This window comes from Atractosteus spatula, chromosome 20 (genome assembly GCF_055471065.1).
Source record: "Atractosteus spatula isolate fAtrSpa1 chromosome 20, fAtrSpa1.hap1, whole genome shotgun sequence".
Taxonomy (NCBI): domain Eukaryota; kingdom Metazoa; phylum Chordata; class Actinopteri; order Semionotiformes; family Lepisosteidae; genus Atractosteus; species Atractosteus spatula.
Window position 1 is genome coordinate 6,284,764 of NC_142725.1, and position 72,089 is coordinate 6,356,852.

The window sequence follows — 72,089 nt, forward strand, 5'->3', positions numbered from 1 at the left end:
ACTCTCCCTCTTAAGGGCGCTCAAGCCCTTCCTTGTTTTCCCCCATTGTTTACACCTGTTCCTTTGCCCAGCCCCTCTTTAGTTCCACCTTGAAAGCCAGACGCAGGCGTTTGCCCGAGGCTTCTCATTGAATCCCGTTTCGTGACAGCTCGGGGTCCTGCCGCATCTGGCTCCGTCATGGTTTTAGTTTCCTGTTCCTGATTCTCTGCCCCGCCGGTTCCGACCCAGTTTGTGTTTTTAGTTCCTTTGGATGGATTCCCTGGTTTTGGACTCTGCCTCCCGTCTTGGATCCCCCCTTTGGATATGCCCTTGGATTGTTCGCCTTGGATTCACTCCCCCTGGACACCTGCACTCTTCAGACATGCCCCCCGTCTCCAGACCCTTCTCCTGCATGACTACTTTCCTTATTGTATCCTCACTATTCCGGATCGTGTCATCCGCATAGGGCCCGGAAAGAACTGATCGTTACAAGCACGCACACAGACAGGAACACATTCAAAACACCACTCCAGGCAGAATGTTTTGGTTAGCTAGGAGGAAAACTGAGCACCCAGAGAAAACACACATGGACACGGGGTGATCATGCAAACTCAAAGGAGACCCATTCCAGAATCAAACCCTGGACAATGATCACATCAGGGTTTTTGTCATTGATTGGTTATCCTAGACTCAGTCTATCTGTTTCTGGACAAGGTCTGTGCTGTTGAGAGGAATACTGGAAGGGGACTATTTTACATGTTTTGTTTGTTCATTCATATGCCAGCTGAAAATCCATTTCTCTCTAAACCTCAGAGAGTGTGCCCTATGGATCAAGATTTCCTTAAGCTGTGGCAAAGCCACCTCTTGTGTTGTGCTGAGAAATAAAAAATAAATACAAAGATGCAATAACTAACCAGCCAAATATTTTATTGATGCTGCTGAAATACAATATATATCAGAGTCAGATTAAGCATCCAAAAGAAAGAATTCAATACATGTCATACTTCAAAATTGTGAAAATTCAGCATTTCATTAAAAGTAAGAGGAAAAGGATTTCTACCACAAGATACTCAAAAAAATACTTTTGAATATATATTTCAGATAAATGGTATGCTGCAAAAGACCAGAGTAAGAAAAGCCCAAAGCATTAATTGCATCATTTTTAGCAATTACCCATAATGTATTCTGAAAAATACTCTTCATACAGGTCTCGGCCTGAGCTACTTTGAGAGGTCAAGGATTTCTTCCTTTATTCCCACTCTGGACACTGAAGCTCCAATCCATCTTCCAGTAATAGTGGTTTCATATCCAAAGTCTGTGATCACCTTTGCTGTAAAAGGAACATCCAGGGTTCCCTTCTGGACAACAGCCTTGAATCTCACTGCCTTCCCAGGGGGCACTGTGGCGTTCAAGGTAGATGTTTCTACAACCTTCAGAGACAAAACAGCAAAGCATACTGCCATTCTGGAAATGGAATTACCAAGACATTGGGGAAAAACAATTTTAACATGTTATCAGTGGCAGTGATCTATGTAGAGTCCATTGTGGAGAAGGAAGAACGTTCAAGATTTGTTGGTGGATTAGTATGGTGAAGATAAGTGATGGATACTATCAGGTGAATCAACTGAATATTTAACTTAGCTGTTTACATGGGCTGTCGGAGGACTAAGCTTTATATTTAATATAGACATGGAAAAGGCAGGGGATACAGGTATAAGGCACACTTAAGAGAGGTTAACACCATGTGATGGTATTCTACCAGCTATAGATGAGATGCTATTCATGGTCATTTACACAAATACATCATGTATAGAATATAATGTATAGAAGATACTATCATGGGAAAAGAGTGCAGAGAGTAAACAGAGGAAAAAGGAGTAGAAGTAGCCGACACACAAATGACTGGGAGTTGCAGAGAGGGGAACATGATGGGTAAATGCACTGAGAGCTGAGAACTGGAGGTACTTTTTACAAAACAAAAATGACATTTGTTAGGACCAAAGCTAATATCAAAGGTTCAGGCACAGGGCTGAAACATTTTTGTCTATCCCCAATCTGTCTCTGCTTCATATCTGAATTCATTAAATACAGACCTTAATGTTTCTTGGACACAGAGACAGACCTATGAAATGTCACAACATTTTAAATTCTGTAAAAAAGTCATAAGAAATAGGAGTATCTGAAGCATATATTTTAATGCAGAACCGAACTGCAGAAAATACTGCTGGAATACCTAAAAAAACATGAAGTTTGGATAAATAAGGAGCTGTAACATAGTAAGTGTAGTAACCACAGCTTTTAAACAATCCTAATGATTATTAACAATATTTGTCCATATCTACATATAAGAAGGATCTATTCAAACATGGGAACTTAAGCAAGGCTACAAATGACAGGAGGTCTTTCAGCCTTTTTTTTGTTAGTACTGTAGCTACTTGATCCCAAATCTCATCCAGCCATTTCCTGAAACCACATAACTGGGCAACTTCTGAACTCCTTATTCATGCCATTCAGTTGTTGACACCAAACTGTCTATGTTCACCTCATCACTGTATCAAGAGCCAAACTATATAGAGGAACAGGATCTACAATCTCTATGTGCTGTATATAAATGACACTTTTGCACTTTAGAAGTGCAAAAACCCCTAAAATCACAGCTCCATTTTAAAAATTTAATTCCAAACAGTCTTTTTTCAATTATGTAAGAATTTCAGGAAACTTTGGTATAGTGAAAAATAAATAAGTTCATTAAAAGTCTTTAAACAAAACTCATAAGTGATTCTCTCAGTAATCCAGGTTTTCTATCTTAATTGTGAGTGTTTACCTAATGAGAGAATTTACAATACATTACATAGTTGTATCCAGTACTGATAACTTACCTGTTTCCTTTCCGTCTCTGTAAAGCTCCAGGTATGACTTGTACTGACATCCAGGGTGACTGTAGTTTCATTCTCCGCGATCATTGGGATTCCAGCCTTGAAGGTTGTCGATGCCCCAACTGCCACAGTAAATCCATGCTCATGGGAAAAGGAGCTTTCCAGAGTAAGAGTCTCAGAAAACCTAGCCAGTTGAAAATACAATAGTTTCCTTTGGTAAATAAAATATCCACCCATCTCAGGGGAGCCAGAGCCTATCCCAACACACAATATGCCCTGGATGGGATTCCAGTCCATCACTGGGCACACTCAGACACAATCAGACTCCACTCACAAGCTACACACAGGTCTGGAATTAAACCCAGGGCACTGACACTCATTCTAACCACTGCACCACCATGCCATCCTGTTTCCTTTGCCATTCTTTCAGATCAAGATGTACAATATTACTAGTAAAAGACATTAAACATTATATCAAAGAAAGAATCCAGGAACTATGCTTGAATTCTTAAGAACAGAGCTGGAGCCTTACCAACTCTGGATATATAGGAATTTGGGAGGAAGAGAATGAAAATTTAACAGCTAGGCTTGTGAGGGAATTTCATTCCAATTTAGAAATTCAAAGAAGATAGTGGTCTGAAGAGACCTTGAAATACAGATTTTCTCTCTTAATGCTGGCTTACCAGGAAGATGGGTTCAGGCAAGATGGTAGATGTGACCTCAGAGAGCTATAGGGGAATGCCCTACTTCCTCAGTCACCTGACCAGCTGCTAGAAATCAATTGGTCAAAGAGGATACAAAACTAGGAAATTAAAGCTTCCAAGAGGTGAGTGCACCCTGTGTAGGAAAGTCAGTTTGCACCACAAAAAGCACCAAATGTGATCAACTTACTGGAAAGTGGCAGTGTAGGGAACAGTGCCTTCAGTGTTGTCACAGTCATGTTGCCCAACGGTCAGAGGGACATTGGAAACAATCTGTGCAATGTTGACTTCAAAATCCAAGCTTAAGATTTTTTTAATGGTTTTATCTTGCGTGAAGGCCAGTATCCGGTAGCGATTGTAGCCAATGCCAAGTTTCTGGGCTCTTCCAATCCAGCTATCGGCGGCAAACTCTGACGGTGGGGCAGAGTAGATCTTCCCTTCATCCTTGGAGACACACCACAGATTGCCATCAGGAGAGAAGGCCATGAAATGTGTAAGTTCTGCCCAGCCTCCAGATCCAACAGTCTCACTTTTGTCATACCACTTATAGTCCGACCGTCTTGGAGGTCTTCCTTTAACCAGCTTCCCTTCTGATGTCACAGCATACAGGATACCCTCAGGGTCAAAGAACAGAGAAGGGAAAAGCCATCCTCCAGTTCCTATCTTCGTAGCAGCCCTGTACCTCCAGGACACATACTCATCCTCAGGAGGGGGACCCTTGTAAAATTCCCCACTTTTTGTCACAGCATACAGGCTGCCATCTGGATGGAAGAAGAGGGAGTGAAACTGATCCCATTCTCCTTTGCCAACACACTTTGCTTTAGTGGTCAGCCAGTCTTCATCCGGATTCACTTGAGGAGAACCTGTATAGATGTCTGCATTACGGACCGCATACATTATACCAGACGGACTGAACAGGATGTGGGAGAAACCTATTAGATTTCCAATATGTTTTGCATGGGCATTATAACTATCATTGTAGTCAACTGGGGGTAATCCCATCCGGGCAGATCCTGAGCTCTCCACACCAAACAGCAACACACCTATGAATATATAAATATATAAAATATTGAAAAATATGATTTCATCTGATTGCTGCCTTTGCAAAAAGGTTTCAGACTACTATTCATCAAACCTAATAAAATGCTCACACACAACAGATCAGTACGTCAACAGACAAAACTGGTGATCTTGGACTGTAATCTGGGTACACATGCAGTAAAGAACTCTCAGGAGAGCAAACTCGGTCAGATAGCATGTTTTTTAACAAAAAGCGATGGTCTATCTCTGGATCACAAATGCTTCATAATAAATTCTCAAGATTCTGTATGCCCTCTCCATACCCCAATTCCAGTGTGCCAAAGAAACCCCAAAGGCACTGCTTTTCTCTTAAATGCAGTAGATCCTCCTGCTCTATTCCCTCTAGCTATAGAGATGCTGCTGCGATGAGAGTGACCTTGCAGCTCAAACCGTTTAAATTCTAGACCTTCAAAAAATATGAAGTTCAATTATAAATCTTCATTAAACATCATCCCTTCGTACTGTAGATCAGGAATACAGTTACAGGTTTTCAGTACTAACCAGGGTTTGACCAACAAATTAAACTCGATACAATTTGATACAATTCTAAAAGTAGGTCTGTAACTGAAGCTTTGGATTTTGGATTTTGTCTGGTTTTTGCTTGATTGTGCCAAGCTCTAGAGAGAACAAGGAGAACAAGGTGACCAACCCACACAACTGGCACACAACTGGCAGTTACGTAGGCAGTGAAACCAGAATGAGCAGAATCAGCAGTCAGGGTCAGAAGTGTGGTGATACTGATAGTAGAAGACCTAAAGAGGCAATCGGCTCAAAGCAAAAATTCAGTATGATTAAGCACTACAAGAACAATGAGTGACACTGTCTGTGCTACCAGTGTGAGCTTAGTGAAAATTTTAACGTTGCACAAAGTGCTTAATAAGTATGGTCATCCCCGTTACTGCAACCATTCACTCAAGATTCAGCTTATGAGTATTAGAATTTTGTTTTCCTTCTAAACTAAAAGGTTCAAAAGGTTTGCGATACAGTATTTATGTACAAAAGTGTTGAAACTAGTTCAGACAAACATCTGTACTTATGTCACGCCCTCATCCCACCACATTCCCAAATGAAAGCGCACTCGTACTAATTACACTCCAGCACCAAGCACTTCTGCCAAACGACACCGCTCCTGCCAATCAGCCAACCATGACACTCCATCAATCAGCGCACCTTCCTCCTCTCACAACACTTAAACCCTCCAGAACCCTCTGCTCTTGGCCTGGTATTGGTTGCCCTTTGGAGTGCCTACCTTGCCTTCATCTTCTAAACCACTATATGGGTACAGAGCAACATACAGATTCTGCTAGCAGACTCCATCACAGGAAACTTGTGTCTAATTGAAGGGATTATAATTGAATCTTCAAAGCAGCAATGAACAAGCCTCATCCTGGAGGGCTGGTGTGTCTGTGAGGTTGCACTACAACTTGGCTCTTAAAGAGCTAAAGCAGCTGGTTACTTGTTTAACTAGATCAATTTAACTGCTTTTCTCAGCTCTCCAGGTACTGCTGCTTTAAATAGACCTTAACCTGCAGACCTACCGACCCTCCAGGACCAGGATCGGACACCCCTGCTTTAGAGTGTTACTGCAATACTGAGTCCAGTTTCAAGACTCTGCTGAGCAGCTTACATCTGATTCCTGACACTGAATCAGTCTAGGAGCTGATGATACCTCAGGTAGCCAAACAGCAGATCTGCAAAACAGCATTGTTTTTCAGCACACTCACTCATTGTCTAGTGCTGAAGCTTTAGCCTGATCACACATGGTTGAGAATACATAGACCTTGAATACCTGCAGACACACCAACCTTCCAGGAACAGGATTAAAGTGTGACTGCGACACCAAGTCGAGTTTCATGATCAATTGAGTTGTTGACAGCTGAGTCTCCACCCGTGAGCTCACTATCAGTTCTCAATATACTCACTCATATTGCCTGATGCTGAAGTCCTGTGAGGGTGATGGGACACGGTTTGTGTTTTAAGATGTTTCTTGCTGAAGATGAGGTAAAGTGCGTTTCTGCAAAAACAGAATTCAAGAACCAAAATACGTAGTTATTTTAAGACTTCTTATTTCCTTGCATGAACTTATAAATCTCCCCATCTTATGAGAACATGTTACTTTAACAATACTATATGAAAAAGTCCATGAACAATGTTTGTGTTATACAAAAAATATTCAACAACCAAAATAATTGTATTTCTTATCTGCAGGAACATATTTCCTATAAAACCCCACAACTTCTAATAATGAATGTTACATCTATGATTAACACATGTATATATACAGTATGTATACAAGTGCATTCTAGGTTTTAATTTAAGACATCACACACCAGATGGGTTTTGTCAATATCAACTGTTATGGTAAACAGACCAATCGCTGGAGTAACTAGATGATATTAGGCTTTATTTGCAGGGGAAAATGACTAAAAGCTAAATTTAAGGGAATATAGACAAAATGAGATTTTAAAAGACAGAATTTAGGTAAAGGCAGGTGCAGTGCAGGGAAGGCAAAACAAGTGTACAGAAACATACCTCCACCTCCCTACTGGACCCACAAACACCTCTTCCAGCAGCAGCCTTAGCTTTCCCAGGAGTCTCCCACCCAGGTACTGGCCAGGCTCACACTGCTGAGCTATGAGCTGCACAGTGACATAGCTGCTGGGTATAGTTGAGATTGTTGCAAGAAGAAAAGTAAATTCAAGATATGTGGCACATGTGCTGTGTTGCGCAAACTTTGTTGAGACTCAATTCAGTGAATACTTGTTTTTAAAATTTAACATCTGTCACCTCTAAGTGTTCAGTTTGAATAATCAATCTTTGATTAATAATATTCATAAATGATAATAAATGATTTGTATACACAAACAGGATATTGGAAGGTGGTAAATACTTTTCAAAGGCACTGTATCTATTGTATTAGACAGTCTGTACTGGGAGTGCTGGTATTTTCTAACATTACATGTTTTTATATCATGTCATATTTCTTTTTATAGAAAGAAAACCTCTTCCACATTGCATGACCTGGAATAGAACACTGAGGAAATCATGCTTATTGAAGAACTAATAAATTCAACTGTATGCTCCAGATATTGGTGGACAGTAGCTTTACAACCTTCAAGCCTGATCCTAGTACCTTACAGGACACAATCTAGCGAGCACAAAAAGCTGTTCACCAAAAAACCAAACTACCACTAAACCCTGTTTTTGAGCAAACTAAAACCTTTCTGCATCCATCCGTTTTCCAAATACTTCATTCAGAACAGGGTCACGAGGAAGCCAGAGACTTTCCTTGTAAGCAACAGGCACAAGGTGGGATACACCCTGGATGGGACACCACTCCATTGCAGGGAACACAGATATGTTTCTACACCCTTTACCAATTAACGAATTATTAACAATGTAAGCAACACTATGACTATCTACAGGCTGCGATTATAGACCTCTCTAAAGCTGATGCATCACACACATACAGTATAACAATATTTCAATGCATTTATGTATCAACACGTATATTCTGAAATGACCAGCAAAAACTTGTCACACCTGAAGAAAGCTCAACAGCCAAAACAATGTCTTTCTCTTTACTATTTTTCAGCATGTGGTTAGTGGGCAACGCTGTGGTTCAGTAGGTTAGCATTGCTGCCTTGTGGCACTGGGGGCCTTGGTTCAATTCTGGATCTTGAGTGCTGTCTGTGTGGAGTTTGAATGTTCTTTTTGCATTTATGTGAGTTTTCTCCTGGTGCAGTTAGAAAAAATGTCCCTCCCTGGTGTGAGTGGGTGTGTGTCCTGCGATGCCCTGGTGTCCTGTCCAGGGTGTATCCTGCCTTTTCTTTTCATTACGATATCTTCCAGATCAAAACTAAAAGATTTCATCACCAATGTTTCATAAAACAAATGTTTTCCATCATATTTTCCCTTAACAAACAGACTGCCCACACTGACAGGAAAACCAGAGAGACAAAGCACTGTTTGCAACAAAGAGATTCACAACATCTTATTACCAACCTGATCGGGTCCCCCGCACCTGAAGAAGGCTCAAGAGCAGAAAGGTGTGTTTCTCCGTTTGCTTTGTCAGGGTAGGATTAAATTGTGTTATTGAACAGAACTTTGGGTGGAGGTCAAATTTTAATCTGCTTCCCTGCTGTGAAAGCCCACTGGCTGAAAAAGCACGGCACTCACCTTTTATACAGTAGGTCCCCTCCCTCCTCCCCAACATCAGCAATTTCTCAGAATGGGCTCCGCTCATTCATCTGAAGTGAGGGAGATTGCAACAGTGCTAATTTTCAAGCAACAGTTATCTCCTCAGCCTGGCGAGTTAAAGCTCAACTACTAAGCTATCTGGTTATATTTTATCCAGCTTGTTCATAATTGTTAGAACTGGACTGAACAGTTGAACCTTTATTTGTCACTATTCCAGTTATCCTCTAAGGCAACACAGCTGGATAATTAAAGCTGTCTGTCATTGTGCCTCTGCTAAGCATTGCATGAGTTTGAATAACCTTTTCTTTTAAATCACCACTAATATAAAGTTGTTTTATGTCTGTTCATGGTTTGATGTAAATATACCTACTACTGTATATACATCTGAATGGGAACAAGTAATAGGTTTATTCCATGCTGAAAAAAAGAAGAAAGAGAACACAACGTTTCGGCCGTGGAGCCTTCTTCAGGCGTGACCTGAAGAAGGCTCCACGGCCGAAACGTTGTGTTCTCTTTCTTCTTTTTTTCAGCATGGAATAAACCTATTACTTGTTCCTTTGCAGCCTACGCATGCTGACGCAGCTACCCACCTGAACTACTATACATCTGAATTACCTGTATATATGCAAATATATTTTTGTTGAATTTTCAGAGCCACCAATGTGAAATTTCACCTGCTGCTGAAGTTCTGTGTTCAGCCTTGCCTTGTTTCCCTTAATTATAATGCTTTTTACATTGAGCAATAATACATTATCTATCAAAAATGCTCATTTTGAAATATAAAAGGGACAACCTCAGAATTCTCAAGAAGAATATCCTGTGAAATTATTAACCATTTTATACAAAGGGTAGTGCAAGGCATACGTTAACTTTTTTTTACCAAATCATTTAAAAAATATTTTTCTATTCTCTTTGAGAACCTCATACTATTGTACTATTATACAATAATAACAGCTGAATTTAAGTAGAAATGAAGTTTAAGAATACCTGTTTAAGTTTAAGTTGCCAAGATCCCAAGATGATAATCTTAAATGATGATGAAATCAGTGTTTATATTGTACATGGTTAGTTGCAGAGGATTTTTAAAACAACAATTATTATTAAGTAGTAGTATTTAATACAGAATGTTTAAGGGTACATAATCTCAAGGGACTGCATAATAAAACACACAAAAGATACACATATGCACAATTTTGAAACAGTATATTAAATCAAAAGCTAAAGTACAGTTCAGCTGAGCTAGTTGGAAAAAGGCAGAGATCAGTGGATTATGACTTCCGAAAGCTGGCAGTAGTTTGCCGGAATGAGGGCTTGTCTCTGCTGGATCAGTGCTCACAAAATGACTGGGAAAAGGATGGTTTATGTGCCTAGATCAAGTAGGCACATTCACTCAGGTAGCTCAAAGTCGGAACATTGATCTTGCAGACAAAGCTGCCTTAAATAACCGGCCTAGTGAGCAGATTGAGAAAAAGATTGGCTGCTGGTCTGATAGAGATCCGTCCCGATCTCGTTCGCACGGGGTCGGTGTCAAAGCAAGGAGGTTCGGCTTGCTCCTAACCTAGGTCCAAATTATCATAAAACTAGCTAATTCTTAGATTAAACAGTGTTTTCTGTTCGATGAATGCATTCAAATATATTTTTGCATTCTCTGTCTGAAACTACACAGGTAGAAAAAGGTGCTTAATATGTTTTCAAAAATAAAGTGGAATGAAGATCATAAAGAATTTCGTCTTTCATATAAGGTGTTTAAGTAGAACAAAGCCAGCATTATGAGATCTTTAAGGAATAACTTGAATAACTTTGCCAGAGGCACTGGAATGCACTTAAAAATGTAAGAGAGATGAGATCAGTTGGTAGTAAAATTCAGAGAATCTCACATCCCCCTTCTAGGAAGTAGCAGAAACAAATGAGCTCAGTGGGCTGAAAAGGCATCATCTCACTTGTTTAAAAAAAAAACATTTAACTCCAGTATGTCCAGAATTCAGCTGCAAGGATCCTGACCAGACCATGCGCAAGTGATCACATTACTCCTGTCCTGGAGTCCTTGCACTGGCTTCCTGTAAGGTATCATATTGACTTGAAAATCCTTATGATCACCTATAAAGCTCTACATGGCTTGGCACCTCAGTGTGTATCTGACGTATTACCCTCCTTGTCCCCACTTCGCTTTGTTCATCTGATTCTGATCTCCTGTTTGTCCCCCAAGCTAGACTAGACTCTGGGTGATAAGGCCTTCTCTTGCTGCGCCCCAAAGCTCTAGAATACTATCTCCAAATCAGAGAGTCACCTACCTGAACACATTCAAATCCAGTCAAAACCTTCTTCTTCAGAAAGCTTTTATACGCAATCGATGTCAGTATCTGCTCCTTTCTTTATACTGATTTTGTTATCTTCTATATTTGTTTTTGCTTTCTTTTGCTTTTCCTGTAATGCACTTTGAGAAGATACCTTTGAAGGCACTAAAATCTTCTTTTGTTGTTTCTGAGCTGTTTCAGAGGTCATCAGTGAAGTTACACAGCATTCGGGTGAAAGGACCTCTGAGCTGCCCTAACCTCACCTGCTGGGTCTCCATGCCTTTTTTCATCCTATCAGTTGCAGTCAAATGGTGTTTTATCTACTTATTCCTGACCTGCTGCTAACCGTGTCTCAGGCTCCAGGTTGACCGTTTTCCTCCATGTTACTAAACTCTAAAATTTCCACTCTTTGATCTACCTCGGGCTTGGCATCATATGCGGCACAAAGTCATTCCCTTTGGTGTTTTTGGCACCGGTAAATAGATCTGTGTTAACTAAAGTGTTCTCTGAAGCTTAGTGTCCCATAAGTTCCGTCTGTCCCCTAATGTGTGTGTAAATCCTGGTGTGGGTTTTTGGTTTTGAAAAAGAAAATAAAGGCAGGTGCTTGTGTGCCTACACTGTCTCCTCTTGTCCTTTATCCTGAACAAACCCCTAGTCATTACAATATACAGTATATATAAAGTGCATTCTACAGTAAGTGTTAATTTAAGACATCACACCAGATGGGTTTCGTCAGTATCAATTGTTTTGGTAAACAGGCCAAGCGCTGGGGTAACAAAATAATATGAGGCTTTATTTGCAGGGAATGTCACCGGCCAAGCAACTAGGTTTGGCTTTAAAAAAACACTCCCAAAACAGCAGTCTTCAAACGCAAACAAAACTGGATTTATTGCCTTCAAACAGTGACCATCAAAAAAAACCTCACTAAAGCACCTCAGCCCACCTTGCCAGCAAGGCACCATCCCTCTACTGCCCTCTCCCAGTCCCTCTTATACTGTAGCTCCTTCTTTCCAAGGGCCCTCCTCCCTTAAAGAGACTTGCTCATATCTTTTAAAAGAAGTGGACAATTTTGAAACCAATGAAGTAGCTTAATTATAAACTTTACCAAAGCCATGTGAGGGTTTTATACATTTAAACAAAAAAATCTAACAGTAACCTTTCCATTTAAGATCAGCACTTCCTTTTGTTGAGTGCTGCTGATGTGGCAGTGTGGGAAACTACAAACACATTACCATGCTCTAACGGGGAACAATGCAGTGATTTTGAGGGAAAAAAGGGTATTGTTTACACCTCACGCATACTGTATCACACATTCACAAACATACAGGAAGGGTACAGGAAAAGTATTGGAGTATTTAACATTAATTTGGGAAAGACAAATATGCAGGCACCCTGTCACAGAGAATAATGACCAAAATCGAAATCAAGGGAATACAGACAAAAGAAGATTTTAAAATACAGCATTGAGGTGAAGGCGAAACAAGTGTGCAGAAACAATACACAGTTAACTCCTTCAGCAAATCCAAAGATATCTCAATTCTCCTTAAACAATCCCCTCTTTTAATCCTGAGCTCCACGTACTGTGTGGAACACAGTGTCACGGGCGTCCAAAGGGACTAACCGTGGGGAGCAGGAGAGCGGAAAAAGACCCATATGCGTAGCGGCGAGACGGGAAAAAGGCCCGGGCTCATAGTGCAAAGAGTTCAGGAATGCCGTATAGAAACCTGTACCCTCAGGGAGCGGACGTGGGGCACCCTGGTGCTAGGCGGGTCTCAGGACATCCGAATGTCAATGCTGAGCGAGGACAGAGTGCAAGACCCGGAAATATATAGCCCCAGGGAAAGAGAGGGACAGGAAGAAAAGCAGAACAGAAACTAGGGACAGGACAGAGAAGGAGCGCCCTCTGGCTGCAGAGGGCGTGACACACAGACCAGTGCTGTCAGACAAGACAATCCAAATGGAAGAGACTGAGTGTTGAATTAGAGATGACAGAGAGCCAGCAACAAGCACTGGACACTGAGATACTGTACATCATTGTACTGGCCAGTATGACACAATGAGCCATTACACACTGTTTGAAATGCTTTATTTATGAATGTGAGCTGTACACAGTCTGTGCATGTCCAATCAATGGACTGGGTACGAATGGTCTCATTCCACACAATATGTCCACTATGCCAAAAACGTTGACACAGGACTGTGGAATCAGGGGAAGATTTCTTTTAAGCTTATGCTTGCAATTACGTAGTACAGTTTGTGTCCTGTACTGTATGTGTATGTAATGTGACTTTGTCAAACAGTTCTTTGCCTGTATGTTTTTTTTCCAAATTTCAATTTTAAAAACACAAAAAGGCAGTGCTCATAATTCTTCCTTAATATGGAAATTGTACAAACTGTTCAACAGAAGTGTACATTGCTAATTAAAGGCACACTATGTAATAATAGTAGTGGGGTAACATAATGAACATTAACCTTTACAGAACCTACTGATATAACAGCCAGAACTGCAAGCTCTTTTAAATTTACTGGATCATTGCTTTTGTGTTGAAATACCATGGCAAAGCAATGAGTTAGAAAAGCATTGAAATAGATATCATTTTGGGAAGTCAAAACATACTGAACTGACTTCAAGTCATCCTCATTTTACACACTGTACTGGTAAGTAGATTGTTTTTAAAAAGTGCAAAAAAATAATTTTTAAAATCTAAAGCTGTATATTGAAAAACAAATGGCTTAATATAAATTACATGTAATTAGTATTTTTTTGTCCCGAACCATTTTGTTCTCAGGTATATGAAATAACACGAAAGCTGGATGTGTTGTGAGACGTGACAAATAAAAAATGACCTGGTGTCCTGTCCAGGGTGTATCCTGCCTTTTCTTTTCATTACGATATCTTCCAGATCAAAACTAAAAGATTTCATCACCAATGTTCCATAAAACATATGTTTTCCATCATATTTTCCCTTAACAAACAGATTGCCCACACTGACAGGAAAACCAGAGAGACAAAGCACGGTTTGCAACAAAGAGATTCACAACATCTTCTTATTACCAACCTGATCGGGTCCCCCGCACCTGAAGAAGGCTCAAGAGCAGAAAGGTGTGTTTCTCCGTTTGCTTTGTCAGGGTAGGATTAAATTGTGTTATTGAACAGAACTTTGGGTGGAGGTCAAATTTTAATCTGCTTCCCTGCTGTGAAAGCCCACTGGCTGAAAAAGCACGGCACTCACCTTTTATACAGTAGGTCCCCTCCCTCCTCCCCAACATCAGCAGTTTCTCAGAATGGGCTCCGCTCATTCATCTGAAGTGAGGGAGATTGCAACAGTGCTAATTTTCAAGCAACAGTTATCTCCTCAGCCTGGCGAGTTAAAGCTCAACTACTAAGCTATCTGGTTATATTTTATCCAGCTTGTTCATAATTGTTAGAACTGGACTGAACAGTTGAACCTTTATTTGTCACTATTCCAGTTATCCTCTAAGGCAACACAGCTGGATAATTAAAGCTGTCTGTCATTGTGCCTCTGCTAAGCATTGCATGAGTTTGAATAACCTTTTCTTTTAAATCACCACTAATATAAAGTTGTTTTATGTCTGTTCATGGTTTGATGTAAATATACCTACTACTGTATATACATCTGAATTACCTGTATATATGCAAATATATTTTTGTTGAATTTTCAGAGCCACCAATGTGAAATTTCACCTGCTGCTGAAGTTCTGTGTTCAGCCTTGGCTTGTTTCCCTTAATTATAATGCTTTTTACATTGAGCAATAATAAATTATCTATCAAAAATGCTCATTTTGAAATATAAAAGGGACAACCTCAGAATTCTCAAGAAGAATATCCTGTGAAATTATTAACCATTTTATACAAAGGGTAGTGCAAGGCATACGTTAACTTTTTTTTACCAAATCATTTTAAAAATATTTTTCTATTCTCTTTGAGAAGCTCATACTATTGTACTAGTATACAATAATAACAGCTGAATTTAAGTAGAAATGAAGTTTAAGAATACCTGTTTAAGTTTAAGTTGCCAAGATCCCAAGATGATAATCTTAAATGATGACGAAATCAGTGTTTATATTGTACATGGTTAGTTGCAGAGGATTTTTAAAACAACAATTATTATTAAGTAGCAGTATTTAATACAGAATGTTTAAGGGTACATAATCTCAAGGGACTGCATAATAAAACACACAAAAGATACACATATGCACAATTTTGAAACAGTATATTAAATCAAAAGCTAAAGTACAGTTCAGCTGAGCTAGTTGGAAACAGGCAGAGATCAGTGGATTATGACTTCCGAAAGCTGGCAGTAGTTTGCCGGAATGAGGGCTTGTCTCTGCTGGATCAGTGCTCACAAAATGACTGGGAAAAGGATGGTTTATGTGCCTAGATCAAGTAGGCACATTCACCCAGCAAGGCACCATCCCTCTACTGCCCTCTCCCAGTCCCTCTTATACTGTAGCTCCTTCTTTCCAAGGGCCCTCCTCCCTTAAAGAGACTTGCTCATATCTTTTAAAAGAAGTGGACAATTTTGAAACAAATGAAGTAGCTTAATTATAAACTTTACCAAAGCCATGTGAGGGTATTATACATTTAAACAAAAAAATCTAACAGTAACCTTTCCATTTAAGATCAGCACTTCCTTTTGTTGAGTGCTGCTGATGTGGCAGTGTGGGAAACTACAAACACATTACCATGCTCTAACGGGGAACAATGCAGTGATTTTGAGGGATAAAAGGGTATTGTTTACACCTCACGCATACTGTATCACACATTCACAAACATACAGGAAGGGTACAGGAAAAGTATTGGAGTATTTAACATTAATTTGGGAAAGACAAATATGCAGGCACCCTGTCACAGAGAATAATGACCAAAATCAAAATCAAGGGAATACAGACAAAAGAAGATTTTAAAATACAGCATTGAGGTGAAGGCGAAACAAGTGTGCAGAAACAATACACAGTTAACTCCTTCAGCAAATCCAAAGATATCTCAATTCTCCTTAAACAATCCCCTCTTTTAATCCTGAGCTCCATGTACTGTGTGGAACACAGTGTCACGGGCGTCCAAAGGGACTAACCGTGGGGAGCAGGAGAGCGGAAAAAGACCCATATGCGTAGCGGCGAGACGGGAAAAAGGCCCGGGCTCATAGTGCAAAGAGTTCAGGAATGCCGTATAGAAACCTGTGCCCTCAGGGAGCGGACGTGGGGCACCCTGGTGCTAGGCGGGTCTCAGGACATCCGAACGTCAATGCTGAGCCAGGACAGAGTGCAAGACCCGGAAATATATAGCCCCAGGGAAAGAGAGGGACAGGAAGAAAAGCAGAACAGAAACTAGGGACAGGACAGTGAAGGAGCGCCCTCTGGCTGCAGAGGGCGTGACAGTACCCCCCCCTTCATGGGCGGCTCCCGACGCCCATAGAAATACATGAGCTGCCCAGCACTGGGGGGAGGAAAAACCTCATTTAACTGAAAGGAAACCTCCGGGAGTCCAGGGCTGAGAGCTACCCCCTCCTCCGGGGTATAAACCTTTATTGGGTGGAGGAAGGGAGGGTCGAGTAGAGCTCCGGAGACTTAAAACAAAAAAGTACACAAGCACAAACACAGACAAAAACCTGGGAAAGGCCAGGGAGACAAACCACAAAAAACATATAGGAACCAAAAACAGGTAGGAACCAAAGGTCCGAGACACAGGGAGCAGGGGGGAACAAAAAGGAGGGGAAACCAGGAAGAAAAAAAATCAAAACAAAAGGCAAAAAACAAGAAAAAACAGCAAAAAAACCCCGGGGAAAAATACCGCAGACTGGGCAATGGGCACGTTCACATTCTAATGCTGATATCGGAGTGGACAACCTGAGGAAAGCCAGACCGAAGTCCGCTCACAGACACAGATGCCCGGAGTGATATCCAGCGAAAAGAATGGAGGAATGGCAGAAAGCTTACCATTCTATCACTGATATCGGAGAGAGCAAGACCAGGAAGAGCCAGGCACGAAAACCCGCTCCAGGCACAGAAGCTCGGAGTGATATCCAGTAATAAGAATAGGAAAGCCAGCTCAACATTCAATCACTGATATCGGAGTGATCTACCCGAGGAAAGCCAGGTGCAGGACCCGCTCACAGGCACGGAAGATCGGAGTGATATCCAGCGATTAGAATAGAGGATCTGGAAAAAAAAAATCCCAGAGAACAAGAAAAAACTGCGGCAAGACAAAAAGCGCCGCTCGCGGGGTCAGTAAGTGGCTCAGCATTCTGTCACGGGCGTCCAAAGGGACTAACCGTGGGGAGCAGGAGAGCGGAAAAAGACCCATATGCGTAGCGGCGAGACGGGAAAAAGGCCCGGGCTCATAGTGCAAAGAGTTCAGGAATGTCGTATAGAAACCTGTGCCCTCAGGGAGCGGACGTGGGGCACCCTGGTGCTAGGCGGGTCTCAGGACATCCGAATGTCAATGCTGAGCGAGGACAGAGTGCAAGACCCGGAAATATATAGCCCCAGGGAAAGAGAGGGACAGGAAGAAAAGCAGAACAGAAACTAGGGACAGGACAGAGAAGGAGCGCCCTCTGGCTGCAGAGGGCGTGACACACAGACCAGTGCTGTCAGACAAGACAATCCAAATGGAGGAGACTGAGTGTTGAATTAGAGATGACAGAGAGCCAGCAACAAGCACTGGACACTGAGATACTGTACATCATCGTACTGGCCAGTATGACACAATGAGCCATTACACACTGTTTGAAATGCTTTATTTATGAATGTGAGCTGTACACAGTCTGTGCATGTCCAATCAATGGACTGGGTACGAATGGTCTCATTCCACACAACATGTCCACTATGCCAAAAACGTTGACACAGGACTGTGGAATCAGGGGAAGATTTCTTTTAAGCTTATGCTTGCAATTACGTAGTACAGTATGTGTCCTGTACTGTATGTGTATGTAATGTGACTTTGTCAAACAGTTCTTTGCCTGTATGTTTTTTTTCCAAATTTCAATTTTAAAAACACAAAAAGGCAGTGCTCATAATTCTTCCTTAATATGGAAATTGTACAAACTGTTCAACAGAAGTGTACATTGCTAATTAAAGGCACACTATGTAATAATAATAGTGGGGTAACATAATGAACATTAACCTTTACAGAACCTACTGATATAACAGCCAGAACTGCAAGCTCTTTTAAATTTACTGGATCATTGCTTTTGTGTTGAAATACCATGGCAAAGCAATGAGTTAGAAAAGCATTGAAATGGATATCATTTTGGGAAGTCAAAACATACTGAACTGACTTCAAGTCATCCTCATTTTACACACTGTACTGGTAAGTAGATTGTTTTTAAAAACTGCAAAAAAATAATTTTTAAAATCTAAAGCTGTTATTGAAAAACAAATGGCTTAATATAAATAACATTTAATTAGTATTTTTTTGTCCCGAACCATTTTGTTCTCAGGTATATGAAATAACACGAAAGCTGGATGTGTTGTGAGACGTGACAAATAAAAAATGACCTGGTGTCCTGTCCAGGGTGTATCCTGCCTTTTCTTTTCATTACGATATCTTCCAGATCAAAACTAAAAGATTTCATTACCAATGTTCCATAAAACAAATGTTTTCCATCATATTTTCCCTTAACAAACAGATTGCCCACACTGACAGGAAAACCAGAGAGACAAAGCACGGTTTGCAACAAAGAGATTCACAACATCTTCTTATTACCAACCTGATCGGGTCCCCCGCACCTGAAGAAGGCTCAAGAGCAGAAAGGTGTGTTTCTCCGTTTGCTTTGTCAGGGTAGGATTAAATTGTGTTATTGAACAGAACTTTGGGTGGAGGTCAAATTTTAATCTGCTTCCCTGCTGTGAAAGCCCACTGGCTGAAAAAGCACGGCACTCACCTTTTATACAGTAGGTCCCCTCCCTCCTCCCCAACATCAGCAGTTTCTCAGAATGGGCTCCGCTCATTCATCTGAAGTGAGGGAGATTGCAACAGTGCTAATTTTCAAGCAACAGTTATCTCCTCAGCCTGGCGAGTTAAAGCTCAACTACTAAGCTATCTGGTTATATTTTATCCAGCTTGTTCATAATTGTTAGAACTGGACTGAACAGTTGAACCTTTATTTGTCACTATTCCAGTTATCCTCTAAGGCAACACAGCTGGATAATTAAAGCTGTCTGTCATTGTGCCTCTGCTAAGCATTGCATGAGTTTGAATAACCTTTTCTTTTAAATCACCACTAATATAAAGTTGTTTTATGTCTGTTCATGGTTTGATGTAAATATACCTACTACTGTATATACATCTGAATTACCTGTATATATGCAAATATATTTTTGTTGAATTTTCAGAGCCACCAATGTGAAATTTCACCTGCTGCTGAAGTTCTGTGTTCAGCCTTGGCTTGTTTCCCTTAATTATAATGCTTTTTACATTGAGCAATAATAAATTATCTATCAAAAATGCTCATTTTGAAATATAAAAGGGACAACCTCAGAATTCTCAAGAAGAATATCCTGTGAAATTATTAACCATTTTATACAAAGGGTAGTGCAAGGCATACGTTAACTTTTTTTTACCAAATCATTTTAAAAATATTTTTCTATTCTCTTTGAGAAGCTCATACTATTGTACTAGTATACAATAATAACAGCTGAATTTAAGTAGAAATGAAGTTTAAGAATACCTGTTTAAGTTTAAGTTGCCAAGATCCCAAGATGATAATCTTAAATGATGACGAAATCAGTGTTTATATTGTACATGGTTAGTTGCAGAGGATTTTTAAAACAACAATTATTATTAAGTAGTAGTATTTAATACAGAATGTTTAAGGGTACATAATCTCAAGGGACTGCATAATAAAACACACAAAAGATACACATATGCACAATTTTGAAACAGTATATTAAATCAAAAGCTAAAGTACAGTTCAGCTGAGCTAGTTGGAAACAGGCAGAGATCAGTGGATTATGACTTCCGAAAGCTGGCAGTAGTTTGCCGGAATGAGGGCTTGTCTCTGCTGGATCAGTGCTCACAAAATGACTGGGAAAAGGATGGTTTATGTGCCTAGATCAAGTAGGCACATTCACCCAGCAAGGCACCATCCCTCTACTGCCCTCTCCCAGTCCCTCTTATACTGTAGCTCCTTCTTTCCAAGGGCCCTCCTCCCTTAAAGAGACTTGCTCATATCTTTTAAAAGAAGTGGACAATTTTGAAACAAATGAAGTAGCTTAATTATAAACTTTACCAAAGCCATGTGAGGGTTTTATACATTTAAACAAAAAAATCTAACAGTAACCTTTCCATTTAAGATCAGCACTTCCTTTTGTTGAGTGCTGCTGATGTGGCAGTGTGGGAAACTACAAACACATTACCATGCTCTAACGGGGAACAATGCAGTGATTTTGATGGAACAAAGGGTATTGTTTACACCTCACGCATACTGTATCACACATTCACAAACATACAGGAAGGGTACAGGAAAAGTATTGGAGTATTTAACATTAATTTGGGAAAGACAAATATGCAGGCACCCTGTCACAGAGAATAATGACCAAAATCAAAATCAAGGGAATACAGACAAAAGAAGATTTTAAAATACAGCATTGAGGTGAAGGCGAAACAAGTGTGCAGAAACAATACACAGTTAACTCCTTCAGCAAATCCAAAGATATCTCAATTCTCCTTAAACAATCCCCTCTTTTAATCCTGAGCTCCACGTACTGTGTGGAACACAGTGTCACGGGCGTCCAAAGGGACTAACCGTGGGGAGCAGGAGAGCGGAAAAAGACCCATATGCGTAGCGGCGAGACGGGAAAAAGGCGCGGGCTCATAGTGCAAAGAGTTCAGGAATGCCGTATAGAAACCTGTGCCCTCAGGGAGCGGACGTGGGGCACCCTGGTGCTAGGCGGGTCTCAGGACATCCGAATGTCAATGCTGAGCGAGGACAGAGTGCAAGACCCGGAAATATATAGCCCCAGGGAAAGAGAGGGACAGGAAGAAAAGCAGAACAGAAACTAGGGACAGGACAGAGAAGGAGCGCCCTCTGGCTGCAGAGGGCGTGACACACAGACCAGTGCTGTCAGACAAGACAATCCAAATGGAAGAGACTGAGTGTTGAATTAGAGATGACAGAGAGCCAGCAACAAGCACTGGACACTGAGATACTGTACATCATTGTACTGGCCAGTATGACACAATGAGCCATTACACACTGTTTGAAATGCTTTATTTATGAATGTGAGCTGTACACAGTCTGTGCATGTCCAATCAATGGACTGGGTACGAATGGTCTCATTCCACACAACATGTCCACTATGCCAAAAACGTTGACACAGGACTGTGGAATCAGGGGAAGATTTCTTTTAAGCTTATGCTTGCAATTACGTAGTACAGTTTGTGTCCTGTACTGTATGTGTATGTAATGTGACTTTGTCAAACAGTTCTTTGCCTGTATGTTTTTTTTCCAAATTTCAATTTTAAAAACACAAAAAGGCAGTGCTCATAATTCTTCCTTAATATGGAAATTGTACAAACTGTTCAACAGAAGTGTACATTGCTAATTAAAGGCACACTATGTAATAATAGTAGTGGGGTAACATAATGAACATTAACCTTTACAGAACCTACTGATATAACAGCCAGAACTGCAAGCTCTTTTAAATTTACTGGATCATTGCTTTTGTGTTGAAATACCATGGCAAAGCAATGAGTTAGAAAAGCATTGAAATAGATATCATTTTGGGAAGTCAAAACATACTGAACTGACTTCAAGTCATCCTCATTTTACACACTGTACTGGTAAGTAGATTGTTTTTAAAAAGTGCAAAAAAATAATTTTTAAAATCTAAAGCTGTATATTGAAAAACAAATGGCTTAATATAAATTACATGTAATTAGTATTTTTTTGTCCCGAACCATTTTGTTCTCAGGTATATGAAATAACACGAAAGCTGGATGTGTTGTGAGACGTGACAAATAAAAAATGACCTGGTGTCCTGTCCAGGGTGTATCCTGCCTTTTCTTTTCATTACGATATCTTCCAGATCAAAACTAAAAGATTTCATCACCAATGTTCCATAAAACATATGTTTTCCATCATATTTTCCCTTAACAAACAGATTGCCCACACTGACAGGAAAACCAGAGAGACAAAGCACGGTTTGCAACAAAGAGATTCACAACATCTTCTTATTACCAACCTGATCGGGTCCCCCGCACCTGAAGAAGGCTCAAGAGCAGAAAGGTGTGTTTCTCCGTTTGCTTTGTCAGGGTAGGATTAAATTGTGTTATTGAACAGAACTTTGGGTGGAGGTCAAATTTTAATCTGCTTCCCTGCTGTGAAAGCCCACTGGCTGAAAAAGCACGGCACTCACCTTTTATACAGTAGGTCCCCTCCCTCCTCCCCAACATCAGCAGTTTCTCAGAATGGGCTCCGCTCATTCATCTGAAGTGAGGGAGATTGCAACAGTGCTAATTTTCAAGCAACAGTTATCTCCTCAGCCTGGCGAGTTAAAGCTCAACTACTAAGCTATCTGGTTATATTTTATCCAGCTTGTTCATAATTGTTAGAACTGGACTGAACAGTTGAACCTTTATTTGTCACTATTCCAGTTATCCTCTAAGGCAACACAGCTGGATAATTAAAGCTGTCTGTCATTGTGCCTCTGCTAAGCATTGCATGAGTTTGAATAACCTTTTCTTTTAAATCACCACTAATATAAAGTTGTTTTATGTCTGTTCATGGTTTGATGTAAATATACCTACTACTGTATATACATCTGAATTACCTGTATATATGCAAATATATTTTTGTTGAATTTTCAGAGCCACCAATGTGAAATTTCACCTGCTGCTGAAGTTCTGTGTTCAGCCTTGGCTTGTTTCCCTTAATTATAATGCTTTTTACATTGAGCAATAATAAATTATCTATCAAAAATGCTCATTTTGAAATATAAAAGGGACAACCTCAGAATTCTCAAGAAGAATATCCTGTGAAATTATTAACCATTTTATACAAAGGGTAGTGCAAGGCATACGTTAACTTTTTTTTACCAAATCATTTTAAAAATATTTTTCTATTCTCTTTGAGAAGCTCATACTATTGTACTAGTATACAATAATAACAGCTGAATTTAAGTAGAAATGAAGTTTAAGAATACCTGTTTAAGTTTAAGTTGCCAAGATCCCAAGATGATAATCTTAAATGATGACGAAATCAGTGTTTATATTGTACATGGTTAGTTGCAGAGGATTTTTAAAACAACAATTATTATTAAGTAGCAGTATTTAATACAGAATGTTTAAGGGTACATAATCTCAAGGGACTGCATAATAAAACACACAAAAGATACACATATGCACAATTTTGAAACAGTATATTAAATCAAAAGCTAAAGTACAGTTCAGCTGAGCTAGTTGGAAACAGGCAGAGATCAGTGGATTATGACTTCCGAAAGCTGGCAGTAGTTTGCCGGAATGAGGGCTTGTCTCTGCTGGATCAGTGCTCACAAAATGACTGGGAAAAGGATGGTTTATGTGCCTAGATCAAGTAGGCACATTCACCCAGCAAGGCACCATCCCTCTACTGCCCTCTCCCAGTCCCTCTTATACTGTAGCTCCTTCTTTCCAAGGGCCCTCCTCCCTTAAAGAGACTTGCTCATATCTTTTAAAAGAAGTGGACAATTTTGAAACAAATGAAGTAGCTTAATTATAAACTTTACCAAAGCCATGTGAGGGTATTATACATTTAAACAAAAAAATCTAACAGTAACCTTTCCATTTAAGATCAGCACTTCCTTTTGTTGAGTGCTGCTGATGTGGCAGTGTGGGAAACTACAAACACATTACCATGCTCTAACGGGGAACAATGCAGTGATTTTGAGGGATAAAAGGGTATTGTTTACACCTCACGCATACTGTATCACACATTCACAAACATACAGGAAGGGTACAGGAAAAGTATTGGAGTATTTAACATTAATTTGGGAAAGACAAATATGCAGGCACCCTGTCACAGAGAATAATGACCAAAATCAAAATCAAGGGAATACAGACAAAAGAAGATTTTAAAATACAGCATTGAGGTGAAGGCGAAACAAGTGTGCAGAAACAATACACAGTTAACTCCTTCAGCAAATCCAAAGATATCTCAATTCTCCTTAAACAATCCCCTCTTTTAATCCTGAGCTCCACGTACTGTGTGGAACACAGTGTCACGGGCGTCCAAAGGGACTAACCGTGGGGAGCAGGAGAGCGGAAAAAGACCCATATGCGTAGCGGCGAGACGGGAAAAAGGCCCGGGCTCATAGTGCAAAGAGTTCAGGAATGCCGTATAGAAACCTGTGCCCTCAGGGAGCGGACGTGGGGCACCCTGGTGCTAGGCGGGTCTCAGGACATCCGAACGTCAATGCTGAGCCAGGACAGAGTGCAAGACCCGGAAATATATAGCCCCAGGGAAAGAGAGGGACAGGAAGAAAAGCAGAACAGAAACTAGGGACAGGACAGTGAAGGAGCGCCCTCTGGCTGCAGAGGGCGTGACAGTACCCCCCCCTTCATGGGCGGCTCCCGACGCCCATAGAAATACATGAGCTGCCCAGCACTGGGGGGAGGAAAAACCTCATTTAACTGAAAGGAAACCTCCGGGAGTCCAGGGCTGAGAGCTACCCCCTCCTCCGGGGTATAAACCTTTATTGGGTGGAGGAAGGGAGGGTCGAGTAGAGCTCCGGAGACTTAAAACAAAAAAGTACACAAGCACAAACACAGACAAAAACCTGGGAAAGGCCAGGGAGACAAACCACAAAAAACATATAGGAACCAAAAACAGGTAGGAACCAAAGGTCCGAGACACAGGGAGCAGGGGGGAACAAAAAGGAGGGGAAACCAGGAAGAAAAAAAATCAAAACAAAAGGCAAAAAACAAGAAAAAACAGCAAAAAAACCCCGGGGAAAAATACCGCAGACTGGGCAATGGGCACGTTCACATTCTAATGCTGATATCGGAGTGGACAACCTGAGGAAAGCCAGACCGAAGTCCGCTCACAGACACAGATGCCCGGAGTGATATCCAGCGAAAAGAATGGAGGAATGGCAGAAAGCTTACCATTCTATCACTGATATCGGAGAGAGCAAGACCAGGAAGAGCCAGGCACGAAAACCCGCTCCAGGCACAGAAGCTCGGAGTGATATCCAGTAATAAGAATAGGAAAGCCAGCTCAACATTCAATCACTGATATCGGAGTGATCTACCCGAGGAAAGCCAGGTGCAGGACCCGCTCACAGGCACGGAAGATCGGAGTGATATCCAGCGATTAGAATAGAGGATCTGGAAAAAAAAAATCCCAGAGAACAAGAAAAAACTGCGGCAAGACAAAAAGCGCCGCTCGCGGGGTCAGTAAGTGGCTCAGCATTCTGTCACGGGCGTCCAAAGGGACTAACCGTGGGGAGCAGGAGAGCTGAAAAAGACCCATATGCGTAGCGGTGAGACGGAAAAAAAGGCCCGGGCTCATAGTGCAAAGAGTTCAGGAATGCCGTATAGAAACCTGTGCCCTCAGGGAGCGGACATGGGGCGCCCTGGTGCTAGGCGGGTCTCAGGACATCCGAATGTCAATGCTGAGCGAGGACAGAGTGCAAGACCCGGAAATATATAGCCCCAGGGAAAGAGAGGGACAGGAAGAAAAGCAGAACAGAAACTAGGGACAGGACAGAGAAGGAGCACCCTCTGGCTGCAGAGGGCATGACACACAGACCAGTGCTATCAGACAAGACAATCCAAATGGAGGAGACTGAGTGTTGAATTAGAGATGACAGAGAGCCAGCAACAAGCACTGGACACTGAGATACTGTACATCATTGTACTGGCCAGTATGAAACAATGAGCCATTACACACTGTTTGAAATGCTTTATTTATGAATGCGAGCTGTACACAGTCTGTGCATGTCCAATCAATGGACTGGGTACGAATGGTCTCATTCCACACAACATGTCCACTATGCCAAAAACATTGACACAGGATTGTGGAATCAGGGGAAGATTTCTTTTAAGCTTATGCTTGCAATTACGTAGTACAGTATGTGTCCTGTACTGTATGTGTATGTAATGTGACTTTGTCAAAGTTCTTTGCCTGTATGTTTTTTTTCCAAATTTCAATTTTAAAAACACAAAAAGGCAGTGCTCATAATTCTTCCTTAATATGGAAATTGTACAAACTGTTCAACAGAAGTGTACATTGCTAATTAAAGGCACACTATGTAATAATAATAGTGGGGTAACATAATGAACATTAACCTTTACAGAACCTACTGATATAACAGCCAGAACTGCAAGCTCTTTTAAATTTACTGGATCATTGCTTTTGTGTTGAAATACCATGGCAAAGCAATGAGTTAGAAAAGCATTGAAATGGATATAATTTTGAGAAGTCAAAACATACTGAACTGACTTCAAGTCATCCTCATTTTACACACTGTACTGGTAAGTAGATTGTTTTTAAAAACTGCAAAAAAATAATTTTTAAAATCTAAAGCTGTATATTGAAAAACAAATGGCTTAATATAAATTACATTTAATTAGTATTTTTTTGTCCGGAACCATTTTGTTCTCAGGTATATGAAATAACACGAAAGCTGGATGTGTTGTGAGACGTGACAAATAAAAAATGACCTGGTGTCCTGTCCAGGGTGTATCCTGCCTTTTCTTTTCATTACGATATCTTCCAGATCAAAACTAAAAGATTTAATCACCAATGTTCCATAAAACAAATGTTTTCCATCATATTTTCCCTTAACAAACAGATTGCCCACACTGACAGGAAAACCAGAGAGACAAAGCACGGTTTGCAACAAAGAGATTCACAACATCTTCTTATTACCAACCTGATCGGGTCCCCCGCACCTGAAGAAGGCTCAAGAGCAGAAAGGTGTGTTTCTCCGTTTGCTTTGTCAGGGTAGGATTAAATTGTGTTATTGAACAGAACTTTGGGTGGAGGTCAAATTTTAATCTGCTTCCCTGCTGTGAAAGCCCACTGGCTGAAAAAGCAAGGCACTCACCTTTTATACAGTAGGTCCCCTCCCTCCTCCCCAACATCAGCAATTTCTCAGAATGGGCTCCGCTCATTCATCTGAAGTGAGGGAGATTGCAACAGTGCTAATTTTCAAGCAACAGTTATCTCCTCAGCCTGGCGAGTTAAAGCTCAACTACTAAGCTATCTGGTTATATTTTATCCAACTTGTTCATAATTGTTAGAACTGGACTGAACAGTTGAACCTTTATTTGTCACTATTCCAGTTATCCTCTAAGGCAACACAACTGGATAATTAAAGCTGTCTGTCATTGTGCCTCTGCTAAGCATTGCATGAGTTTGAATAACCTTTTCTTTTAAATCACCACTAATATAAAGTTGTTTTATGTCTGTTCATGGTTTGATGTAAATATACCTACTACTGTATATACATCTGAATTACCTGTATATATGCAAATATATTTTTGTTGAATTTTCAGAGCCACCAATGTGAAATTTCACCTGCTGCTGAAGTTCTGTGTTCAGCCTTGCCTTGTTTCCCTTAATTATAATGCTTTTTACATTGAACAATAATACATTATCTATCAAAAATGCTCATTTTGAAATATAAAAGGGACAACCTCAGAATTCTCAAGAAGAATATCCTGTCAAATTATTAACCATTTTATACAAAGGGTAGTGCAAGGCATACGTTAACTTTTTTTTACCAAATCATTTTAAAAATATTTTTCTATTCTCTTTGAGAAGCTCATACTATTGTACTAGTATACAATAATAACAGCTGAATTTAAGTAGAAATGAAGTTTAAGAATACCTGTTTAAGTTTAAGTTGCCAAGATCCCAAGATGATAATCTTAAATGATGACGAAATCAGTGTTTATATTGTACATGGTTAGTTGCAGAGGATTTTTAAAACAACAATTATTATTAAGTAGTAGTATTTAATACAGAATGTTTAAGGGTACATAATCTCAAGGGACTGCATAATAAAACACACAAAAGATACACATATGCACAATTTTGAAACAGTATATTAAATCAAAAGCTAAAGTACAGTTCAGCTGAGCTAGTTGGAAACAGGCAGAGATCAGTGGATTATGACTTCCGAAAGCTGGCAGTAGTTTGCCGGAATGAGGGCTTGTCTCTGCTGGATCAGTGCTCACAAAATGACTGGGAAAAGGATGGTTTATGTGCCTAGATCAAGTAGGCACATTCACCCAGCAAGGCACCATCCCTCTACTGCCCTCTCCCAGTCCCTCTTATACTGTAGCTCCTTCTTTCCAAGGGCCCTCCTCCCTTAAAGAGACTTGCTCATATCTTTTAAAAGAAGTGGACAATTTTGAAACAAATGAAGTAGCTTAATTATAAACTTTACCAAAGCCATGTGAGGGTTTTATACATTTAAACAAAAAAATCTAACAGTAACCTTTCCATTTAAGATCAGCACTTCCTTTTGTTGAGTGCTGCTGATGTGGCAGTGTGGGAAACTACAAACACATTACCATGCTCTAACGGGGAACAATGCAGTGATTTTGATGGAACAAAGGGTATTGTTTACACCTCACGCATACTGTATCACACATTCACAAACATACAGGAAGGGTACAGGAAAAGTATTGGAGTATTTAACATTAATTTGGGAAAGACAAATATGCAGGCACCCTGTCACAGAGAATAATGACCAAAATCAAAATCAAGGGAATACAGACAAAAGAAGATTTTAAAATACAGCATTGAGGTGAAGGCGAAACAAGTGTGCAGAAACAATACACAGTTAACTCCTTCAGCAAATCCAAAGATATCTCAATTCTCCTTAAACAATCCCCTCTTTTAATCCTGAGCTCCACGTACTGTGTGGAACACAGTGTCACGGGCGTCCAAAGGGACTAACCGTGGGGAGCAGGAGAGCGGAAAAAGACCCATATGCGTAGCGGCGAGACGGGAAAAAGGCCCGGGCTCATAGTGCAAAGAGTTCAGGAATGTCGTATAGAAACCTGTGCCCTCAGGGAGCGGACGTGGGGCACCCTGGTGCTAGGCGGGTCTCAGGACATCCGAATGTCAATGCTGAGCGAGGACAGAGTGCAAGACCCGGAAATATATAGCCCCAGGGAAAGAGAGGGACAGGAAGAAAAGCAGAACAGAAACTAGGGACAGGACAGAGAAGGAGCGCCCTCTGGCTGCAGAGGGCGTGACACACAGACCAGTGCTGTCAGACAAGACAATCCAAATGGAGGAGACTGAGTGTTGAATTAGAGATGACAGAGAGCCAGCAACAAGCACTGGACACTGAGATACTGTACATCATCGTACTGGCCAGTATGACACAATGAGCCATTACACACTGTTTGAAATGTTTTATTTATGAATGTGAGCTGTACACAGTCTGTGCATGTCCAATCAATGGACTGGGTACGAATGGTCTCATTCCACACAACATGTCCACTATGCCAAAAACGTTGACACAGGACTGTGGAATCAGGGGAAGATTTCTTTTAAGCTTATGCTTGCAATTACGTAGTACAGTATGTGTCCTGTACTGTATGTGTATGTAATGTGACTTTGTCAAACAGTTCTTTGCCTGTATGTTTTTTTTCCAAATTTCAATTTTAAAAACACAAAAAGGCAGTGCTCATAATTCTTCCTTAATATGGAAATTGTACAAACTGTTCAACAGAAGTGTACATTGCTAATTAAAGGCACACTATGTAATAATAGTAGTGGGGTAACATAATGAACATTAACCTTTACAGAACCTACTGATATAACAGCCAGAACTGCAAGCTCTTTTAAATTTACTGGATCATTGCTTTTGTGTTGAAATACCATGGCAAAGCAATGAGTTAGAAAAGCATTGAAATGGATATCATTTTGGGAAGTCAAAACATACTGAACTGACTTCAAGTCATCCTCATTTTACACACTGTACTGGTAAGTAGATTGTTTTTAAAAAGTGCAAAAAAATAATTTTTAAAATCTAAAGCTGTATATTGAAAAACAAATGGCTTAATATAAATTACATTTAATTAGTATTTTTTTGTCCCGAACCATTTTGTTCTCAGGTATATGAAATAACACGAAAGCTGGATGTGTTGTGAGACGTGACAAATAAAAAATGACCTGGTGTCCTGTCCAGGGTGTATCCTGCCTTTTCTTTTCATTACGATATCTTCCAGATCAAAACTAAAAGATTTAATCACCAATGTTCCATAAAACAAATGTTTTCCATCATATTTTCCCTTAACAAACAGATTGCCCACACTGACAGGAAAACCAGAGAGACAAAGCACGGTTTGCAACAAAGAGATTCACAACATCTTCTTATTACCAACCTGATCGGGTCCCCCGCACCTGAAGAAGGCTCAAGAGCAGAAAGGTGTGTTTCTCCGTTTGCTTTGTCAGGGTAGGATTAAATTGTGTTATTGAACAGAACTTTGGGTGGAGGTCAAATTTTAATCTGCTTCCCTGCTGTGAAAGCCCACTGGCTGAAAAAGCACGGCACTCACCTTTTATACAGTAGGTCCCCTCCCTCCTCCCCAACATCAGCAATTTCTCAGAATGGGCTCCGCTCATTCATCTGAAGTGAGGGAGATTGCAACAGTGCTAATTTTCAAGCAACAGTTATCTCCTCAGCCTGGCGAGTTAAAGCTCAACTACTAAGCTATCTGGTTATATTTTATCCAGCTTGTTCATAATTGTTAGAACTGGACTGAACAGTTGAACCTTTATTTGTCACTATTCCAGTTATCCTCTAAGGCAACACAGCTGGATAATTAAAGCTGTCTGTCATTGTGCCTCTGCTAAGCATTGCATGAGTTTGAATAACCTTTTCTTTTAAATCACCACTAATATAAAGTTGTTTTATGTCTGTTCATGGTTTGATGTAAATATACCTACTACTGTATATACATCTGAATTACCTGTATATATGCAAATATATTTTTGTTGAATTTTCAGAGCCACCAATGTGAAATTTCACCTGCTGCTGAAGTTCTGTGTTCAGCCTTGCCTTGTTTCCCTTAATTATAATGCTTTTTACATTGAACAATAATACATTATCTATCAAAAATGCTCATTTTGAAATATAAAAGGGACAACCTCAGAATTCTCAAGAAGAATATCCTGTGAAATTATTAACCATTTTATACAAAGGGTAGTGCAAGGCATACGTTAACTTTTTTTTACCAAATCATTTTAAAAATATTTTTCTATTCTCTTTGAGAAGCTCATACTATTGTACTAGTATACAATAATAACAGCTGAATTTAAGTAGAAATGAAGTTTAAGAATACCTGTTTAAGTTTAAGTTGCCAAGATCCCAAGATGATAATCTTAAATGATGACGAAATCAGTGTTTATATTGTACATGGTTAGTTGCAGAGGATTTTTAAAACAACAATTATTATTAAGTAGCAGTATTTAATACAGAATGTTTAAGGGTACATAATCTCAAGGGACTGCATAATAAAACACACAAAAGATACACATATGCACAATTTTGAAACAGTATATTAAATCAAAAGCTAAAGTACAGTTCAGCTGAGCTAGTTGGAAACAGGCAGAGATCAGTGGATTATGACTTCCGAAAGCTGGCAGTAGTTTGCCGGAATGAGGGCTTGTCTCTGCTGGATCAGTGCTCACAAAATGACTGGGAAAAGGATGGTTTATGTGCCTAGATCAAGTAGGCACATTCACCCAGCAAGGCACCATCCCTCTACTGCCCTCTCCCAGTCCCTCTTATACTGTAGCTCCTTCTTTCCAAGGGCCCTCCTCCCTTAAAGAGACTTGCTCATATCTTTTAAAAGAAGTGGACAATTTTGAAACAAATGAAGTAGCTTAATTATAAACTTTACCAAAGCCATGTGAGGGTTTTATACATTTAAACAAAAAAATCTAACAGTAACCTTTCCATTTAAGATCAGCACTTCCTTTTGTTGAGTGCTGCTGATGTGGCAGTGTGGGAAACTACAAACACATTACCATGCTCTAACGGGGAACAATGCAGTGATTTTGAGGGATAAAAGGGTATTGTTTACACCTCACGCATACTGTATCACACATTCACAAACATACAGGAAGGGTACAGGAAAAGTATTGGAGTATTTAACATTAATTTGGGAAAGACAAATATGCAGGCACCCTGTCACAGAGAATAATGACCAAAATCAAAATCAAGGGAATACAGACAAAAGAAGATTTTAAAATACAGCATTGAGGTGAAGGCGAAACAAGTGTGCAGAAACAATACACAGTTAACTCCTTCAGCAAATCCAAAGATATCTCAATTCTCCTTAAACAATCCCCTCTTTTAATCCTGAGCTCCACGTACTGTGTGGAACACAGTGTCACGGGCGTCCAAAGGGACTAACCGTGGGGAGCAGGAGAGCGGAAAAAGACCCATATGCGTAGCGGCGAGACGGGAAAAAGGCCCGGGCTCATAGTGCAAAGAGTTCAGGAATGCCGTATAGAAACCTGTGCCCTCAGGGAGCGGACGTGGGGCACCCTGGTGCTAGGCGGGTCTCAGGACATCCGAACGTCAATGCTGAGCCAGGACAGAGTGCAAGACCCGGAAATATATAGCCCCAGGGAAAGAGAGGGACAGGAAGAAAAGCAGAACAGAAACTAGGGACAGGACAGTGAAGGAGCGCCCTCTGGCTGCAGAGGGCGTGACAGTACCCCCCCCTTCATGGGCGGCTCCCGACGCCCATAGAAATACATGAGCTGCCCAGCACTGGGGGGAGGAAAAACCTCATTTAACTGAAAGGAAACCTCCGGGAGTCCAGGGCTGAGAGCTACCCCCTCCTCCGGGGTATAAACCTTTATTGGGTGGAGGAAGGGAGGGTCGAGTAGAGCTCCGGAGACTTAAAACAAAAAAGTACACAAGCACAAACACAGACAAAAACCTGGGAAAGGCCAGGGAGACAAACCACAAAAAACATATAGGAACCAAAAACAGGTAGGAACCAAAGGTCCGAGACACAGGGAGCAGGGGGGAACAAAAAGGAGGGGAAACCAGGAAGAAAAAAAATCAAAACAAAAGGCAAAAAACAAGAAAAAACAGCAAAAAAACCCCGGGGAAAAATACCGCAGACTGGGCAATGGGCACGTTCACATTCTAATGCTGATATCGGAGTGGACAACCTGAGGAAAGCCAGACCGAAGTCCGCTCACAGACACAGATGCCCGGAGTGATATCCAGCGAAAAGAATGGAGGAATGGCAGAAAGCTTACCATTCTATCACTGATATCGGAGAGAGCAAGACCAGGAAGAGCCAGGCACGAAAACCCGCTCCAGGCACAGAAGCTCGGAGTGATATCCAGTAATAAGAATAGGAAAGCCAGCTCAACATTCAATCACTGATATCGGAGTGATCTACCCGAGGAAAGCCAGGTGCAGGACCCGCTCACAGGCACGGAAGATCGGAGTGATATCCAGCGATTAGAATAGAGGATCTGGAAAAAAAAAATCCCAGAGAACAAGAAAAAACTGCGGCAAGACAAAAAGCGCCGCTCGCGGGGTCAGTAAGTGGCTCAGCATTCTGTCACGGGCGTCCAAAGGGACTAACCGTGGGGAGCAGGAGAGCTGAAAAAGACCCATATGCGTAGCGGTGAGACGGAAAAAAAGGCCCGGGCTCATAGTGCAAAGAGTTCAGGAATGCCATATAGAAACCTGTGCCCTCAGGGAGCGGACATGGGGCGCCCTGGTGCTAGGCGGGTCTCAGGACATCCGAATGTCAATGCTGAGCGAGGACAGAGTGCAAGACCCGGAAATATATAGCCCCAGGGAAAGAGAGGGACAGGAAGAAAAGCAGAACAGAAACTAGGGACAGGACAGAGAAGGAGCACCCTCTGGCTGCAGAGGGCATGACACACAGACCAGTGCTATCAGACAAGACAATCCAAATGGAGGAGACTGAGTGTTGAATTAGAGATGACAGAGAGCCAGCAACAAGCACTGGACACTGAGATACTGTACATCATTGTACTGGCCAGTATGAAACAATGAGCCATTACACACTGTTTGAAATGCTTTATTTATGAATGCGAGCTGTACACAGTCTGTGCATGTCCAATCAATGGACTGGGTACGAATGGTCTCATTCCACACAACATGTCCACTATGCCAAAAACATTGACACAGGATTGTGGAATCAGGGGAAGATTTCTTTTAAGCTTATGCTTGCAATTACGTAGTACAGTATGTGTCCTGTACTGTATGTGTATGTAATGTGACTTTGTCAAAGTTCTTTGCCTGTATGTTTTTTTTCCAAATTTCAATTTTAAAAACACAAAAAGGCAGTGCTCATAATTCTTCCTTAATATGGAAATTGTACAAACTGTTCAACAGAAGTGTACATTGCTAATTAAAGGCACACTATGTAATAATAATAGTGGGGTAACATAATGAACATTAACCTTTACAGAACCTACTGATATAACAGCCAGAACTGCAAGCTCTTTTAAATTTACTGGATCATTGCTTTTGTGTTGAAATACCATGGCAAAGCAATGAGTTAGAAAAGCATTGAAATGGATATAATTTTGAGAAGTCAAAACATACTGAACTGACTTCAAGTCATCCTCATTTTACACACTGTACTGGTAAGTAGATTGTTTTTAAAAACTGCAAAAAAATAATTTTTAAAATCTAAAGCTGTATATTGAAAAACAAATGGCTTAATATAAATTACATTTAATTAGTATTTTTTTGTCCGGAACCATTTTGTTCTCAGGTATATGAAATAACACGAAAGCTGGATGTGTTGTGAGACGTGACAAATAAAAAATGACCTGGTGTCCTGTCCAGGGTGTATCCTGCCTTTTCTTTTCATTACGATATCTTCCAGATCAAAACTAAAAGATTTAATCACCAATGTTCCATAAAACAAATGTTTTCCATCATATTTTCCCTTAACAAACAGATTGCCCACACTGACAGGAAAACCAGAGAGACAAAGCACGGTTTGCAACAAAGAGATTCACAACATCTTCTTATTACCAACCTGATCGGGTCCCCCGCACCTGAAGAAGGCTCAAGAGCAGAAAGGTGTGTTTCTCCGTTTGCTTTGTCAGGGTAGGATTAAATTGTGTTATTGAACAGAACTTTGGGTGGAGGTCAAATTTTAATCTGCTTCCCTGCTGTGAAAGCCCACTGGCTGAAAAAGCAAGGCACTCACCTTTTATACAGTAGGTCCCCTCCCTCCTCCCCAACATCAGCAATTTCTCAGAATGGGCTCCGCTCATTCATCTGAAGTGAGGGAGATTGCAACAGTGCTAATTTTCAAGCAACAGTTATCTCCTCAGCCTGGCGAGTTAAAGCTCAACTACTAAGCTATCTGGTTATATTTTATCCAACTTGTTCATAATTGTTAGAACTGGACTGAACAGTTGAACCTTTATTTGTCACTATTCCAGTTATCCTCTAAGGCAACACAACTGGATAATTAAAGCTGTCTGTCATTGTGCCTCTGCTAAGCATTGCATGAGTTTGAATAACCTTTTCTTTTAAATCACCACTAATATAAAGTTGTTTTATGTCTGTTCATGGTTTGATGTAAATATACCTACTACTGTATATACATCTGAATTACCTGTATATATGCAAATATATTTTTGTTGAATTTTCAGAGCCACCAATGTGAAATTTCACCTGCTGCTGAAGTTCTGTGTTCAGCCTTGCCTTGTTTCCCTTAATTATAATGCTTTTTACATTGAACAATAATACATTATCTATCAAAAATGCTCATTTTGAAATATAAAAGGGACAACCTCAGAATTCTCAAGAAGAATATCCTGTCAAATTATTAACCATTTTATACAAAGGGTAGTGCAAGGCATACGTTAACTTTTTTTTACCAAATCATTTTAAAAATATTTTTCTATTCTCTTTGAGAAGCTCATACTATTGTACTAGTATACAATAATAACAGCTGAATTTAAGTAGAAATGAAGTTTAAGAATACCTGTTTAAGTTTAAGTTGCCAAGATCCCAAGATGATAATCTTAAATGATGACGAAATCAGTGTTTATATTGTACATGGTTAGTTGCAGAGGATTTTTAAAACAACAATTATTATTAAGTAGTAGTATTTAATACAGAATGTTTAAGGGTACATAATCTCAAGGGACTGCATAATAAAACACACAAAAGATACACATATGCACAATTTTGAAACAGTATATTAAATCAAAAGCTAAAGTACAGTTCAGCTGAGCTAGTTGGAAACAGGCAGAGATCAGTGGATTATGACTTCCGAAAGCTGGCAGTAGTTTGCCGGAATGAGGGCTTGTCTCTGCTGGATCAGTGCTCACAAAATGACTGGGAAAAGGATGGTTTATGTGCCTAGATCAAGTAGGCACATTCACCCAGCAAGGCACCATCCCTCTACTGCCCTCTCCCAGTCCCTCTTATACTGTAGCTCCTTCTTTCCAAGGGCCCTCCTCCCTTAAAGAGACTTGCTCATATCTTTTAAAAGAAGTGGACAATTTTGAAACAAATGAAGTAGCTTAATTATAAACTTTACCAAAGCCATGTGAGGGTTTTATACATTTAAACAAAAAAATCTAACAGTAACCTTTCCATTTAAGATCAGCACTTCCTTTTGTTGAGTGCTGCTGATGTGGCAGTGTGGGAAACTACAAACACATTACCATGCTCTAACGGGGAACAATGCAGTGATTTTGAGGGATAAAAGGGTATTGTTTACACCTCACGCATACTGTATCACACATTCACAAACATACAGGAAGGGTACAGGAAAAGTATTGGAGTATTTAACATTAATTTGGGAAAGACAAATATGCAGGCACCCTGTCACAGAGAATAATGACCAAAATCAAAATCAAGGGAATACAGACAAAAGAAGATTTTAAAATACAGCATTGAGGTGAAGGCGAAACAAGTGTGCAGAAACAATACACAGTTAACTCCTTCAGCAAATCCAAAGATATCTCAATTCTCCTTAAACAATCCCCTCTTTTAATCCTGAGCTCCACGTACTGTGTGGAACACAGTGTCACGGGCGTCCAAAGGGACTAACCGTGGGGAGCAGGAGAGCGGAAAAAGACCCATATGCGTAGCGGCGAGACGGGAAAAAGGCCCGGGCTCATAGTGCAAAGAGTTCAGGAATGTCGTATAGAAACCTGTGCCCTCAGGGAGCGGACGTGGGGCACCCTGGTGCTAGGCGGGTCTCAGGACATCCGAATGTCAATGCTGAGCGAGGACAGAGTGCAAGACCCGGAAATATATAGCCCCAGGGAAAGAGAGGGACAGGAAGAAAAGCAGAACAGAAACTAGGGACAGGACAGAGAAGGAGCGCCCTCTGGCTGCAGAGGGCGTGACACACAGACCAGTGCTGTCAGACAAGACAATCCAAATGGAGGAGACTGAGTGTTGAATTAGAGATGACAGAGAGCCAGCAACAAGCACTGGACACTGAGATACTGTACATCATCGTACTGGCCAGTATGACACAATGAGCCATTACACACTGTTTGAAATGCTTTATTTATGAATGTGAGCTGTACACAGTCTGTGCATGTCCAATCAATGGACTGGGTACGAATGGTCTCATTCCACACAACATGTCCACTATGCCAAAAACGTTGACACAGGACTGTGGAATCAGGGGAAGATTTCTTTTAAGCTTATGCTTGCAATTACGTAGTACAGTATGTGTCCTGTACTGTATGTGTATGTAATGTGACTTTGTCAAACAGTTCTTTGCCTGTATGTTTTTTTTCCAAATTTCAATTTTAAAAACACAAAAAGGCAGTGCTCATAATTCTTCCTTAATATGGAAATTGTACAAACTGTTCAACAGAAGTGTACATTGCTAATTAAAGGCACACTATGTAATAATAGTAGTGGGGTAACATAATGAACATTAACCTTTACAGAACCTACTGATATAACAGCCAGAACTGCAAGCTCTTTTAAATTTACTGGATCATTGCTTTTGTGTTGAAATACCATGGCAAAGCAATGAGTTAGAAAAGCATTGAAATGGATATCATTTTGGGAAGTCAAAACATACTGAACTGACTTCAAGTCATCCTCATTTTACACACTGTACTGGTAAGTAGATTGTTTTTAAAAACTGCAAAAAAATAATTTTTAAAATCTAAAGCTGTATATTGAAAAACAAATGGCTTAATATAAATTACATTTAATTAGTATTTTTTTGTCCCGAACCATTTTGTTCTCAGGTATATGAAATAACACGAAAGCTGGATGTGTTGTGAGACGTGACAAATAAAAAATGACCTGGTGTCCTGTCCAGGGTGTATCCTGCCTTTTCTTTTCATTACGATATCTTCCAGATCAAAACTAAAAGATTTAATCACCAATGTTCCATAAAACAAATGTTTTCCATCATATTTTCCCTTAACAAACAGATTGCCCACACTGACAGGAAAACCAGAGAGACAAAGCACGGTTTGCAACAAAGAGATTCACAACATCTTCTTATTACCAACCTGATCGGGTCCCCCGCACCTGAAGAAGGCTCAAGAGCAGAAAGGTGTGTTTCTCCGTTTGCTTTGTCAGGGTAGGATTAAATTGTGTTATTGAACAGAACTTTGGGTGGAGGTCAAATTTTAATCTGCTTCCCTGCTGTGAAAGCCCACTGGCTGAAAAAGCACGGCACTCACCTTTTATACAGTAGGTCCCCTCCCTCCTCCCCAACATCAGCAGTTTCTCAGAATGGGCTCCGCTCATTCATCTGAAGTGAGGGAGATTGCAACAGTGCTAATTTTCAAGCAACAGTTATCTCCTCAGCCTGGCGAGTTAAAGCTCAACTACTAAGCTATCTGGTTATATTTTATCCAGCTTGTTCATAATTGTTAGAACTGGACTGAACAGTTGAACCTTTATTTGTCACTATTCCAGTTATCCTCTAAGGCAACACAGCTGGATAATTAAAGCTGTCTGTCATTGTGCCTCTGCTAAGCATTGCATGAGTTTGAATAACCTTTTCTTTTAAATCACCACTAATATAAAGTTGTTTTATGTCTGTTCATGGTTTGATGTAAATATACCTACTACTGTATATACATCTGAATTACCTGTATATATGCAAATATATTTTTGTTGAATTTTCAGAGCCACCAATGTGAAATTTCACCTGCTGCTGAAGTTCTGTGTTCAGCCTTTGCTTGTTTCCCTTAATTATAATGCTTTTTACATTGAGCAATAATAAATTATCTATCAAAAATGCTCATTTTGAAATATAAAAGGGACAACCTCAGAATTCTCAAGAAGAATATCCTGTGAAATTATTAACCATTTTATACAAAGGGTAGTGCAAGGCATACGTTAACTTTTTTTTACCAAATCATTTTAAAAATATTTTTCTATTCTCTTTGAGAAGCTCATACTATTGTACTAGTATACAATAATAACAGCTGAATTTAAGTAGAAATGAAGTTTAAGAATACCTGTTTAAGTTTAAGTTGCCAAGATCCCAAGATGATAATCTTAAATGATGACGAAATCAGTGTTTATATTGTACATGGTTAGTTGCAGAGGATTTTTAAAACAACAATTATTATTAAGTAGTAGTATTTAATACAGAATGTTTAAGGGTACATAATCTCAAGGGACTGCATAATAAAACACACAAAAGATACACATATGCACAATTTTGAAACAGTATATTAAATCAAAAGCTAAAGTACAGTTCAGCTGAGCTAGTTGGAAACAGGCAGAGATCAGTGGATTATGACTTCCGAAAGCTGGCAGTAGTTTGCCGGAATGAGGGCTTGTCTCTGCTGGATCAGTGCTCACAAAATGACTGGGAAAAGGATGGTTTATGTGCCTAGATCAAGTAGGCACATTCACCCAGCAAGGCACCATCCCTCTACTGCCCTCTCCCAGTCCCTCTTATACTGTAGCTCCTTCTTTCCAAGGGCCCTCCTCCCTTAAAGAGACTTGCTCATATCTTTTAAAAGAAGTGGACAATTTTGAAACAAATGAAGTAGCTTAATTATAAACTTTACCAAAGCCATGTGAGGGTTTTATACATTTAAACAAAAAAATCTAACAGTAACCTTTCCATTTAAGATCAGCACTTCCTTTTGTTGAGTGCTGCTGATGTGGCAGTGTGGGAAACTACAAACACATTACCATGCTCTAACGGGGAACAATGCAGTGATTTTGATGGAACAAAGGGTATTGTTTACACCTCACGCATACTGTATCACACATTCACAAACATACAGGAAGGGTACAGGAAAAGTATTGGAGTATTTAACATTAATTTGGGAAAGACAAATATGCAGGCACCCTGTCACAGAGAATAATGACCAAAATCAAAATCAAGGGAATACAGACAAAAGAAGATTTTAAAATACAGCATTGAGGTGAAGGCGAAACAAGTGTGCAGAAACAATACACAGTTAACTCCTTCAGCAAATCCAAAGATATCTCAATTCTCCTTAAACAATCCCCTCTTTTAATCCTGAGCTCCACGTACTGTGTGGAACACAGTGTCACGGGCGTCCAAAGGGACTAACCGTGGGGAGCAGGAGAGCGGAAAAAGACCCATATGCGTAGCGGCGAGACGGGAAAAAGGCCCGGGCTCATAGTGCAAAGAGTTCAGGAATGCCGTATAGAAACCTGTGCCCTCAGGGAGCGGACGTGGGGCACCCTGGTGCTAGGCGGGTCTCAGGACATCCGAATGTCAATGCTGAGCGAGGACAGAGTGCAAGACCCGGAAATATATAGCCCCAGGGAAAGAGAGGGACAGGAAGAAAAGCAGAACAGAAACTAGGGACAGGACAGAGAAGGAGCGCCCTCTGGCTGCAGAGGGCGTGACACACAGACCAGTGCTGTCAGACAAGACAATCCAAATGGAAGAGACTGAGTGTTGAATTAGAGATGACAGAGAGCCAGCAACAAGCACTGGACACTGAGATACTGTACATCATTGTACTGGCCAGTATGACACAATGAGCCATTACACACTGTTTGAAATGCTTTATTTATGAATGTGAGCTGTACACAGTCTGTGCATGTCCAATCAATGGACTGGGTACGAATGGTCTCATTCCACACAACATGTCCACTATGCCAAAAACGTTGACACAGGACTGTGGAATCAGGGGAAGATTTCTTTTAAGCTTATGCTTGCAATTACGTAGTACAGTATGTGTCCTGTACTGTATGTGTATGTAATGTGACTTTGTCAAACAGTTCTTTGCCTGTATGTTTTTTTTCCAAATTTCAATTTTAAAAACACAAAAAGGCAGTGCTCATAATTCTTCCTTAATATGGAAATTGTACAAACTGTTCAACAGAAGTGTACATTGCTAATTAAAGGCACACTATGTAATAATAGTAGTGGGGTAACATAATGAACATTAACCTTTACAGAACCTACTGATATAACAGCCAGAACTGCAAGCTCTTTTAAATTTACTGGATCATTGCTTTTGTGTTGAAATACCATGGCAAAGCAATGAGTTAGAAAAGCATTGAAATGGATATCATTTTGGGAAGTCAAAACATACTGAACTGACTTCAAGTCATCCTCATTTTACACACTGTACTGGTAAGTAGATTGTTTTTAAAAAGTGCAAAAAATAATTTTTAAAATCTAAAGCTGTATATTGAAAAACAAATGGCTTAATATAAATTACATTTAATTAGTATTTTTTTGTCCCGAACCATTTTGTTCTCAGGTATATGAAATAACACGAAAGCTGGATGTGTTGTGAGACGTGACAAATAAAAAATGACCTGGTGTCCTGTCCAGGGTGTATCCTGCCTTTTCTTTTCATTACGATATCTTCCAGATCAAAACTAAAAGATTTAATCACCAATGTTCCATAAAACAAATGTTTTCCATCATATTTTCCCTTAACAAACAGATTGCCCACACTGACAGGAAAACCAGAGAGACAAAGCACGGTTTGCAACAAAGAGATTCACAACATCTTCTTATTACCAACCTGATCGGGTCCCCCGCACCTGAAGAAGGCTCAAGAGCAGAAAGGTGTGTTTCTCCGTTTGCTTTGTCAGGGTAGGATTAAATTGTGTTATTGAACAGAACTTTGGGTGGAGGTCAAATTTTAATCTGCTTCCCTGCTGTGAAAGCCCACTGGCTGAAAAAGCACGGCACTCACCTTTTATACAGTAGGTCCCCTCCCTCCTCCCCAACATCAGCAATTTCTCAGAATGGGCTCCGCTCATTCATCTGAAGTGAGGGAGATTGCAACAGTGCTAATTTTCAAGCAACAGTTATCTCCTCAGCCTGGCGAGTTAAAGCTCAACTACTAAGCTATCTGGTTATATTTTATCCAGCTTGTTCATAATTGTTAGAACTGGACTGAACAGTTGAACCTTTATTTGTCACTATTCCAGTTATCCTCTAAGGCAACACAGCTGGATAATTAAAGCTGTCTGTCATTGTGCCTCTGCTAAGCATTGCATGAGTTTGAATAACCTTTTCTTTTAAATCACCACTAATATAAAGTTGTTTTATGTCTGTTCATGGTTTGATGTAAATATACCTACTACTGTATATACATCTGAATTACCTGTATATATGCAAATATATTTTTGTTGAATTTTCAGAGCCACCAATGTGAAATTTCACCTGCTGCTGAAGTTCTGTGTTCAGCCTTGCCTTGTTTCCCTTAATTATAATGCTTTTTACATTGAACAATAATACATTATCTATCAAAAATGCTCATTTTGAAATATAAAAGGGACAACCTCAGAATTCTCAAGAAGAATATCCTGTCAAATTATTAACCATTTTATACAAAGGGTAGTGCAAGGCATACGTTAACTTTTTTTTACCAAATCATTTTAAAAATATTTTTCTATTCTCTTTGAGAAGCTCATACTATTGTACTATTATACAATAATAACAGCTGAATTTAAGTAGAAATGAAGTTTAAGAATACCTGTTTAAGTTTAAGTTGCCAAGATCCCAAGATGATAATCTTAAATGATGATGAAATCAGTGTTTATATTGTACATGGTTAGTTGCAGAGGATTTTTAAAACAACAATTATTATTAAGTAGTAGTATTTAATACAGAATGTTTAAGGGTACATAATCTCAAGGGACTGCATAATAAAACACACAAAAGATACACATATGCACAATTTTGAAACAGTATATTAAATCAAAAGCTAAAGTACAGTTCAGCTGAGCTAGTTGGAAAAAGGCAGAGATCAGTGGATTATGACTTCCGAAAGCTGGCAGTAGTTTGCCGGAATGAGGGCTTGTCTCTGCTAGATCAGTGCTCACAAAATGACTGGGAAAAGGATGGTTTATGTGCCTAGATCAAGTAGGCACATTCACTCAGGTAGCTCAAAGTCGGAACATTGATCTTGCAGACAAAGCTGCCTTAAATAACCGGCCTAGTGAGCAGATTGAGAAAAAGATTGGCTGCTGGTCTGATAGAGATCCGTCCCGATCTCGTTCGCACGGGGTCGGTGTCAAAGCAAGGAGGTTCGGCTTGCTCCTAACCTAGGTCCAAATTATCATAAAACTAGCTAATTCTTAGATTAAACAGTGTTTTCTGTTCGATGAATGCATTCAAATATATTTTTGCATTCTCTGTCTGAAACTACACAGGTAGAAAAAGGTGCTTAATATGTTTTCAAAAATAAAGTGGAATGAAGATCATAAAGAATTTCGTCTTTCATATAAGGTGTTTAAGTAGAGCAAAGCCAGCATTATGAGATCTTTATGGAATAACTTGAATAACTTTGCCAGAGGCACTGGAATGCAGAGAATCTCACATCCCCCTTCTAGGAAGTAGCAGAAACAAATGAGCTCAGTGGGCTGAAAAGGCATCATCTCACTTGTTTAGAAAAAAAACATTTAACTCCAGTATGTCCAGAATTCAGCTGCAAGGATCCTGACCAGACCATGCGCAAGTGATCACATTACTCCTGTCCTGGAGTCCTTGCACTGGCTTCCTGTAAGGTATCATATTGACTTGAAAATCCTTATGATCACCTATAAAGCTCTACATGGCTTGGCACCTCAGTGTGTATCTGACGTATTACCCTCCTTGTCCCCACTTCGCTTTGTTCATCTGATTCTGATCTCCTGTTTGTCCCCCAAGCTAGACTAGACTCTGGGTGATAAGGCCTTCTCTTGCTGCGCCCCAAAGCTCTAGAATACTATCTCCAAATCAGAGAGTCACCTACCTGAACACATTCAAATCCAGTCAAAACCTTCTTCTTCAGAAAGCTTTTATACGCAATCGATGTCAGTATCTGCTCCTTTCTTTATACTGATTTTGTTATCTTCTATATTTGTTTTTGCTTTCTTTTGCTTTTCCTGTAATGCACTTTGAGAAGATACCTTTGAAGGCACTAAAATCTTCTTTTGTTGTTTCTGAGCTGTTTCAGAGGTCATCAGTGAAGTTACACAGCATTCGGGTGAAAGGACCTCTGAGCTGCCCTAACCTCACCTGCTGGGTCTCCATGCCTTTTTTCATCCTATCAGTTGCAGTCAAATGGTGTTTTATCTACTTATTCCTGACCTGCTGCTAACCGTGTCTCAGGCTCCAGGTTGACCGTTTTCCTCCATGTTACTAAACTCTAAAATTTCCACTCTTTGATCTACCTCGGGCTTGGCATCATATGCGGCACAAAGTCATTCCCTTTGGTGTTTTTGGCACCGGTAAATAGATCTGTGTTAACTAAAGTGTTCTCTGAAGCTTAGTGTCCCATAAGTTCCGTCTGTCCCCTAATGTGTGTGTAAATCCTGGTGTGGGTTTTTGGTTTTGAAAAAGAAAATAAAGGCAGGTGCTTGTGTGCCTACACTGTCTCCTCTTGTCCTTTATCCTGAACAAACCCCTAGTCATTACAATATACAGTATATATAAAGTGCATTCTACAGTAAGTGTTAATTTAAGACATCACACACCAGATGGGTTTCGTCAGTATCAATTGTTTTGGTAAACAGGCCAAGCGCTGGGGTAACAAAATAATATGAGGCTTTATTTGCAGGGAATGTCACCGGCCAAGCAACTAGGTTTGGCTTTAAAAAAAACACTCCCAAAACAGCAGTCTTCAAACGCAAACAAAACTGGATTTATTGCCTTCAAACAGTGACCATCAAAAAAAACCTCACTAAAGCACCTCAGCCCACCTTGCCAGCAAGGCACCATCCCTCTACTGCCCTCTCCCAGTCCCTCTTATACTGTAGCTCCTTCTTTCCAAGGGCCCTCCTCCCTTAAAGAGACTTGCTCATATCTTTTAAAAGAAGTGGACAATTTTGAAACAAATGAAGTAGCTTAATTATAAACTTTACCAAAGCCATGTGAGGGTTTTATACATTTAAACAAAAAAATCTAACAGTAACCTTTCCATTTAAGATCAGCACTTCCTTTTGTTGAGTGCTGCTGATGTGGCAGTGTGGGAAACTACAAACACATTACCATGCTCTAACGGGGAACAATGCAGTGATTTTGAGGGAAAAAAGGGTATTGTTTACACCTCACGCATACTGTATCACACATTCACAAACATACAGGAAGGGTACAGGAAAAGTATTGGAGTATTTAACATTAATTTGGGAAAGACAAATATGCAGGCACCCTGTCACAGAGAATAATGACCAAAATCAAAATCAAGGGAATACAGACAAAAGAAGATTTTAAAATACAGCATTGAGGTGAAGGCGAAACAAGTGTGCAGAAACAATACACAGTTAACTCCTTCAGCAAATCCAAAGATATCTCAATTCTCCTTAAACAATCCCCTCTTTTAATCCTGAGCTCCACGTACTGTGTGGAACACAGTGTCACGGGCGTCCAAAGGGACTAACCGTGGGGAGCAGGAGAGCGGAAAAAGACCCATATGCGTAGCGGCGAGACGGGAAAAAGGCCCGGGCTCATAGTGCAAAGAGTTCAGGAATGCCGTATAGAAACCTGTGCCCTCAGGGAGCGGACGTGGGGCACCCTGGTGCTAGGCGGGTCTCAGGACATCCGAATGTCAATGCTGAGCGAGGACAGAGTGCAAGACCCGGAAATATATAGCCCCAGGGAAAGAGAGGGACAGGAAGAAAAGCAGAACAGAAACTAGGGACAGGACAGAGAAGGAGCGCCCTCTGGCTGCAGAGGGCGTGACACACAGACCAGTGCTGTCAGACAAGACAATCCAAATGGAAGAGACTGAGTGTTGAATTAGAGATGACAGAGAGCCAGCAACAAGCACTGGACACTGAGATACTGTACATCATTGTACTGGCCAGTATGACACAATGAGCCATTACACACTGTTTGAAATGCTTTATTTATGAATGTGAGCTGTACACAGTCTGTGCATGTCCAATCAATGGACTGGGTACGAATGGTCTCATTCCACACAACATGTCCACTATGCCAAAAACGTTGACACAGGACTGTGGAATCAGGGGAAGATTTCTTTTAAGCTTATGCTTGCAATTACGTAGTACAGTATGTGTCCTGTACTGTATGTGTATGTAATGTGACTTTGTCAAACAGTTCTTTGCCTGTATGTTTTTTTTCCAAATTTCAATTTTAAAAACACAAAAAGGCAGTGCTCATAATTCTTCCTTAATATGGAAATTGTACAAACTGTTCAACAGAAGTGTACATTGCTAATTAAAGGCACACTATGTAATAATAGTAGTGGGGTAACATAATGAACATTAACCTTTACAGAACCTACTGATATAACAGCCAGAACTGCAAGCTCTTTTAAATTTACTGGATCATTGCTTTTGTGTTGAAATACCATGGCAAAGCAATGAGTTAGAAAAGCATTGAAATGGATATCATTTTGGGAAGTCAAAACATACTGAACTGACTTCAAGTCATCCTCATTTTACACACTGTACTGGTAAGTAGATTGTTTTTAAAAACTGCAAAAAAATAATTTTTAAAATCTAAAGCTGTATATTGAAAAACAAATGGCTTAATATAAATTACATGTAATTAGTATTTTTTTGTCCCGAACCATTTTGTTCTCAGGTATATGAAATAACACGAAAGCTGGATGTGTTGTGAGACGTGACAAATAAAAAATGACCTGGTGTCCTGTCCAGGGTGTATCCTGCCTTTTCTTTTCATTACGATATCTTCCAGATCAAAACTAAAAGATTTCATCACCAATGTTCCATAAAACAAATGTTTTCCATCATATTTTCCCTTAACAAACAGATTGCCCACACTGACAGGAAAACCAGAGAGACAAAGCACGGTTTGCAACAAAGAGATTCACAACATCTTCTTATTACCAACCTGATCGGGTCCCCCGCACCTGAAGAAGGCTCAAGAGCAGAAAGGTGTGTTTCTCCGTTTGCTTTGTCAGGGTAGGATTAAATTGTGTTATTGAACAGAACTTTGGGTGGAGGTCAAATTTTAATCTGCTTCCCTGCTGTGAAAGCCCACTGGCTGAAAAAGCACGGCACTCACCTTTTATACAGTAGGTCCCCTCCCTCCTCCCCAACATCAGCAGTTTCTCAGAATGGGCTCCGCTCATTCATCTGAAGTGAGGGAGATTGCAACAGTGCTAATTTTCAAGCAACAGTTATCTCCTCAGCCTGGCGAGTTAAAGCTCAACTACTAAGCTATCTGGTTATATTTTATCCAGCTTGTTCATAATTGTTAGAACTGGACTGAACAGTTGAACCTTTATTTGTCACTATTCCAGTTATCCTCTAAGGCAACACAGCTGGATAATTAAAGCTGTCTGTCATTGTGCCTCTGCTAAGCATTGCATGAGTTTGAATAACCTTTTCTTTTAAATCACCACTAATATAAAGTTGTTTTATGTCTGTTCATGGCTTGATGTAAATATACCTACTACTGTATATACATCTGAATTACCTGTATATATGCAAATATGTTTTTGTTGAATTTTCAGAGCCACCAATGTGAAATTTCACCTGCTGCTGAAGTTCTGTGTTCAGCCTTGGCTTGTTTCCCTTAATTATAATGCTTTTTACATTGAGCAATAATAAATTATCTATCAAAAATGCTCATTTTGAAATATAAAAGGGACAACCTCAGAATTCTCAAGAAGAATATCCTGTGAAATTATTAACCATTTTATACAAAGGGTAGTGCAAGGCATACGTTAACTTTTTTTTACCAAATCATTTTAAAAATATTTTTCTATTCTCTTTGAGAAGCTCGTACTATTGTACTAGTATACAATAATAACAGCTGAATTTAAGTAGAAATGAAGTTTAAGAATACCTGTTTAAGTTTAAGTTGCCAAGATCCCAAGATGATAATCTTAAATGATGACGAAATCAGTGTTTATATTGTACATGGTTAGTTGCAGAGGATTTTTAAAACAACAATTATTATTAAGTAGTAGTATTTAATACAGAATGTTTAAGGGTACATAATCTCAAGGGACTGCATAATAAAACACACAAAAGATACACATATGCACAATTTTGAAACAGTATATTAAATCAAAAGCTAAAGTACAGTTCAGCTGAGCTAGTTGGAAACAGGCAGAGATCAGTGGATTATGACTTCCGAAAGCTGGCAGTAGTTTGCCGGAATGAGGGCTTGTCTCTGCTGGATCAGTGCTCACAAAATGACTGGGAAAAGGATGGTTTATGTGCCTAGATCAAGTAGGCACATTCACCCAGCAAGGCACCATCCCTCTACTGCCCTCTCCCAGTCCCTCTTATACTGTAGCTCCTTCTTTCCAAGGGCCCTCCTCCCTTAAAGAGACTTGCTCATATCTTTTAAAAGAAGTGGACAATTTTGAAACAAATGAAGTAGCTTAATTATAAACTTTACCAAAGCCATGTGAGGGTTTTATACATTTAAACAAAAAAATCTAACAGTAACCTTTCCATTTAAGATCAGCACTTCCTTTTGTTGAGTGCTGCTGATGTGGCAGTGTGGGAAACTACAAACACATTACCATGCTCTAACGGGGAACAATGCAGTGATTTTGAGGGATAAAAGGGTATTGTTTACACCTCACGCATACTGTATCACACATTCACAAACATACAGGAAGGGTACAGGAAAAGTATTGGAGTATTTAACATTAATTTGGGAAAGACAAATATGCAGGCACCCTGTCACAGAGAATAATGACCAAAATCAAAATCAAGGGAATACAGACAAAAGAAGATTTTAAAATACAGCATTGAGGTGAAGGCGAAACAAGTGTGCAGAAACAATACACAGTTAACTCCTTCAGCAAATCCAAAGATATCTCAATTCTCCTTAAACAATCCCCTCTTTTAATCCTGAGCTCCACGTACTGTGTGGAACACAGTGTCACGGGCGTCCAAAGGGACTAACCGTGGGGAGCAGGAGAGCGGAAAAAGACCCATATGCGTAGCGGCGAGACGGGAAAAAGGCCCGGGCTCATAGTGCAAAGAGTTCAGGAATGCCGTATAGAAACCTGTGCCCTCAGGGAGCGGACGTGGGGCACCCTGGTGCTAGGCGGGTCTCAGGACATCCGAACGTCAATGCTGAGCGAGGACAGAGTGCAAGACCCAGAAATATATAGCCCCAGGGAAAGAGAGGGACAGGAAGAAAAGCAGAACAGAAACTAGGGACAGGACAGAGAAGGAGCGCCCTCTGGCTGCAGAGGGCGTGACAGTACCCCCCCCTTCATGGGCGGCTCCCGACGCCCATAGAAATACATGAGCTGCCCAGCACTGGGGGGAGGAAAAACCTCATTTAACTGAAAGGAAACCTCCGGGAGTCCACGGCTGAGAGCTACCCCCTCCTCCGGGGTATAAGCCTTTATTGGGTGGAGGAAGGGGGGGTCGAGTAGAGCTCCGGAGACTTAAAACAAAAAAGTACACAAGCACAAACACAGACAAAAACCTGGGAAAGGCCAGGGAGACAAACCACAAAAAACATATAGGAACCAAAAACAGGTAGGAACCAAAGGTCTGAGACACAGGGAGCAGGGGGGAACAAAAAGGAGGGGAAACCAGGAAGAAAAAAAATCAAAACAAAAGGCAAAAAACAAGAAAAAACAGCAAAAAAACCCCGGGGAAAAATACCGCAGACTGGGCAATGGGCACGTTCACATTCTAATGCTGATATCGGAGTGGACAACCTGAGGAAAGCCAGACCGAAGTCCGCTCACAGACACAGATGCCCGGAGTGATATCCAGCGAAAAGAATGGAGGAACGGCAGAAAGCTTACCATTCTATCACTGATATCGGAGAGAGCAAGACCAGGAAGAACCAGGCACGAAAACCCGCTCCAGACACAGAAGCTCGGAGTGATATCCAGTAATAAGAATAGGAAAGCCAGCTCAACATTCAATCACTGATATCGGAGTGATCTACCGAGGAAAGCCAGGTGCAGGACCCGCTCACAGGCACGGAAGATCGGAGTGATATCCAGCGATTAGAATAGAGGATCTGGAAAAAAAAAAAAAGCCCAGAGAACAAGAAAAAACTGCGGCAAGACAAAAAGCGCCGCTCGCGGGGTCAGTAAGTGGCTCAGCATTCTGTCATGGGCGTCCAAAGGGACTAACCGTGGGGAGCAGGAGAGCGGAAAAAGACCCATATGCGTAGCGGTGAGACGGGAAAAAGGCCCGGGCTCATAGTGCAAAGAGTTCAGGAATGCCGTATAGAAACCTGTGCCCTCAGGGAGCGGACATGGGGCGCCCTGGTGCTAGGCGGGTCTCAGGACATCCGAACGTCAATGCTGAGCAAGGACAGAGTGCAAGACCCAGAAATATATAGCCCCAGGGAAAGAGAGGGACAGGAAGAAAAGCAGAACAGAAACTAGAGACAGGACAGAGAAGGAGCGCCCTCTGGCTGCAGAGGGCGTGACACACAGACCAGTGCTATCAGACAATCCAAATGGAGGAGACTGAGTGTTGAATTAGAGATGACAGAGAGCCAGCAACAAGCACTGGACACTGAGATACTGTACATCATTGTACTGGCCAGTATGACACAATGAGCCATTACACACTGTTTGAAATGCTTTATTTATGAATGCGAGCTGTACACAGTCTGTGCATGTCCAATCAATGGACTGGGTACGAATGGTCTCATTCCACACAACATGTCCACTATGCCAAAAACGTTGACACAGGATTGTGGAATCAGGGGAAGATTTCTTTTAAGCTTATGCTTGCAATTACGTAGTACAGTATGTGTCCTGTACTGTATGTGTATGTAATGTGACTTTGTCAAACAGTTCTTTGCCTGTATGTTTTTCTTCCAAATTTCAATTTTAAAAACACAAAAAGGCAGTGCTCATAATTCTTCCTTAATATGGAAATTGTACAAACTGTTCAACAGAAGTGTACATTGCTAATTAAAGGCACACTATGTAATAATAATAGTGGGGTAACATAATGAACATTAACCTTTACAGAACTTACTGATATAACAGCCAGAACTGCAAGCTCTTTTAAATTTACTGGATCATTGCTTTTGTGTTGAAATACCATGGCAAAGCAATGAGTTAGAAAAGCATTGAAATGGATAACATTTTGGGAAGTCAAAACATACTGAACTGACTTCAAGTCATCCTCATTTTACACACTGTACTGGTAAGTAGATTGTTTTTAAAAAGTGCAAAAAAATAATTTTTAAAATCTAAAGCTGTATATTGAAAAACAAATGGCTTAATATAAACTACATTTAATTAGTATTTTTTTGTCCCGGACCATTTTGTTCTCAGGTATATGAAATAACACGGAAGCTGGATGTGTTGTGAGACACATGACAAATAAAAAATACAATATTGCTTCAAGGTGACCATGCATTGCATTTATTGTATGAGTTATTAAAATTCATATCTGACTTGTAAATGCTTTGATCTTCACTGTGACAATACCTTCAAATGTTTAAAACTATATTTTATGTATATATGTGGACAACTGCTCCATATTTTTGTGATTTAGTTTGATGGTTACTGTCTCTCTTGGTACATGTACAGTACAGTTGTGTGATTTTTTAGATCAGCAAGTGTGAGATACTGGCGGCACAGTGGCGGAGTGGTTAGTATAGGGTGCCATCTGTGTGGAGTTTGTATGTTCTCCCCATGTTCATATAGGTTTCCTCCAGATGCTCTGTTTTTTTTTTCCACAGTCCTGGCCCTGGTGTGGGTGTTTCTGTCTGTGTATGCCCAGAGATGGACTGGTGTCTCGCCCAGGGTGTATTCTGCATTGTTCTCTTTTCTTGTTTCACCCTGAATTGGATGAACTGGTTAGAAATGTTTGGATGACAAAAACTGAAACCCTCAGAGTAATTAATAATTTTTCTCAATTGTTAATAGCTGTTTAAGTGGTAGATAGTTTGAAAATAAATACCAAATTTAGAACTGGTAACTGTGGTAAATATACAACAGTTGGCTATACAAATATTTGTTTTCTTAGTAATATCAAGGTGATGAATCCTTCAATGTGGAAGCCTCTCTGATTGTGAATGTCTGTTATCAGCTTAGACTTTATACTTTTCACACACTAATTTCACATGCAAAAACAAGCCAGGCTTCTCTCTAAATTCTTCCACCTGCCAGGACACATAACTAATATGTACATCAGTTCTCCTGAAGTGAGATTGACTTGATTACAGGTATCTTTGGAATCATTTCAAAGTTTTCCTGAGATATTATTACTTTTATTTTTAAGACTTTTATCTCCTCATGTGGGAAGGAATGTTATACATTTTATAAAAGCTTGTCTTTTAGCTTCTTAACTCTGGCAAGTGGAAACATACTAGGGGGCATCTATACTGTAGGTCAGTGGAAAACTACAGCTCATGTCTTAAATGTAGTAAAAATGGAAGTCGAATGTCTTGTTTTGCGAATGTAAGCAATAACGAAAGTCTTAATAAGGAGTCGTTGTCACGGATGTCGGAAGGGAGAAACCGTGGAGAAGCAGGAGAGTGAAAAATCCTGTGCGATTAATCCTGTGCGAATAAACAGCTCTTCTTTTCACCAACATCCGTATGTACAGTATGTATACTGTAAGTATATTTAGATTTATGTACATATGTTTCCATATGTTGAATCTAATTCTGTATATACATTTTAATTATAAACAGAGCTGCAATTATTTATAATAATTGTACATATTTCAAGCAAATATTACCCCTTTTCTCAATTTCTTAAATACAATTCCTGAAACAGTATTGACACTTTTAAAAGATTAAACACCTATCCCCAAATTCTGTTTATAAATAACACATTACACATTTGCTTAAGATTTTGCTAATGGTTTTATCTTGCGTGAAGGTGAGTATCTGGTAGTGATTGTACCCAATTCCAGTGAGCACCCAATGTACTCATTGGGATTGTACCCAATGAGTATCTGGGCTCTTTCAAGCCAGTTATCGGTGGCAAACTTTGGCAGTGGAGCAGAGTAGATCTTCCCATCATCCTTGGAGACACACCACAGATTGCCAACAGGAGAGTAGGCCATGAAATAGGCAAGTTCTGCCCAGCCTCCAGTTCCAACAGTTTCAGCATGAGTGAGCCAGTCAGAATCCTTTTGAGTGGGAGGTTTTCGTTTAACCAGCTTCTCTTCTGACGTCACAGCATACAGGATACCCTCAGGGTCAAAGAGCAGAAAAGGCAATTGCCACCCTCCAGTTCCGATCTTCGTAGCAACCCTGTACCTCCAGAACAAGTACTCATTCTCAGGAGGGGGACTGATGTAAAATTCACCACTTTTTACCACATCTCAGAGGCTGCCTTCTGGATGGATGAAGAGGGAATGAAACTGATCCCATTCTCCTTTGCCAATTTTTTTCATTTCAGCCAGTCTTCATCGGATTCACTGGAGGAGACCCTGCATAGGACTGCAAAAATCATCCCGGTCGGGCTGAACAGGATGCGAGAGAAGCCTTTCAGATTTCCGACATCTTTAGCATGATAATAGAAGCTTTCTTTGAAGTTAACTGGGCCAATCCTGAGCTCTCCACACCAAACAAAACACCTATGAATACATTCAATATTGAAAGTGTAACGAACAGTTCTTTTCCTAAGCGAACAACATAATCCGGAATAGTGAGAAAACACAGGGGGAAAAGTCATGCAGGAGACGGGAATAAAAACAGGGGGGTGTGTCCATAGAGTGCTGGTGATCCGGGGAGGTGTGGCCGAGGCAAAGAATCCTAGAAGAAATCCAAAGGAAAATCCAAAACTGAGCGAAAGTCCATGGCCGGGTGATCCATCCAAACAAAAGATTAAAACCAGGTGCCGAGTCGGGACCGGCGGGGGTAACAGCAACAGGAGCCGAAAGTTAAAAGCATAACAGAGCCAGACTAATCCTGGTCCCGGGCTCGCACGATGCGGAAATCAGTGAAGAGCCTCGATTGGCAACTGCGTCTGGCTTTTAAAGGGGGACGGAAGGAGACTGGAACAGGGGCAGGTGTGGGAAATAAGGCAAACGAGGAAGACCCGGAGCGCCCTTAAGGAGGAGGGACTACAATCGTGACAGAAAGATCAATGGGTTGCATCACAGTAATGCTTTCTATGATTTAGATCACAGTTAAGGAAGTGATCAGACAACCTAAAAAAATACATCCATTATAACACATTTTCGAGTGTGGCCTGCTATGCAGTGGAAAATGACATCCTCTCACAATCCAGTCCATCACCAATAGATTGGTTAGCAAGAGGCTAACAGGGGAGGAATTCAAGCAATCATTTCACAAAAAATGAGAGGGAGCTCTCAAGGAGAGGAGTATGGTGGTGCTCCTGGTACAAGTGACCGCTGACTTCCTTCTCTGAGCTGCAAGAAGATTGAGCAACAGTGGTGTGCCAGTGTGAACCAAGTAGGGAAACATTTAAGGAAGTGAAGCGAAAGTTAAAACAAGTGGTGCTTGTGCTCCTTTTCTAGGAGCAGCACTTAATGGTTAATAAACATATCAAGTCTAGTGATAGCTACTGTAAGATAGTAATTATTAACCTTCAATGGCTAAAGCTTACTTTAAAGTAAGTAAACTTACTTCTAAACCGCAAGCCTTACCACGTTCTCTAACCCAGCTCTTAAGCAGTTAAACCGGTAACCAGCTGGCTTAGTAACCTCTCAGTTGTTCAGGTGCTGCTACTTTAAAAAGACCTTGATGGGACATTTGATGGGACATCCCTTCTTTCAAGCATTACTGCAACAGCAAGTCCAGGTTCAAGATGACCGCTGAGCAGCTGTCAAATTGGCAACCCAATCTAGAAGACTCCACATACTCACTCATATTGTCTGCTGCTGAAGTCCTAACCTGGTCAGACAGTTGAGGTTAAGATGTTTCTTGCTGAAGACAAGGCAAGTGTTCTGTGCATCTGCAAAACAGTTCCACAGCCAAAATAGTTATTTTAAGATAGATCTCCCAAGCTAGTATCTTTGAGAGAGACACCAGATTTGGTTTATCAGTAGCATTTTCTATTAGAAAGAAGGGCTCACCAGGATATAGAGGAAAACGCACATAGGCTTAATATTGTAACGATCGTCATCCCTCCTCTAGGGTGTGCTCTGACCCTTTTTGTATTTTAGTTTGATTATTACTTTCACCTGCCCCTTGCTCCGTGTGTATTATTTAAACCTGTGCCTCCGAAGCTCTGTTCTTGGCATTGGAAGATGGGCTCCACAAGGTTTGCCTATTCCCTGGGCTCGCGGGTAACCCGAGGACAGGTCTTATTCCCCAGCGTCCTGACCATCTGGGTCCAGGGCTCGTAGCACCCGGCTCTGTTATGGTTTTACTCTTCCATCTTCCTACTTCCTTGTTCCTGTGTTAGTCTCGGATGGACCTCCTGGTAATGGACTTTGGACTGCTTCCTGGTTTGTTTGTTTTTCGCAAAAGCCAAAAATAGGTCTGAAAATATGCTTAGCTATACCTAAAATTCATAAAGCAGGTATTATAAATCGAGGGATGGGTGCACACAAAAATAAGACACAGCTCGTGGGAAAAGACGGTACAGCTTTAGAAAAAGGAAACAATCTGCATTCATTTAGGTGATATTAATAATACATTTTTGAACAAGCAAAATAATTTTCAGCTGATTTAATCTTTACTTTGATCTTATAGTATTTCAAGATAAGATTATATGTTATTTTTTTTATTTGATTGTTATGGTTATTGGATGTGACTATTGAACTCTCTTAGGAATCTAGTAATTAACACCTGGCTCTTATCAGCATTCGCAGTTCTCAGAGAGCTCAAAAGAAAGAAAGGAACTGGGGTGTTTCCTGAGTTATACTAAGTCTGAGACATAATGAAATAATGTTCTGGTTTACCTTGGTTAGTTAAGTTCTGGATAAATGATTAAGAGTCATCTGTCAGGAAGTGTTAATTGTCAGAACACTCTTTGAGTGTTGCTGATTATGCGGTGGCCAATCAGAATTGGTTTAGTGGTCACTTCCTTGAATATAAGGTTTTACCCTGCTTTTAGTGCCAGGCATTGTCAGATTTGTAACATCCTTGGTGTCAGCTTGTACACTCGGACATACTCCAGTACTTATCCTTTCGTTTTTCTCGTTGTGGATCTTCGGCATAGGCTCCCGGTTATTCTGGGTTCCAGAATTCTTTGTGAATCTTTCTCCGGTTACCTGGGTTGTGAAGTTCCTGGTTTTCTGGGTCCTGGTTTACCCCGTGGGAATGGCCTTGTATCCGTTCATGGTGACAGATGCCTTCGTATGGAGAAGTGCTCGTCTTGGGATTTGGGACTCTATATTTGGGTTACATCGCTGAAGTCTGGTTTTGGAGGGACTCAGTGTTTTGTCTAATGCCTGTATTTGAACTTGTAAATCCTGATATCCTATTTGCTTGATATCCTTGACCTCAGACTGTGTTTTAGACAATATTATAGTGTTATTTCCCATGGGTTTGTTATAAAAACTTTGTATTCAAAAGTATGTTCGAACTATAGTTTTGGTCCTTACCCTTTAAGGGATTCTGCTGTGCCACATAGGATCTATGTTCTTTAGCGGTTTCTAATAATGTGGAAACCGTAACATCATTGAAGGAACAGAGGAAAAAGAAATACTGGCAGGTACAGAGAGAAAAGTAAAGTAGGAGCAGAGAGAAGAGAACACAGAGAGGAAGACAGAAGACTAAAGCGCTGTGTTCTAATTTTTTTAGAAAAGGGAGGTTCCCATTCATTTCAAAGATCTATAAAGAGGGAGATTGTCTCAGTCCTTATCCCTCCTCTAGAGGGCGCTTCTACCTTTTTCAATGTGTTCCCAGTTTTATTTGTCCCAGCTGTGTCTTATCCCCTTTTCCCTATTTAAGCCCGGCGTCTCCATAGTTCTGGGCTCAGCTTTGGAAGACGGACACCCAGGACCCCGCCTTCCAATGGGCACAGGAGTGGCCCGAGGGCACAGAGTTCACCAAGGTGTCCTGACCTACTGAGTCCAGGGCTCGGGGCGCCTTGTCCCGTCAATGTTTTAACTATCCGTATTCCTAGTTCCCTGTTCCCTGTGTCCGTCTTTGATGGATCTCCTGGCACCTGGACGTTGGACCGCGCCCAGATTTCCCCTATTGGACTTCCTTTCGGACTTGTGCCCCTGTGCTTCCCCCCTGGACCAGATCACTGCCATCACCACCCCCAGTGTTTCCACCCGCCCTGATCCTGCTGTGTCCTACCTGATGTCCTACTCCAGTCACTTCTGGATTATACCATCTCGCATAGAGTCTTTAACTTCGCATTTCACAGAAGAACTGGCTCCCATGACAGAGATTTAACTATTGGGTCGAGTAACATTAAGTTAACTTAGTCTGCTTGGCTGAGGGTTAACCTCCTTACCACGAGGAGGCTAGAGGAGAACCGGCTCCTGTGACAGAGATTTAACTATTAGGTAGAGTAATGAAAGTTAAGTTAACTTAGCCCGCTTGGCTCAGGGTTAACCTCCTGACGTAGGACAAGGAGGCTAGAGTCCTTCTGTGAGGCCATGCAGAGAGAACACTGACCAAGGGGTAGCTGCAGAGGTGGAGATGGGGTGGAAGAGGGATGCTACAAATGTAAGGGACAGAGGGAGATAATGTACATTATCTATGATGGTTGAGTAAGAAAGTGACGTCCTGATTAATTACAAATTACAGACAGCTGAGCTTTCATCATAAACTCCTTTAAAAAAGTTGAATTCACGTTTAAGCCTTCAAGAACCAGGGCTTGGTTTATTAAATGCCAATCTTTAGAAAGAGGTAACCCAGAAAACTAACTGCACTCGGGCTCTGCAGGACGGGAATTGGACACTGGTAGTTAACAAGACAAAAGAGACACAAGCAGAAAACATACAGATGCAGCCATTCAAAATGGGTGGGGTATTTCGCGATATTTCGCGGTATAACCCGGTGGGCGTGTCGCGGTATCACGCAGTATCACGGAGTTAATCGTGTCATTTGACGTCATGCCAGAAAGTATCCGGCATCACCTTGTAAAACCACCAGGGGGAGCCAATAAAGCTTAATTTCTCATGTACAGCATTTGAGCATTTAAATTTGAACTGTGTATTACAGCATGTTAATCATCAGTCATTAAAATGTTGGTATATTTTATGAAAGCAAGATTGCTCAGTTGGACAAAAGTACACAACCTACCTTTATCAGAAATATTTATGCATCAAAGCCTTTACCGAAGATATTACTAATAGTATTAATAATGAATGACTTTGGACAAGCTGTATACTCAAAGTATAATTTCTTTAGCACATTTGTACAAGCACTTGGAATCTGTCCAAGCCCTACTTTGTCAGGCATTTTCTTTTACTTCAACGGACATAAAAACTCCCTTGCTTTTAACAGGGCGTTTCATAATTTCTAACTACGAAAATTATTTAAAATGCGACACTTATCATTCAACTAGAGCTCAAAATATCACAAGGATCCTCAAGAGCACAGCAAAGACTGTATTAAAAGATACTTGTATCAAATACATGAGAATCCAGGCTTTTTTATCAACGCTTTCTTTTCCGTATACCAGATATTATGGAACCACTTCAGAAGGGTGTCAGCCAGTCAGATTCCAGGAATCGGTACTTTAAAGAAAAAATACACACCGGTATTCCATTTCTCCCTAAACATTTTAAGCATCGAAGTATTTAACTAACATGTGAAATAGCGTGTGAAAAAGTGGTAGTTTTAAGCTTTTCTGCTAATATAATATGGAATCGCGTATCTAAAGAAATTAAGAACGATATGATTATATTCGTGTACTGCAACAGGGCTGTGTAGGGCTGTTTCGCCTCTCTCTTTTCATGTGCCTTCTCTTGTAGCCTACTGGTCTATGTGCCTGATTACCAACTCACAGGTTGTATGTTCAAATCCAGCTGGCGCTGTGACTTTTCTTTTAACAAACATTTCTTCGAAAAAATAGAATAGCAATATTATGGACAATCAATTGACTTTTATATTTCAAAATATCACAACATGATCGAATCTATCATTTTTGATAACAATGAATAGTCACCTTCTTCCCTTCTGACAACTGTCCCTGCTTCTGCTTCCTGCTTCTATTGTGTGTGTGTGTGTGGGGGGGGATCCCTTCAGATCTCCCTTCAGATTTAAAAGGTTATTAATCATATCTTCGGTGTCGCATCTTACCAGTGCAGCTGATCTTTTGCTGCCTGGGTGGGTCAACTATCACAAAGCTTTAGAGAACCTAACATTTCTATTATCAACAAATTGTAAATTTGTAATAGAGTAAATTTTTATAGAGAAATGGAGGCTGGACAGTATGCGTTACAATATAAACATTTATATTGATTTAAATCGTGTTTTGATTTAAATCGCAATTGTGTGTTTAATTATATGTGTTTTTTTCATCATAATCAGACAAATGCAACATAAATTGATACAGTACCTTTGTCTTCTAAGTATCTTAATAAACTTTCAGCATAGCTTTCTCCCCATTTAGATTTATTTTTCTTGGGATTTTGGGATCAAACGTGGAAGGATTAGATTGTAATCGTTTTTATTTTTCAAATACGTTTTAGAAAAGTGTAATCTATACCTGCCCAGACTGTACACCTTCCTAATCCCCGCCCTGACCACTTTCACTCCTGTTGTGCTCTTCCCCACGCACCTCAGCCGGGCGCTCTTCGGCCTCTGCCCGTGACGAATGTATATTTAGATATTTACACCCGGCGCGGCACAGAGGGAGCATCTGCATTTATAACTTAGTTTTTAAAATTAGTCAAGCAATATGAAGCATCTCCTTTTACTTTTAAGTCCCTTAAATACATTGAGCACAGCTTTCTCACCACTTAGATTACTTTTTGATACCATCCTTACACAAAGCAGAAACTTCTTGTATTTTCCGATGACATACAGTACAAGTGGAAAGATTACAGATTTTAATCGTCTTTAATTTTGTTACGTTATACGTTTTAGGAACGTTTCATCTATACAAACACCACAAAACTATTCTCGATTGTATTTCTGAATGTTATGTTACACCTATAGTAGTTCACTGCTTTAAATACATCGAATTAAGAAAGTTAGGTGTAGCACTTTAGATCTTTTTTTCTGAACCAGGGAAAATCTGATCATGTTTCTCTATAACAGTAATAAAAAACTTTATTTTACATATCACCTTTAAAAGTGGCATCTCAAAGCAATACAGTAGATGGAAAAACAGTTAAAAGGGACCAAAGTAAATACCAGACAAACGCAAACGCGTTTTTAATAAAATGCTTTTATTCATTCAGCAGAGAGTGAGAGGGACATCCAGCAGAGAGAGACACACACACAGGTTTTCATTGACAAAAAGTAATTGTTTTTTTTACATTCCTCTTGTCTAACAGGAATGTTTTGTTTGTGGACAGACTGTTAGACTAGAGGAAAAGAGCGCCTCCTTCTACGAAGCATTTCGTTGATCCGATCACAAATTCTTTTCCAGTCGCACGAAGTAAGAGTTGAGAATCTCCGATTCACCATGCGACTAATGGTTTCCCGGAGATTGCAAGGCAAGGCACTTTTGCCTCTGGACCCATCGAAATTTACAGACGTGGTCCACCCCCAGTAAATTTCAAAAGTCACAAGATTTCGAAACACGAGGGCGGCGTAGCGGTCGGCTCTTGCTTTCCCGTCTATGCCGATGCACTGCAAGTACAACCCCCCCTCCATCTCTTGAGTGATGGGTAACAGTTGGATATCTGGGAGAATTATTTGTCCCACTGGCGTCTGTGAATTCCGCTCTATAAACAGTGCTTCCTGAGGGGAGATAGACGGCGGGGACAGCATCAACCAATTCCTGCGCGGTGGTGAGCGGAGAGGCCGAGATGGAGTGTCCTGAGGCGGTGTGTGCTCTGCGGGGGGCAGAGCTTCCGCCAGGCATTGCAACCTGCATGGCGGGGAGAGGCACTTATCGGGAGACAGCTGCTCAACTGTTTGACTGCTGTAACATACTGTCTCCTTCCTCTGCATTTTCAGGAGTGTCTCTAGCCTCCCAATCCTCCCCAGTAATGCGTCATACTGCTCCCGCTGCTGCCAAAAAGTCTCCACACAGGTGGTGCTTCTACAGGTTGGCACCCTGGCCAGTGGCCGAGAGCAGAGACCCACGGCCTGTGGCAAAATAACATAATTCATGTAAGAAATAAAGTCACACAGTAGTATTACAGTAGTAGTACATCAGTCGCGGAACAGACGTCAAAATAAACTTTTCTTTTTTTCCGTCTTACCGCTTTCTTTTTTACTGTCCTGGTGGTAGATTTTGAAGATCGTTTCGCCCGTGCGGTGTTTTCTTGAAGAACAGGCTACGAAGAAATAATTATAATTGAATTTAAAATTCAAAACGGCAATAATACCTTGTAATATGCGCTGTAATCGCATATTTCAGATGAAGTCTGCTGTATTTGCTTACCCTTCGCTCTTTGGAAGCTGGGGCGGCAGAAGCACCCCGTCTCTTCCCGTAAAAGGTCTTGGTCTCCATACTGTACTGTGGTCGCTGTAGTGCAGGTTCGCAGTTTTTTTTGTGATGGGAGCTCACCCAATCCCTTGGTGTATTTATGCTATATTCACATGTACGGCTAGAATGTGTTCATTGTCTTCCAATGAAAGGCGGGTGCCTTTTGCCGAAGTCGGGAGACATTAGAGGCTTGCCACACCCGGACTGTTAAACCAATGCATTAGCACGTCAAAGCCCATTGAGGAGCCGGGCGCAATAATTGTTTTGTCCCTTGATTTACTGATATGCATTAATTATGGAAATCGAGTTCCTGCTCTTTGCAGACGACCTGATCCTGCTGTCGCCCACAGAACAGAGGCTGCGCCAGAACCTGGCACTGCTGGAGCAGCACTGTCAGACCTGGGCGCTGACAGTCAATCTGGACAAGACCAGAGTTATGGTTTTCCAGAAAAAAAGCCAGACCTCAGGGAAACAGGTACAAATTCACACTTAACACCTAACAACGGGAGCAGGGACGAATTAGGCCAGTACCCACTATTGTTAAACATACAGAAAAGAATATTAAAGTATTGAAGTATTGGCTTTAGTATTAGCCATACAGAACATTAAAGTGCCCCTTTTCCATTCAGTGGGTGCTTGAGCCGCTGTGTCCTATCTTCTGACAGTCGCCGTTGTGAATGTCTGTAGGGTGTATCTTACTTTTAGTACTATATTTTTGTATTATATTCCCTATTAATCAAACTCTAAGAGTATGTATCGGCTTGTCCCCTCCTCCCACCCCTCTCTGTGTACAGTAGAGCCTCCTGTCCAGCCAGCACATGTCCACAGACATTCACAACAGTGACATATTATAAAACGTTTGCACATATAGTTAAATTATTAGTTGTTTTTCAGGAAGTTAAAAAAACACTTGAATTACTTATCCAGTCTCTCGAAATAAAGTTATTTTTCAAGCAATGCAACAAACGTCGTGCAATGTGTTTTTTTTTTTAATCCTACATTGACAGCCACATCTTAAATCTTGTCAGTCAGCTCTTTTTTCTCTATTTGAATTGTGGCTTACACATCGCACGACTTTAAAAGCTAGAAAAACAGGTTTCGATTCACATTAGCTGGCGAGCCTTGTTTTGTCAAAGGACAGCACAAAAAATTAGACAATACACAGGGAGGGGGAGGGCAAGCGAGAGAGAGTTTTTTAACCTCTGTCAAAAAACCCAAATAACCAGGGGCAGAGACTCTGGGGGGATCATTGCGTGGTACAGAGCGGAGCTCAGTCAATTCTTATGGAATGTGTTTCTTTCTTCTTTTTTTCAGCATGGAATAAACCTGTTACTTGATTCATATGGATGCCCAGTTCCGCCGGGGATTCAAAAAAAAATTTTATATTTTTTTTAATCGGGTATCTAAGGGAATAGCAGTATAACCCTGTTCATGCACAAACAGTGGCATGTTACATTATTAATTTGGGTGTCTCCTCTTGCCAGAAAGCTCTAAATTGCATTTTGAGTGCGGTTTTTGACTTTTTTTAAATTGCAACCCATAAATAAGGCTGATTGCAAAAATGCACTTGGAATCTGTCCAAGCCCTACTCTGTCAGGCATTTTCTTTTACTGTAACGGACACAAAAACTCCCTTGCTTTTAACAGAGCGTTTCATAATTTCCAACACCGAAAATTATTTAAACTGCAACACTTATCATCCACCCAGAGCTCGAAATATCACAATAAAGTGATATTTATTCTATACAGCAATCGCATATTTGGGTACCGTTTCATAAAACTTTCATGCTTAAAATTTTTAGGGAGAAATGGAAGACTGATAATGGGATGGAATGGAATGAATGATAAGTGTCGCAGTTTAAATAATTTTCGTAGTTAGAAATTATGAAACACTCTGTTAAAAGCAATGGAGTTTTTATGTCCGTTGCAGTAAAAGAAAATGCCTGACAAAGTAGGGCTTGGACAGATTCCAAGTGCATTTTTGCAATTTACGTTGCATTGTCCATTGTGCTGCTGTAATACAGTTTAAAATAAGTCTAAACTGTATCAGCTTTATTTATGGGTTGCAATTTAGAAAAAGTCAAAAACCGCACTCAAAATGCAATTTAGAGCTTTCTGGCAAGAGGAAACACCCAAATTGATAATGTAACATGCCACTGTTTGTGCATGAACAAAGTTATACTGCTATTTTCCTTAGATACGTGATTAAAAAAAATAAATTTTTTAAATCCTCGGTGGAACACATTCCATAAGAATCAGCGCTTTTATATATCCCCTTTAAACACATATATTTAAACACACGTTTACGATTTAAATCAAAACACGATTCAAATCAATATAAATGTTTATTTTGTAACGCATAGGTGACTATTCATTGTTATTAAAATGACTTAAATTTGATCATGTTGTGATATTTAGAAATATACATTTGTTTGGTGCGAGTGAGGATTTATTTAATCTCTGACCAAGGGAAACTTCATTTTCATTTTTTCAAAGAAATGTTTGTTTAAAAAAAAAGTCATGGTTCCAGTGGGATTTGATCACAGACTGTTTGACATGGGAATCAGGAACCTAACCCACAGCGCCACCGGCAAGGTCCCGTGCAGTATGCTGAAAAAGCACTACAGAAACATTATCAACAGACAATGTACAGCGTGTACTATTCTTGTGTTGCGGTACATGAATATAATTATATCGTTATTCATTTCTTTAGATATGCGATTCCATATTATATTCCCTTTTAATCAAATTCTAAAAGTATGCTTGTTGACTCCGGTATCTCATTAGTTAAAGACTTCGATGCTTAAAATGTTTAGGGAGAAATGGAATACCGGTGTGTATTTTTTCTTTAAAGTACCAAGACCAGCCATATACTGTATGTTTATGTTCCAAAATTAATATCGTTTATGGCCTTCACACACGTTACAGTATGCTCCTATTCTTTTTATGCTCAGCTACTAAGATTTCCCTTCAGTGGTAAAATTCCATAAGAATATTCAATACTACAACGGGCACAGTAAAGACGTTTACTGTAAATCTTTCTACGACAGACCAACGGACCACGAGTGCCCCTGTCGGTCAACCAATCATGTACCGCGGTACCGCGTGTCATCGTGCATCACAATGCGCGACGCCGTAGCCAATTACCTCCGGTACGTGTCTGTACCGTGCACTTTGAATGGCTGCATCTGTACACCCTTCAAATATTTTATTGACGCAAATAAAGTCGTTTCTCGAGTAGGGTTGTTACACTCGTGTCCCGGACAAATTTCACCCTAGCCTTTACCAATCAGGCCTCCTAATAATCCCCATCTACTGTATGAATCAATGTTCTCCTTCCCACTGATAACTGGTGTGTGGGGAGCATACTAGAGCACTATGCCTGCAGTTCATCCTGGTGGAGGAAAGTCCCCATTACCTGTAAAGTGCTTTGAGTGGAGTGTCCAGACAAGTGTAAGGATTATTTATTTATAACCACTTAAGGTTACTGATACAGTTCAATCTTCTCACTGCCAGAGGGCACCTCATGCACTGGCTGCTGGCAGAGCACAGGCAAACACCACGCAGACACCTGTATCAAGCTTGAGCCAGTCACAAACTGACCAGAGATCCCTCCTTCAGCTCCATATAAACTGCGCTATTATTCCACTCAGTGCTCAGGCTCCTACACATCTGGTTAGTATCACGGCCTCTACATCTAGAGGGTGCTCCTGCTCTGTCCTGTTCCTTGTTTCTCTGTGCTGTACTTGTTCTGCTGGTTTGTCTTGTTGTCTGGGGCTATATATTTCCAGGTCTTCCGTTCCTCCTAGCTTGGCATTGGGATCGGTTGTTGAGAGGCTTGCCTCACCAGGTCACCCCACATCCGCTACCTGAGGGCTTATGTCTCGTTCTGACTCCACCCGATACCTTGAGCCTGGAGCGAACCCCTGTGTTTGCTCCGTTCCTGACGCTACCGTCTCGCCGGTCTCTCTCCACAGCTAGCCCCCGGCTTCTGTGACAGTTACAGCTCTGGACCTTTACTTTTCTGGCTTTTCCTATTCCTAGCATCCTTTTCTTGTTCTTTCTTTCCATTGTTTTCTCATGGCTACTTATTGTTTCCTTTCTTCTGCTTCATGTGTTGGATTTCTCCTTGAATTGCCTTCCTAGTTCCTGAATTTGGCCTTCTCCTTGACTTTGATTGTGGATTTTGTGTTATAGTGTTGTTTTAGTGATCTCCGTCTGTTGGTACCTGCACAGAGTCTATTTCCCTGCTCACTTGAACTGTCTAGCCTGCCACTAACAGGTATGGTGAAACTATAACCTTTCCCCTAAACTAATAAGCCATGACCAATCCAGTGAATCTAAGCAAACGTCCGAAATTCAGCCCTCCACTGGTCCAGTTGCAGAACCTGTTACTTCCTGTGTCTGTATATCTCTGGAAGACTCTTCTGCCCCTACTCATTACTTTTATACCCTGAGGACTGCAGATATTATCTTCTGTGATACCTCACAGCCATAACAGTAGTTTAAAACTCAGTTGAGAAAGCCTGTTCTGTAGCAACATGGGGCCACTCCAATCATGCGTTCCCAGACTCCTACCATGTGAGAAGAATGGGGAGGGTTGAATTCCCATGTGCAGTCTTGCTCTCTTTGGTATTTCTGGACACCAGTCTCTGGTTGCTACTTCTTGCCAACATGTAGCTCCTTGAGGTTTGTTCCACAATCTGATTTTAGTTGTTTCATGAATCCACAAATGGCAGAGAACCTCCTCAGTGCGCTGATGCAGCTCAATGTGATGTGGATTCTATCACTTCAATGTGCACTGCCTGAGTGCTCGTGCACGTGAACAGCACTGCCCAGCGCTCACTGTAAGCTTGCCCTCCTCTGGTGTGGCGTGCAGTATCTGCCCAAGGGCCAATGACATTCTAACCAACGTCTGTAACGGGTGGGGACATGCTGGGTCATTTGGGCGGAAGGCCTTCCATTTTCTGTTCTTCCCTTTTGCTACATTGATTCCTACACGCGACACACTTGTGAAGGACAGAACTGATGAACCTCTTACCAGAACCTACCTGTCACGGATGTCGGAAGGGACGAACCGTAGAATGTCAGGAGAGCGAAAATAGACCCTATGCGTAGAGCGCCGTCTAGGTGTACTGGGCGTGACACTATCAATTGCCTTCTTACGGGATACTCTTATGGCTCGCTCAGTAAAGTGACGACCTTCATGTCTGACTCATTCATGGTAGTGTCTTACAAGCACTGTGAAAATGTGGTGTCGCTAAGTGTCACTGCAATGGGGGTCTATCCCAGAAGAATAGGCTGCAAGGCAGGGCAACACACTGGACAGGACACCAGTTTATAACACTGTCACGATCGCTACTCTCCGTCTTGAGGGCGCTCCAGCCCTTGCTTGTTTTCCCCCATTGTTTACACCTGTTCCTTTGCCCAGCCCCTCTTTAGTTCCATCTTTAAAGCCAGACGCAGGCGTTTGCCCGAGGCTTCTCATTGAATCCCATTTCGTGAGAGCCAGGGGTCCTGCTGCATCTGGTTCCGTCATGGTTTTAGTTTCCTGTTCCTGATTCCCTGCCCTGCCAGTTCTGACCCGGTTCGTGTTTTTAGTTCCTTTGGATGGATTCCCTGGTTTTGGACTCTGCCTCCCGTCTTGGATCCCCCCTTTGGATATACCCTTGGATTGTTCGCCTTGGATTCACTCCCCCTGGACACCTGCACTCCTCGGACACGCCCCCAGTCTCCAGACCCTTCTCCTGCATGACTATTTTCCTTATTGTATCCTCACTATTCCGGATCGTGTTGTCCGCATAGGGCCCGGAAAGAACTGATCGTTACAAACACGCACACAGACAGGAACACATTCAAAACACCACTCCAGGCAGAATGTTTTGGTTAGCTAGGAGGAAAACTGAGCACCCAGAGAAAACACACATGGACACGGGATGATCATGCAAACTCAAAGGAGCCCCATTCCAGAATCAAACCCTGGACAATGATCACATCAGGGTTTTTGTCATTGATTGGTTATCCTAGACTCAGTCTATCTGTTTCTGGACAAGGTCTGTGCTGTTGAGAGGAATACTGGAAGGGGACTATTTTACATGTTTTGTTTGTTCATTCATATGCCAGCTGAAAATCCATTTCTCTCTAAACCTCAGAGAGTGTGCCCTATGGATCAAGATTTCCTTTAGCTGTGGCAAAGCCACCTCTTATGTTGTGCTGAGAAATAAAAATTAAATACAAAGATGCAATAACTAACCAGCCAAATATTTTATTGATGCTGCTGAAATACAATATATATCAGAGTCAGATTAAGCATCCAAAAGAAAGAATTCAATACATGTCATACTTCAAAATTGTGAAAATTCAGCATTTCATTAAAAGTAAGAGGTAAAGAAAAGGATTTCTACCACAAGATACTCAAAAAAATACTTTTGAATATATATTTCAGATAAATGGTATGCTGCAAAAGACCAGATTATGAAAAGCCCAAAGCATTAATTGCATCATTTTTAGCAATTACCTATAATGTATTCTGAAAAATACTCTTCATACAGGTCTGAGCTACTTTGAGAGGTCAAGGATTTCTTCCTTTATTTCCACTCTGGAGACTGAAGCTCCAATCCATCTTCCAGCAATAGTGGTTTCATATCCAAAGACTGTGATCACCTTTGCTGTATAAGGAACATCCAGGGTTCCCTTCTGGACAACAGCCTTGAATCTCACTGCCTTCCCAGGGGGCACTGTGGCGGTCAAGGTAGATGATTCTACAACCTTCAGAGACAAAACAGCAAAACACATATTGCTATTTTGGAATTGGAATTACCAAGACATTGGGGAAAAACAATTTTAACATGCTATCAGCGGCAGTGATCTATGTAGAGTCCATTGTGGAGAAGGAAGAACGTTCAAGATTTGTTGGTGGATTAGTATGGTGAAGATAAGTGATGGATACTATCAGGTGAATCAACTGAATATTTAACTTAGCTGTTTACATGGGCTGTCGGAGGACTAAGCTTTATATTTAATATAGACATGGAAAAGGCAGGGGATACAGGTATAAGGCACACTTAAGAGAGGTTAACACCATGTGATGGTATTCTACCAGCTGTAGATGAGATGCTATTCATGATCATTTACATAAATACATCATGTATAGAATATAATGTATAGAAGATACTATCATGGGAAAAGAGTGCAGAGAGTAAACAGAGGAAAAAGGAGTAGAAGTAGCCGACACACAAATGACTGGGAGTTGCAGAGAGGGGAACATGATGGGTAAATGCACTGAGAGCTGAGAACTGGAGGTACTTTTTACCAAAAAAAATGACATTTGTTAGGACCAAAGCTAATATCAAAGGTTCAGGCACAGGGCTGAAAATTTTTTGTCTATCCCCAATCTGTTTCTGCTTCATATCTGAATTCATTATATACAGACCTTTATGTTTCTTGGACACAGAGACAGACCTATGAAATGTCACAACATTTTAAATTCTGTAAAAAAGTCATAAGAAATAGGAGTATCTGAAGCATATATTTTAATGCAGAACCGAACTGCAGAAAATACTGCTGGAATACCTAAAAAAACATGAAGTTTGGATAAATAAGGAGCTGTAACACAGTAAGTGTAGTAACCACAGCTTTTAAACAATCCTAATGATTATTAACAATATTTGTCCATATCTACATATAAGAAGGATCTATTCAAACATGGGAACTTAAGCAAGGCTACAAATGACAGGAGGTCTTTCAGCCTTTTTTTTTGTTAGTAGCTACTTGATCCCAAATCTCATCCAGCCATTTCCTGAAACCACATAACTGGGCAGCTTCCGAACTCCTTATTCATGCCATTCAGTTGTTGACACCAAACTGTCTATGTTCACCTCATCACTGTATCAAGAGCCAAATTATATAGAGCAGCAGGATCTACAATCTCTATGTGCTGTATATAAATGACACTTTTGCACTTTAGAAGTGCAAAAACCCCTAAAATCACAGCTCCATTTTAAAAATTTAATTCCAAACAGTCTTTTTTCAATTATGTAAGAATTTCAGGAAACTTTGGTATAGTGAAAAATAAATAAGTTCATTAAAAGTCTTTAAACAAAACTCATAAGTCTTGATTCTCTCAGTAATCCAGGTTTTCTATCTTAATTGTGAGTGTTTACCTAATGAGAGCATTTACAATACATTACATAGTTGTATCCAGTACTGATAACTAACCTGTTTCCTTTCCGTCTCTGTAAAGCTCCAGGTATGACTTGTACTGACATCCAGGGTGACTGTAGTTTCATTCTCCGCGATCATTGGGATTCCAGCCTTGAATTTTGTTGATGCCCCAACTGCCACAGTAAATCCATGCTCATGGGAAAAGGAGCTTTCCAGAGTAAGAGTCTCAGAAAACCTAGCCAGTTGAAAATACAATAGTTTCCTTTGGTAAATAAAATATCCACCCATCTCAGGGGAGCCAGAGCCTATCTCAACACACAATATGCCCTGGATGGGATTCCAGTCCATCACTAGGCACACACAGACACAATCAGACTCCACTCACAAGCTACACACACAGGTCTGGAATTGAACCCAAGAACCAACACTGCAAGACACTTATTCTTACCACTGCATCACCATGCCATCCTGTTTCCTTGGCCATTCTTTCAGATCAAGATGTACAATATTACTAGTAAAAGACATTAAACATTATATCAAGGGTAGAATCCAGGAACTATGCTTGAATGTTTAAGAACAGGGATGAGATGGAGGAATACCAGCTCTGGATTTGAAGGAAATTGGGAGGAAGTGAATGAAAGTTTAACGGCTAGGCTTGTGAGGGATGTCCTTTGAATTTCAATCTAGTTTATACATCCAAAGACAATATCAGCCCTTGGGTAGAAGAGAAATGGCAGAGAAAATCTTTAAGAACAATTATCTGAAAGTTACTTTTAGACATAATTTTAATTGATTAATTTTGAAAAATCTTGATAGATTAGATAATGTGCATATTAATACACATTAGGCATCTCAGACTGAATGTGAAATACTCACTGGAAAGTAGCAGTGTAGGGAACAGTGCCCGCAGAGTTGTCACAGTCATGTTGTCCAACGGTCAGAGGGACATTGGAAAGGATCTTGGCAATGTTGACCTCAAAATCTAAGCTTAAAACTTTGCTAATGGTTTTATCTTGCGTGAAGGCGAGTATCTGGTAGCGATTGTAGTCAATGCCAAGATTCTGGGCTCTTTCAAGCCAGTTATCGGTGGCAAACTGTGGTGGTGGAGCAGAGTAGATCTTCCCTTTATCGTTAGAGACACACCACAGATTGCCATCAGGAGAGAAGGCCATGAAATGGGTAAGTTCTGCCCAGCCTCCAGTTCCAACAAGTCCGGCATTACTGAGCCAGTTTTGATTCATGTGACTTGGAGGTCTTCCTTTAACCAGCTTCCCTTCTGATGTCACAGCATACAGGATACCCTCAGGGTCAAAGAACAGAGAAGGGAAAAGCCATCCTCCAGTTCCTATCTTAGTAGCAACCCTGTACCTCCAGGACATGTACTCATTCTCAGGAGGGGGACCCTTGTAAAATTCCCCACTTTTTGTCACAGCATACAGGCTGCCATCTGGATGGAAGAAGAGGGAGTGAAACTGATCCCATTCTCCTTTGCCAACACACTTTGCTTTAGTGGTCAGCCAGTCTTCATCCGGATTCACTTGAGGAGAACCTGTATAGATGTCTGCATTACGGACCGCATACATTATACCAGATGGACTGAACAGGATGTGAGAGAAGCCATTCAGACTTCCAACATGTTTTGCATGGTAATAAAAACTGTCATTGTAGTCAACTGGGAGTAATCCCATCTGGGCAAATCCTGAGCTTTCCACACCAAACAGCAAGACACCTATGAAAACATCAAATATTGAACATAGTTTCAGACTACTATTCATCACACCTAATAAAATGTTCACACACAACAGATCTGTACATCAACAAATAAAACTTATGCTGGACAAGGGAATGTGGTGCCATATTGAAAAAGAAGAGACATCTAGGTCTCCTCTTGCCCACATGTAAATAAGGGAATGCCACAGAAAATATATATCCAAGATAATCTGCAAGATTGCAGATTGCATCTAATTAAGTCTCATGT

The 72,089-nt window shown here is 40.6% G+C and overlaps 2 protein-coding genes across 3 annotated transcripts in view; both read right to left on the bottom strand.

Annotated features, from left to right (window-relative positions):
* Positions 1-1,199: 1,199 nt before the first annotated feature.
* LOC148817432 (uncharacterized) lies at positions 1,200-53,529 on the bottom strand. Its single transcript, XM_088938476.1, has 4 exons — positions 53,367-53,529; positions 3,747-4,599; positions 2,859-3,039; positions 1,200-1,409 (listed from the first exon to the last, which is right to left on the bottom strand). Exons 1-4 carry the CDS (start codon positions 53,527-53,529, stop codon positions 1,200-1,202), a joined length of 1,407 nt encoding a protein of 468 aa, XP_088794602.1.
* A 14,778-nt stretch (positions 53,530-68,307) lies between these two features.
* Positions 68,308-72,089, bottom strand: part of LOC148817433 (uncharacterized) — a 7,707-nt gene continuing 3,925 nt past the window's right edge. The window contains exons 3-5 of one of the 2 annotated variants that reach the window (XM_088938296.1): positions 70,988-71,840; positions 70,166-70,346; positions 68,308-68,716 (exon numbers count right to left, since the gene is read on the bottom strand). In XM_088938296.1, coding sequence (XP_088794422.1) covers positions 68,507-68,716; positions 70,166-70,346; positions 70,988-71,840 — 1,244 coding nt within the window. In that variant the 3' untranslated portion in view covers positions 68,308-68,506. Of the gene's footprint in view, positions 68,717-70,165; positions 70,347-70,987; positions 71,891-72,089 lie in introns of those variants that run through there. The other variant, XM_088938294.1, reaches the window with a different exon arrangement.

Excerpts from the sequence above, each read along its gene's own strand:
- LOC148817432 (XM_088938476.1), bottom strand. The coding sequence starts at position 53,529 with ATGGCCTACTCTCCTGTTGGCAATCTGTGGTGTGTCTCCAAGGATGAT. Across the intron at positions 4,600-53,366 it reads TGGGTGCTCACTGGAATTGG|GTGTGTTGCTGTTTGGTGTG; the intron begins GTACAATCACTA and ends ATATATTCATAG. Across the intron at positions 3,040-3,746 it reads CCCTACACTGCCACTTTCCA|GTTTTCTGAGACTCTTACTC; the intron begins GTAAGTTGATCA and ends TCAACTGGCTAG.